The sequence below is a fragment of the Lepidothrix coronata genome, unplaced genomic scaffold (genome assembly GCF_001604755.1).
Source record: "Lepidothrix coronata isolate B3197 unplaced genomic scaffold, Lepidothrix_coronata-1.0 Scaffold99, whole genome shotgun sequence".
Classification (NCBI taxonomy): Eukaryota; Metazoa; Chordata; class Aves; order Passeriformes; family Pipridae; genus Lepidothrix; species Lepidothrix coronata.
The window spans coordinates 3619273-3680220 of NW_016690279.1; the positions used below are offsets into that span (position 1 = coordinate 3619273).

At 51.4% G+C, this 60948-nt stretch overlaps 3 protein-coding genes across 4 annotated transcripts; 2 read left to right on the plus strand and 1 right to left on the minus strand.

The window, feature by feature from the left end:
• The first annotated feature begins 6371 nt into the window (after positions 1-6371).
• VSTM2L (V-set and transmembrane domain containing 2 like) lies at positions 6372-19314 on the plus strand. Its single transcript, XM_017822766.1, has 4 exons — positions 6372-6573; positions 14017-14186; positions 15282-15332; positions 17932-19314. Exons 1-4 carry the CDS (start codon positions 6465-6467, stop codon positions 18241-18243), a joined length of 642 nt encoding a protein of 213 aa, XP_017678255.1. The 5' UTR covers positions 6372-6464; the 3' UTR covers positions 18244-19314.
• Positions 19315-21439: 2125 nt separating this feature from the next.
• On the minus strand, positions 21440-35902 carry TTI1 (TELO2 interacting protein 1). The gene is made up of 7 exons (XM_017822695.1): positions 33625-35902; positions 32966-33160; positions 32035-32183; positions 31066-31206; positions 29462-29666; positions 28692-28779; positions 21440-22693 (listed from the first exon to the last, which is right to left on the minus strand). The coding sequence occupies exons 1-7, from the start codon at positions 35900-35902 to the stop codon at positions 22459-22461; spliced, it is 3291 nt and encodes a 1096-aa protein (XP_017678184.1). The 3' UTR covers positions 21440-22458.
• A 237-nt stretch (positions 35903-36139) lies between these two features.
• On the plus strand, positions 36140-60682 carry RPRD1B (regulation of nuclear pre-mRNA domain containing 1B). 2 transcript variants are annotated; one of them, XM_017822696.1, is made up of 7 exons: positions 36140-36390; positions 37874-38003; positions 39040-39173; positions 45170-45282; positions 47098-47224; positions 48242-48417; positions 58179-60682. In XM_017822696.1, exons 1-7 carry the CDS (start codon positions 36240-36242, stop codon positions 58326-58328), a joined length of 981 nt encoding a protein of 326 aa, XP_017678185.1. In that variant the 5' UTR covers positions 36140-36239; the 3' UTR covers positions 58329-60682. The 2 variants fall into 2 exon arrangements, with proteins under 2 accessions (XP_017678185.1, XP_017678186.1); XM_017822697.1 differs by lacking the exon at positions 58179-60682 and adding an exon at positions 56792-58162.
• Positions 60683-60948: the final 266 nt, after the last annotated feature.

Sequence of the window (60948 nt, forward strand, 5' to 3'; positions counted from 1 at the left end):
GAGGATCCTCTGCTGGGGGATCCCAATGTGCTGGAGGGACTGGAAGCAGCTTCCTGCCCTCTTGGGACACATGAAGTCCCTTATCTTGTACAAAACCCTGGTAAAGCATGAAAAAACCACTTGATGTCCCCAAGGCCTGTTGGGTGCTGCAATGGGGTCTGGCTCTCCAGCACCTGGCACAGATGGGAAGTTGGAGCCCCCCCACTCCTGCCTGCGCTCCCCTTGCTCCTGGGATCATCCCTATCCCATTGCTGGCCTCTGGGCTTGCACTGCCACTGCTGATGCTTGTGCCTGAAGAAATCCCCACTCCATAAATGATTTCAGCAGATAAGAAATGAAATTTGGTGAGGAGAGATGGTGATGCCCAGAGAATCATGATCCTGGTGATCATTCCGGGCTCTGCCACCCACGCCCTGGCCCAGTTGCTGGGAAATGCTGGATCCTCTGCCTTGGTCCTTGGGATGGGCTGGGGGCCCACCTGGGCCCACTGTTACTAAGATAATTATTCAGCTCAGTGTGCTGCTCCTGGCCAGCTCGTTTGTGCTGTCATGTTGAGCAGCACAGAAAAGCCTTGGAGGTGCGAGGACAGGCGCCCTGAGTCTTGGCAGCCGTGGAGAATGTTGTTACTGTGGTTGGGGGAGGATTAAAAGGTTGAGCTAATAACAGATTTTCTTAGGCTGTGGACAGGGGGATTTGTGCCCTGGTTTAACCCTGGTGGTTTCTGTGGCCCTGGGGCAGCAGCATCAGTGTTGGCTTTTGGGCTAAACGTGGGGTTTGGGAGGGGGTGTGGGAGCAGTGCAGCCCCCAGGCAGCTCCCACAGGGCTCCAGGCTGCTGGGAGGGACATCTCACTGAGTGACAGGAGCCTGGTGGCTTTGGCTCCTCTGTGAGCCCTTGGCAGGTCGAGTCACGCACTCACCTGCCCGCTCTGCACTTGGGGCACAGGGCAGCAGAGTGTGCAGGGACAGACACCCCTCCCTCACCCCCCTCGCTGGGCCGTGTTTTCCTGTCTCTGATTTTAAACAGATTTGACTAAAGAGGTAAATGAGAAGGTAATTAGAGGGAACATGATGGATGAGGGACTCTTGTGATGGTAGGCAGGAAACTCACCCTCCAGGAGAAAGGAGTGGGGAGGGTGTCCTTCTGCAGGAGCATTGCCCCTCACCCCACGGTGCTTCTGCTTCCCCCTGCAGCAGAATTCTGGGATGCAGTGCTGGGAGCTCTGATCCCTGGGAGTGCCCAAGGCTGTGGGCATCGGCTGCTGCAGGCAGGGATGAGCCTGTCATCCGGACATCTGGGTTTGCCAGGGCACTGATCCCAGGTTTGGTACAGGATGGACGAGGCTGCCGAGCACAGGCACAGGATTTAAAAGCAGGAAAGCAGCAAGGGAGGGAGGAGATGCTGTCCACAGTCTGTGGGGCCATTGGCTTCCTCTCCTCCATGCAGATGGAGTTAGGGGTTTGGTCGGACTGAGGCTGGGCTGGGATCGGCTGGGGCGAGTCCTGGGGGATCCACTGTGGGAAGGGGGAGCGAGAGGGATGATGACACCAGTCCCATGGTGGGTGATGGGGTGTGAGCCCCGGTGCTGGCATTGGGAGGGTGTTGATCCCAGGGGCAGGAGTGCTGTTCTCCTCCTGCTGGGAACGGCAGGAGCTGATGGCACTTCCCCCTGGCCGTGGGAGACAGGCACCACCCTCACTGTGTGTCCAAATCCATCTTCAGCTCCGCTCCCGACTGAGCCTCCCTAAATGGGGAAAAATGAGTGTAAATCATGGCTGAGGAACATCTCCTGATATCCCAGTGGAGGGACCGAGGCTGCGCTAAATACAGCGAGAGGCTGTCAGTGCTGGCAACAACCCGTCAGCAGCGAAATAAGTCACTTACACTATTGATTTTTTTCTTTTTTTTTTTTAAATATTTTTTTCCTTTAAGGCCTGGCTCTCGGGGAAAGCTTTCCTCCTGGGGCAGGAAATCTTCTGGAGGGGGAAGGGCTGGTTGGTTTGGGCGTTTGATAGTTTTTTACATTTAATTTTTTTTGGTGCTTAATGGTTTGGAAAGAGGGAACTGTTCCACAGTGACGGACACCTGTGATGGTGCTCCTCTCCATCGGGAACCTGGCAGTGGGTTCTGCAGAGGAAGGAGTTAATGGTCTGGAAACGGGCTTGAGTTGTTCTCTGAAGAAATAATTCTTTTCAAGTCATTTTCCTCTGAATTTTATGCTTTAGAGACTTCCCTGTGTGGGGGCTGCTCTGGGCACAGGAGCCTTTGACTCCCAAAGCCTCCAAGTGCTGTGGGGGTTCCTGCTGCCTTCCCCACATTGTGCTGGGACCCCCGGGGCTCCCTGGGATGGGTGCTGGGGTGCAGGGCTGTGACCCCCCCAAACCAGGCAGGGGGGTGCAGACGCTGCGTGTCCCTGCCCCAGGGATGCTCCCACTCCTCTCCCAGCCAGGTCGGGCTGGGAAGGGCTGTGCTGGCAGTGACACAGGGAGCCTGTGGTGGTCCTTGTGTGTCTGGAGCACTGTTCCCTCTCCCCAAAACACTCTCCTGCTCAGTCTCTTTATTTTTTGATGCTGTTTTGGCTCCCGTGGTGTGGGTTGGTGGGTGAATTTCTCACCTGAGTTCCTGCCCACTGCCTCCCCAGCTGCTTCCTGCACTGGGGGATCCAGACAGGCTCTGCCTCTGTGGCTGGCTGCGCTGGGATGATTTGTGGAGGAGCAGGCTGTAATGTTGCCTGGCGGGAGCATTGTTTTCCTGCAGCGCACGCAGACCTTTGCAAATAATCTAATAACGCAGGAATGTCAAACTTCGGCTGTGGAAGGAAATCCTTTTATACAGGAATTGTCAAGTCTCTAAACAAGTATCAGAAATGAGCTCGGTATCAATATGGAGGGTGTTTATTCTGCCCGTCAGAGAGATGAACAACCCAATTCACTCTCCCAGGCAGAAGCAGATTTGAGTGTTGGTTCCTGGACCTCAGGAGAGCTCAGTGCTGAGCCTCGGGTTGCCCCCACATGAACCCTTAAAGAGGTGAATTTCAAAATAATGTACGAGGCAGCCCCCAGTGCTTCAGCAGCTCTGGGGTTTGGGTTTGGGTTTTTTTCCTTCCAGTTGCTGGGCAGCTCTTGCTGCTGAGGTGTGACATCAGAAAGAGCATGAGCAGCCCTTGGGAGCCAGGGTTAAGGGACCAACCCTCTTGCTTTCATTCTGGGTGTCCTTGGGCAGTGCCAGGCTGGGGCCATGTCCATGGGGGACGGTCCCTGTGCCCCAGTGAGCAGATCCTCCCAACAGCCCCACAGGGTCTGGGTCCTCCTGGAGCTGGTGCCCCATGAGGTGCTGCTGATCTGGCTGAGCCCCCACCCCCTTCCAGCCTCATCCTGTTCTTCCGAGCTCCACTGCACCCTCCAGCTTCTCAGGTTGCCTTTGCTTGATGGACAGTTGTCCCAGGAAACACACACATGAACCTCGTGGGCACACGAGCTGTGATCATGGGGGATGCGGTGCCACTGGGATCTTTGTGGTGCCACAGCATGGAATCAGCCACTGGATTCCCCCATCTGGGAAGTGCCCCCCTGAGCAGAGCTGAGCGCTGGGCAGAAACCTGGCGCTGGCAGAGATAAGGAGCGTTTCATCCTCCAGAGTGAGTCCCTGGGCCTGTTCTGCTGGAACAGGAGCCCTGTGAGGGAGGTGCTGGCTGTTCAAAGCAATAGCAAGTGTGCAGATAAGGGACCTTGTTACACAGTGGGTGCCACATCTCTGCTCCAGGAGCTGCTGGCTGTGTTCCCCCTGCTGTGTGTGAGCAGCCTCCCCCCATATCCCTGTCAGACTCACCAGGTTCACTGGGGCTGCGTGGCTGCACCCTCAGGCAGCATCTGCCCGGGGCCTCTTCACTGGTAGATTAAAATTGAGGAGGAAAATGAAACAAACCTTCCACGGTGCGCTTGAGACGTGCAGGCACCAACTCTTCCCCATCCACCGGGCCCTGCACAGCCCCAGTGCCCGTTTGTCATCCTCTGCGGTGGCAGAAAATCAGCTGGAAATGGGGCTTAATTCAGGCTCTGCCTCTAGAGGTGTTCCCGGCTCCAGGAGGAATTTATGCTCTTTGCCTCCTCCTGGCATGATTTAAATGTCTCTGATGGTGCCTGTGCAGGTTTCAGCCCTCGAGGTGCAGCTGCACAGCCTCGGCTCCCAAGTGGGGGCTGTGCCACCCTTGTGTTGGGGGTGCAGGAGCTGGGCTGGGGCAGGGGACCCCTGCCCATGCCAGGGATGTACCATCCCCACTGGGTGATGCCTCCAGCTTCTGCTCTGGCTATGCCTGTGGGATGCTTTGCAGGGATGGGGTGCCAGGTCTAGGGGGCACAGTTTGTAGCTGCTGTTTCAGTGTGGGCTTGTTTGTGTCCCCTCATTGGCCTGTGGCAGAGGATGGTCCCTGGACCAGGCATCAGCCACGAGACTGGATCAGTCGCCCAAACTGTGGGGCACACGAGCGCTTGGCCTTTCTGCTTCTCCTGTTGCATTTGACTCTGTGCATGAGCCCTGTCTTTTGGAACATGATCTCTCTATCTTGGTGCAGGGGTTCTGCCTCCATGCAAGCCCCTGGGGGATCTGATGCTTTTGCTTTGTCAGGATCAAGCCCAGAGTCGCTTCCCGAGGCAGCCCTGTTTGCTCAGCAGCTCCAGGCAGCTTTCCCTCAGGAAGTTTGGAGCCCTTTGCCACTGCTGCTGTCACCGGCCCAGAGCGGGACCCTCTGAACCCAACTGGTCACGGATCCTCTGAATCCAACTGGTACAGGACCCTCCAAATCCAGTCATGGCCATGGCGCCCATTTATCTGTCACTGCCACTTCCCTCCTTCCCTCAGCTTTTAACTCCAGAGGGAGTAATGAACTTGGGCAGAGATCAATGCTCTGCTCTGAGCTGGGCTTTATTCTGACATGCGGCAAATGCTGCAGCGGGTACAACTTTTTTTAAATATTGATTAGTAACACTGGTACCAGGCAGCTCAGCTCCTGCCCAGGGACCTGCCTTGCTGGGGGGAATGGGAAGAACACCCCCACTCCTTCTGCCAGAGCCCTGCCAAGGGAAGGGTAAGGAAATACAGTCAGTATTTTCAAATCCAATTTAAAGAATCTCTTTGTAGCAAACATCTGTCATCTCATGGCAGAAAACACCTGAAAGAATCTGATTTTTACTGTTTATCTAGATAGCAAATATCCTTCATATTGCTCTGGCGTGCAGAGATACTCTCGTGTGAGTGATGTCTGCCCCGTGCCTCCCCCAGTGCTGGGGCCGGTGTGGAGGGGAGGGAAGTGGCACCACCGGGTCCCTCAGGGTACTTTAAGGCTGTTCAGAAGGGGTGTGTGAGCTGCACAGGTGCCAGTGCTGTGGCTGTGAGCCACTGCAAGGTTCAGAGACTGGTGCTGTCAGGGGGTTTGGCCTCGAGATTTGTGGAGCCAAAGGGAGATTGGAATCTTGCCCATTCCATGAAATGCTGCTCATGGCAGGAGCAGGGTGGTTGTTCCAGCCGTCTCTGGAGTGGGGGATCCCTGCCTGGCTGCTGCCACCGGCCACGCTGTACTGTGTGTGAGCCTGCACCCACCCCGGCCCCAGGGTTTTCATTTCGAGACAAATCTTACACGGTCTGGGGCAGGGATCGGGATACACGTGGGGACGCGTGCTCTTGCTCTTTCCTTAACGTTTAAAGACCCCTCAAACCACCCCAGACGGGCCCCGGCCGCAGTCAGTGCAGCCGGAGCCCCGGGCACCGAACCCGCCGGGCACCGCACCCCGGGCACTGCGTCTGCAGACGCTGGGGCCGTGCCGAGATGTACTGGACCGTACTGGGCTGGGCTGTACCGGGCCGTACCACACCGGGCTGTGCCGTATCGGGCTGGTCGGGCGGAGCCCCGTGCAACGCCGGGCGCTGTCCCGGGTGCTGAAGCCGCTCCCGCCGAGACCGGCGGTGTCCGGGGGTCTCGCCCTGCGGGGAGCGTACCCACGGCCGCCGGGGGTCGCGGGGAAGCACCCTTCCCCGGGTGGGACCCGCGGGTGCCGCGGTGCCGGGGAGTGCCGGCGCTGCCGGTGGTCCCTGCGGGGCGGTGCGGAGGGTCCCGGCGGTGCTGGGGGGTCCTGGCGGGGCGGGCTGGGGAGGTCGCAGCGGTGCCGGGGGTCCTGGGGGGGGCAGTGGGGGGGCCCGGGGGGTCCCGCGTGGGCGCGGCGGGCGCGGCCCCGCCCCGCGCAGTTTAAGAATGAACCGTGGGAAAAAAACTTGGGGGGTGCGCGCGGGCCGGGATCCCTCCGCCGGGCGGGGGAGGCTCCGGGCGAGCCGCGGCACCGCCTCGGCGCGCGGCGCCCTCCGCGCGAGGGAAGAGCTCCGCAGCGCGGCGGCGCCGGGACCGCGGCGCAGCCCCGGGGACAGGGCTCGGCCCGGCGGCGCCGCCGCCCCCGGGACGGACGCGCCCGCGGCAAGATGGGCGCCCTGGCCCTGGCCCTGGGGATTTTCCACTACCTGGGGCTCTACCTGCAGCTCGGCGCCGCCTCCCGGCACCCCCCGTGGGACGCCCCGGCGACGGGCAGCGGTGAGGCGGCGGCGGCGGCGGCCGGGGCTCGGGCGGGGGGCGGCTGCGTGGGGGGCGCTCCCGGGGCTCGGTGCCCCGCGGGGCTGGCGGCGGGTCGGGGCGGTCCCTGCCCGGGCAGCGGGACGGGTGCGGGGGGTCGGGGGTCCCGGTCGGGCTCCGCCGCCGCGGGCAGCCCCGCGTCGCGGTCCGTCGCGCCGGCGGCGCCGAGGAGCGGAGGGCGGCCGGGGCGAGCCGAGGCTGGGCTTCGCCGCTCCCGTCCCCGGGGCCCGGGGGGCGGCCTCTGCCTCCGCCGCTTCGCTGACGAGTCGGGGGCTCTGCGCGGTGCGTCCCGGTGCCCGCTGCCACCCGCCTCCCGTGTCCGTGAGCCTCCCGGTGCCGCCACCGCCCGCACCCCGTGTCCGTGTGCCTCCCGGTGCCGGCTGCCGTCTGCACCCCGTGTCCGTGTGCTTCCCGGTGCCTCCCGGTGCGCCGCCCGCTGCCGCCGCCCGCCCCGCCGTGCGGTGCCCCACGCCCCGGCACCGGGGCTGCTCCGCCGCCTCCCGCTCCTCCGCCCGCTCCGGTGCGCGGTGGCTCGGCGAGTCGGTGCTGCCGGGTCCGCTCGGACCCACCGGCGCTGGGGAAGGAGAACCTGTTCTGCATCCTGCACTCTCCGGTGACGAACCTGTCCTGGCGTGGGGGCAGTTTCCCTGTGGGTGCCGAGAAGGGGACAGGGGACAGAGCCCCCTCGGAGAAGGCTGCCGAGACCCTCCTCGCTCTCTGTTAGGGTGACACGAGCAGGGTGAAATATGAGCCCGAGGAGTGACCACGGGAGCGTGCTGGGTTCTCGGGGTCCCAGCTCTTCCCCTCGCCCAGCTCCGGAGCCTCCGGCATGCAGAGGGGTCCACTCTCTGCCCCAAGGAGCCTCCAGGCTCGCAACGCCACGGGCCGTGCCAGAGGGGAAGGTGTGAGGTGTCCCGCCGTTTGTGATGTCCCTCGGCGGTGCAGTGTGTGGGCCAGCAGGTACCTGCCTGCCCAGGGAAGGGGTGATCAGCCTCTGCATTGTGGGGGGATCATTGCGGGAGTTTCCAGACCTGCCAGCCTGGCATGCCAGAAGGAGAGGTGGGTGAAGAGCCTCCATTAGCCGCCGCTGCTCCCCTCAGAAATTCAGCAGTAGGCAAATAAATAGTGAAATGGTCGCTGCGAGGGAGCAGGGAGCCAAGGAGAAGAAATATTCTGGGAGGGTGAGTGCACTTTGGAGCCACATTACAGCTTGCTACTCGAGCAGTTCTGCAGCAACTCACTTAATCACAACAGAAACCTTTATTAACGATACTGAAAAGCAGTGAATAAGTGGGTCATGTATAATAAGCCATTTGTGTTCAGTAGGTGAATACCAATTTGATAAAAGCCGTGTGTGCTGAAAACCTGTATAAATCGCTGTTTAGCAGATCGGAGATTGATCATTTCATTACAGGCTGCTACAGCTTTCCCTCCGCACCGTGAAGAGTCCGGCAGGTCGGGGATGTGGAGCGGGAGAGGAGGCAGGGCCGGTGGGATGGATTCGGCTGTGGCTGGTGGGGTCGGGCAGGTCCTGCCAGGCTTTGCCCGCAGCAGGCAGTGCCCGGAGCTCGCTGCCATCTCTGCCCGGGGCTGGCGGCCTGGAGGAGCCTCCACAGCGTCGCGAGGCTCTGGCACAGCCCGGGAGTGGCTTCGCTCTTCCTTTTAACTTGTTCACAGCGAGGGAATTGACCGGGAGCAGCATGTGCTCCGCAGGCATGGCCGAGTGACCGTGAGCACTCCCGGGGCACGGGTGGCTCCCCCATCCTGCCACCCCACAGTGGTCAGCGAGGCTCTGCTCGCAGGGCAGCCAGGGCTGTGGGGAGGGAAAAGTCACAGTCAGATAAAGTCCTCTCCCTGCCCGCACAGCAAAGGCTCTGCCTTGGCAAGGATAGAGCCAGGATGGGCTCCATCTGCCCTGGGAGAGTGCCTGAGCCGCAGGATCCCTCCCGCCATCCCTCCCCTACCCACAGCGCTGCCTCTCCCCCCTCTCTCCTCTCCTCAGGCTGGCGCCTTCAATTATTCATGCCCCCCATTGCAGCCTGTGCACGCTGGGCTGCTGCCATCGGCTTTCACTCGCGCTGGCTGGGAAGCTCCAGCCACCTTCCCAGCCTGCTGGCTCCGGAGCGGGGCAGGGGAGAGGTGCGGTGAGGAGGACAAGCCCGTCTCCTTCCCGGCATCGTGCGCAGGCGGTACCTCCTCACCGTCAGCAGAGCCGCGGCTGGAGGCTGGAGCGAGCGGGGCCCCGGCTCCCCAGGGCACTGCCCTGCTCCGTTCCCGCACACCCCGGTGATTATTCTATCAATTACTTTCATAAACACTTTGCATTCTGCCGGATTTTTTCACACTTCCTGATGGGAATTCTCCACCCGATGTGTTTTTCCTGCTGCTGTTCGTGCAGTCATTCAACGCAATTACATCTGACACCTCTCCTCATCAAACGTCTGGGCTTTCTCTTCCCTTGAAGCGGCTGACAGACGATGGGCCAGACACTGGGAATTATTACGTTAGGACAGTGACAGCTAATTTTAATCATAACGTTCCCCGTGAGCGAGGTGGGAATCAAACCAGCAGCCACCACGGCTGTGCATGGTCTGGGAGCCGTGGGCAGCACGGCAGGGCTGGAGCAAGGACCTGGAGGGGGCCAGGGAGCTGGATGATCTCCACTGCTCCCCTCTTCATCAAAGGCCGGGCAGGCACCCAGGTAGGGACCTGGTGAGTGCTCTCCCCTCATAGCTCCTCTGGGATTTTGGTTCACTGTCCGAGTGGGACTCATGAGCCTCGGGACAGACAGCCCTTCCTGGCCCCATTGCTGATGGCTCTGGCTCTCTCTGAGCTCCTTTTCTCCATGGCCACCTCCCCTCCTGCAGGCTTCTTTCCTGCCTGGCTGCCCGCTCCCTACAGCTTCATCTGCAGTGGGTGCCCAACTGGGCACCAGGGATGTCAGCTGAGCTCGGTTGTGTTGGGTGAATTGGTGCCTTGTAGCGTGTGCTCCGTGTGGAGCTGGACTGGGATGAGCCCACCAGTGATGGATCCGGCAGAGCTGGGCAGGAGGGGGCCGTGTCCGTGAGCACCAGGCGCTGCCGGCTCTGTGGGATGGTATCAGCACTGTGTGTGGTGTGGGCAGCTCTCAGCAGTGGCTGCCGGGGCCGATGGCTCATGTTTTGGGTGCTGGGTGTGACACCAGGGGGCTGATCTTGAGCAGAGCAAAGCTCCTGTCTGCCCCATCCCAGCTCCTGCCTGCTGGGAGAGCAGCACCAGAGCGAGTGGTGGCTGCAGGATGGCTGCACATGCTGCTGGGGTCCCACTGGGAGCTATCAAAAAAGGCCATTTTAGGGCTTTAGTACTTATGCTATCAAATAACAGCTCTTCCTTGTGCCCCTTGGGAGGGAATTGTCTGAGAACTGCGACTCCCCAGGAGCCAGCCAGGAGCAGTGAGTCCCCTTGCCTGGGTAAAGCTTTGTGTACCCGGGGCCAGGCTGGGGGGACTCACCACTGACATCTCTCCCTGCAGCAGTTAAACATTAGGGCAGCAGGACGTTCTGGGGGCAGGAGCTGGAGCATCCAAACACGATGGGGCACTGCTGGAAATACCTGCAGGTTTCAAGGTTAATTCCATCTTCCCGGTGAGGTGAGTGCTGGCCTGATCACAGTCTCACTGAATTAGCTGGATATTTTTTTTGGTTTTAATTCATGCTGCAAATTTGAGCTCCTTCTGCTGCTAATGTGACAGTAAGTAGGGGCAGAGCAATGGCACTGCCATCCCCAGCGTGTGGCGGGAGCCTCCCGGCCTCAGCCACGGCCACAACACTCCAGCCTGACGTGTCTCGTGGGAAGGGAGATGGCTCTGGAGAGGAGCTGCGCTCGCTGCCCAAGCCCTCTGCCCGGCTCAGCGGCCGGAGCCAGCGCCACCTGCCCCCTCTCACCAGTGCCGCCGTCACGCCGTGTTTATGCAGCGGTTTGCACCGTGATGTGTTTTCGGCGCCCTGGGGTCAGCATCCCTGCTCGCAGGCTTGTCAGGAGGAGAGGCATCCACAGCTGTTAGCGGTGGTGGGAAGGGGAGGGAGGCTCTAGCCCGACTTGCGCAGCAGCCCCGGTGTCCCCGCGGTGGGGACAGTGTGGGTCACACGGCCAGTGCACTGGGGTAGCACCCAGGCCTCTGCTCCTGGATCCATCCGGAGGGTGCCTTCTGTGCCTTCCGATGTCCTGGGGTGTGTCCTGCTCAGGCAGCCCACAACAATGGGTGGGGGGTCCTGTGGCACCCAAGAGGATCCGTCCCCTTCTGGGTCGCTGCTCGGTGTGTGTGCCGGGATGTGCCTCGGGTGCCTTTGCTGCCAGCGGGACACGGTGCTGCTGCAGCCGGGGCTGTCGCTCCATCAGCCACACGGGTCAGGGATGCCTGGGGAGGGGAAGGTGCTGGAGGGGTTGTGGGTGCCTGGGGAGGGTGCCAGCAGTGGTGGATGCTGTCGGGCACGTTTGTTTTTCCTGCAGTGGTGCAGCTCAAACTGAGCAGGTCAGAGCCAGCCCTGTGCCAGGCATGCAGGGCAGGGTTTGGATGGACATGCCAGTGGGCAGGAGTGGGTGCAGAGGGGCTCCTCAGCTCCCCCAGCCTTTGTCTGTGCCCAGCATGGGACAGAAAAAGACCCCAGCCCCACTGTTTGCCCAGCATGTGCCACCCTACCAACCCAGCTGTGGCTCTGGTGAGGGGCTCCAGCTCTGTTGGGCAGAGAAAGAGGCTTCCAACTACCTGGCACTGCCATGGCTTAGGGGAAAAATCCCTCCTGGACCAGGTGCCTATGCTGACCGGGTGATTAACAGGCATTTGCAAACGTCCAATGCATATTTAATTGCCCTCCAGTACATGTTTGCACAAACATTAGCCCGAGTGGGTGCCCACATGCTGCTCCAGTCATGGGTGTCCTTGGTACCTTGTGGGGGCTATGGTGGGGGGCCATGGGAACTGGGGTCTGTGGGTCATTTCCAGGTACTTGGGGTGATGCACGACCTGCCCTTGCCCCAGCAGAGGGCAGGTGGGGGCTGCCCCATCCCCGCTGCCCACAGACCCTCTCCGTGTGGAGCAGGGCCGCGGTGAGGGATGGTGCCGCCGCAGGGAGGGAGCACACAGCCTGTCTGTCTCCGGTTTATGAGAGCACCAAGCTGTCCCAGCAGGCGTTTTCAATTCCGTTTATCTGTGTTTCCCCATTGAGTTCATTTTATTTCCCCTGATTTTTGTTTCCTGGAAGATTTATCGATCCTGGTGTGCTCAGTTTATGACAGGTAGCAGGCCATAAAGCACGCGGAGCAACGGCCCCCAACGGCCCCCTCCCTCCCACCACCAGGACACTGAACAATGTCAGTGGGAGGAGAGGGACGGTGCCGGGTGACAGAGGGGCCTGGGTGAGCAGGGGGCCGGGGTGGTGGAGGGGCTGAGGCACTGGCCAGCATTGGTGATTTGTCCAGTGCTGGTGGGAGCAGGGTCCAGGCAGCTTGGCTGCCGTGGTGCAGGGTCCACGCCCAGCCATGGGCCTACTCGTGGCTGGGGGCTGCCTGGTGGGATCCTGATCCCCTCTGCCCATGTCCTCATGGAAGTGCAGAGCTGGGGCTGGGCAGTGCATCAACTCCTGTCCTCACCCCATCACCTCTGTCCAGGCATCTGAGGTCTGTGGCATCCACTGGGGAGGGTACACGATGCCGCTGTAGGACACATCTGAGAGACATCTGTCCCCAGCAAAGGTGATGACCCTGGTCATCCATCCATGGGACCTGCCCTCCTCTGGATGCACTTGAAGGTGGCTGAGCCCTGGTGTTAATTAATACATATGCTTCCCAACTAAAATTGGAAAGAAAGAATGTGCTTGATTCAATCCAACCTTTTCTCCACTCCTCTGCCGAATTCCTGTCTGTGGGAGCAGATTTTATTTGTGTTTAGAAAAATTCGGACCTGTCTAGAGCTCTCAGGTCATCACTCTGCTTCTCCACTGCTGGAGCTGTTGGACCCAGAGGGCTGGCACAGCCTCTGCTGGACCCACTGCCTTTGGCCTTCACTTCTTCCAGCAGGAATCCCATGGGGAAAGAGCCTGATCCTGGCTGTGGCCAGGGAATAGGTGGGTGAGTGCTGGTTAACAGCTGGACACAACAGCCTCAGCACCACCGTGGTGGGAGCACAGAGGAACCCTTTGCCCTGTGTCAAGGACACCCTCCTCCTCCTGCCACAGCCCTTGGCCCCCAGAACTGATCCTTTGGCAGCGGCTCCCTCCACTCACTGACACAGAACCCAAATGGCTGCTGATGCCGGGTCCTGGGCAAACGGGGTGTAAGAGCAGCACTGGGAACCCCACCAGGAGACCCGGCCTCGGTAAACCCTGGTGTTGGGTATTTTCCTCAGTTCCCTGCTGAGATGGATTAAAGGAAAGCGATAAGTGGATGGGATTTCCACGCGTCCAGAGGGATGGGGAGATATTAGAGGTATTAGCTTTTCGTCTGGGCTGATAATAATTGGTTTTCAGAGGGATCAGGGCTGGTGAGAGCGCTGCTCCCGACAGGCTGTGTGTCCCAGGGGGCTCTGGTGGCACCGATGGGACCTCACAGTGGCTGTGAGCCGGCAGTGCCGGCAGCATGAGGTGGCGGGTGAGGAGGGGAGTCACAGGGCAGCCTCTGCAGCCACAACAGTGATGGGGCGTGCAGGGGGCTGGCAGCCCTGTCCCGGTGCTGTGCCGTGCAGGGGGCTGGCAGCCCTGTCCCGGTGCTGTGCCGTGCAGGGGGCTGGCAGCCCTGTCCCGGTGCTTGCCGTGCAGGAGCCATCAGAGAACGTGGCAGCAGCGTTTGGCGGAGCCCGGCACGCCGGGGCCGTCTGTACGGAGGAACAACATTCTCTCCAGAGGAGATGAAAAGAATTCTAATTACATCTCCGAACAATATTTGTTTTGAGTGAGGAAAGCAAACCATATGGCATGTGGGAGCCTGTTTGGGGCTGCATTAACCGAGGATTTGTTTTTCATTTGTGCCCTGATCTGAGAGAGATGCGATTTTTGCTTCATTTATTTATTACGCCTTGGAGGCACAGGGGGTCCTGCACTCACTCTGGGGCAGAGGCCCCAGGGGTGCTGTGCGAGTGGGGGGCCACAGGCTCCTGCTTCCTCCCTTTCCTCCCACTGCTCTTTGGGAAGTGCCAGGGGCTGGGTGGGCCAGGTGGTTCTGCTGGGGTTGGGGACGGGTCACCGGTGCGGGCAAGGGGAAGCTGCAGATGACAGGGACCTGTCTGCTCTGCTGAGGGGACGGGGTCTGTTTGGCTGGGGAAGGATGCAGGCACTCCTGGAGACCTCGCTCACATGGCTGGAGGCATTGTCCTTTGCCGGGAGGGTGGTGTGCCCCTGCAGGAACCTGCAGCCCTCGCTCTGTCTCCCACAGCTCTCTTCACTGAGACCCCTCACGACATGACGGCGCAGGCGGGCGAGGACGTGGAGATGGCGTGTTCCTTCCGCGGCACCGGCTCCCCCTCCTACTCCCTTGAGATCCAGTGGTGGTACGTCCGCAACCACAAGGACTGGACGGACAAACAGACGTGGGCTTCCAGCCAGGTAATACCCCTCGTCCTCCCCCTCCGTAGCAACACAGAAAGGCAGAGCCCTTCCCTGCTTCGCCCAGGGGAAGGGGCTTTGCTTGCAGCCACTGTTGGGTTTTGGTGGGGGACCCCATACTGCAGCAGCATTCCCAGTGCTGACCGGACCTGCAGAGCAGGGTCTCACCCCTCTCTGCACTGAGAGGAAAGCCTGGGGGTTCCCTTGGTGCAGGATCCTGCACTGCACAACATCCCTCTGCACTGAGGTGCTCTGCGGCCCGCGGGGCTGGGCTGTCCTGGCTGCCCTTCCCAGCTGAGGGGCCACCTGGCCCATCCCTGTGACCAGTCTGAGGTAGAATCTTTGTTTTTGTGCTTGTGCCTTCACCTGCCTCATCACCTGCTTGTCCTTCCTGGCCCTGCACCCTCCGTCCCTCCCTTTTTTCCCTGTTTCCCTGTGTATTGGTCCGGCAAACAGCCGTCTCTTTATTTCTCTCTCTGTTCACACAGAGATAAGGGCCAAAGAATGGGAAGCGGCTTTGGGGATTTTAATGAGCCTTTATTGTCCTGTCTTTGGCAGAGCTGCTGCTGGTCTTGCCATAAATTGAGAAGCCTTGGGGCAGCGCTGCCAAGAGGAGCATTGCCAGGAGCCAAGGGTGGCGGGGCCAAGGGTGGTGGGGGCACTGGGAATGCCCAGCCAGTGGCTGCCGAAGGGGGTTATTGGTAGGAATGGGGGCAGGTGCTGGCAGTGATGGGGACAGGGTTCCAGGGATGGGGGGAACTGCTGCAGTGGTGATGCCACAGTGATGGGGGCTCCATCCCCCGTCCTGGATGATGGAGCTGAGATGCCAGGGACCTGTGGGTGAGCACCCCATGCCCCCTGGCCGCTGTAGTGCTGCCAGTTCCTCCCATCCCAGGTGCCTGGTGTGCCTCCATCTGCCCTGGGTGCCTGGCTATGCTGGGGCTGAGCAGCCCCTTCTCCCTTCTCCCTCTTCCTCCTTGCCTGGGGCAGCCACCCTGGGGGTGGGAAGGGGTCTGATGGCCTCCTACCTACTCCCAGCTGAGCTGACCATTTCTCTTCCCTTTCTGGTCTCCCCCCATGCTGCTCCTCCCACAGCTGAAATCATCACCACCAGAGGAGCCTGGGAAGGACGCGACCAAAATCAGCGTGAGTTTGGGTGATGGTTCTTGGGGGGCTGCACTTGAGGGCTCACTGGGATATTCTGCTCATCCCACCAGTGCTGCTGTGCCACAGGCTGGGAACACTGGGGTGGGAGGGCTGGGTCTGCCCTGGCTTGGTGTTGGGGGTGACCTACTCTCCCTGGCACCAAGTGGCACAGCCTGAACCCTGGGCCCCGTCCGGTATCTGAGCGACACATTAATGCCAGGGATAAAGTAATCCAATTGGCTCAGAGGATTAGCATCCCAAAGCCATTTAGGCTCATGTGAGCAGAACGAGGAGACACTAATCAGTTAAATACAACACTCTTGGCCTTCCACTGTCCAGCATCTGCCCCTGGCTCTCCCTGTCTCAGGGGGCTTTTTGTTTTGGGGGTGCCACAGGCACAGAGCAGTGTCGGAAGGTGCTTCCCACCATCACCCCTCCCCTGCCAGCCTCCCCTGGCTATTCCATTTTTCCCTCGCTGAGCAAGCAAGGGGGGGATGAGGCTGTCCAGGTGCCCAAGATTAGTCCCCCATCCCCAGGAAATGACCAAGAGTCTTTTACAAGGAATACAGTGCCAGAACCTTTCCCAACAGAGGGCATCACCTCTCAATGCCCATCTGCAGGGATCAGCATGTGATTCTCTTGCTGGTAATGAATCCTCCTCCAGGGGCCATGTCCCCTTTGATCAATTCACGCCCACAATCCATATCCAAACCTCAGCAGGTTCCTCAAGGATCTGTCCCTTACCGGGGTGCTGTGGCTTGCTGCCCCACAAACAGCAAAGTTCCAGGGCTGCTTCTGGAGCATCCAGAGTCTGGGCTCTGCCAGGCTTTGTCAGACCCTGTCTGCAGGCTCAGAGTGCTGCTCCCCATGTCCCACCCCAGCCCTGCTCCCAGGGCAGGAGGGGCAAAGGCAGGTGCATGGAGCCATCCTGGGGCGAACACTCCCCCTCATCTCAGCATAATTAGGCAGTTAATTGCACGCCGGGATGGAATCCACGTGTGTGCGGGTGTAACTGGGATTTATTTTGAACTGCTAGAGGTGCAACGCCTCTGCTGCCTCCTCCAGATCCAGCCAGCAGGGAGAGGCTGGAGCTTCAAACCTCTTTTGTTTGTTGTTATTTCGAATGTCCTTGATCATGAAGTGTTTACAGAATGGAGGAGGTAAATGAACACATGTGGTTCTGATGGCACTTGTGGTACTGCCATGGCAGCGGGTGACTGGGAACAAACAGCAGCACCAAACGGTGAGGGGTGATGTAAATCCCACTCAGGAGCCACCATACCAGGAATCCCTTGGCCGTTTGTTATCCACCAAACACACCTGGCGCTGGAGGCACTGGCTCTGCCTGGAGCCACTGCACTTTGTGGGGATGAGGAGAAGGGAAACATGACGGGTCTGGGGTAATTTTTTTTCCCTGCACGGCACAGGGCTGAGCTGGGTCTGGGCACAGCACATCTGCCCACCCTGGCTGTGCCAGGGGCTCTGCCCTGCTCCCATGGTCAGTGAGGGCTGTTTCTGCTCTGTCTGTGCTGGCGGAGCCACAAGAGTTATGGATGGTCATAAAATCCTCCCTCCTGAGGCTCGGTGACCTGTTGGGCAGTGGCTCCGTGGCCACTGGCGGCACCAGCAAATTGGGGTTTTATTTTATTAGTTCTAAATTTCCCAGCCATTAATTTCAGTGACTTCTGGCTCTCCCGACAAAGAGATTTTTTTGAAGCTCCTTTCCCGTGACAGTCTCAGCATCTGGGCACGCTCTCACTGGGACCTGGCAGCTCCTGCCCCTGCCTTGTCCTGTTCAGACCCCCAGTCCTGATGATGCAGGACTGGGACTCATGGCTGCACATGGGCTCTGAGCAGCCCCGAGATGCCCTTTGGGGTGGCCCTGGCCATGAGCTGTAGCACCAGCTGCCTCTCAGCAGCCCGTGGTGTGCAGGGCAGCCAAACACAGCAGTGTGTGTGTGCTCATGTGTGCTCATGTGTGAGCAGGTGTGTGCATGTGCCTGCATGTGCTGGCTGCCCTCATGTTGTGTGGCTGTGGGGACACTGAGGGGTCCTGGTCCCCACGCTGCCTCCTTTGCCATTTGGGGCAGATTTTGCCTCTCTCTGGCCCCGTTTCCAAACACCATAAAATCCTCAGCTAACAAATGCAGCGGCAAGTAGAAAAATGGCCTTTGCCATCCAGTGTGATTATAGGGAACGGAGCCAGGGGCCTCAGGGCGGGTTATAAATCTGATTTATTGACCCAGCCCAGAGCAGCCACGGCTCTGGCTAGTGAGTAAGTCTTAAATTTCATTGGGTGATAAATACTGAGAGCGAATCAATTTGGTAGAAAAGCTAATTAGCCAGCGTGGTTCCGCATCGATCTCCGAGCCCTGCGTGGCCGGGTGCGAGCCAGGGCTTCCATCATCCCACAGGCCTGGGCTGGGGCTGGGTCCCCCCTGTGCCAACTACCCTGCTTTGCCCACCTGCACCATATCCTCCCCAGAATGCACCTGGGGCCTGGAATGGTGGCACACGGTCGGAGGTGGCACTGAGCTGGGTGTCTGTGGGGCAGTGGGAGTCCTGGGGACCACCTGACCTGCCATCTGCCCTGCTGCAGGTGGTGAAGGTGGTCGGCAGCAACATCTCCCACAAGCTGCGGCTGTCGCGGGTGAAGCTGGAGGACGAGGGGACGTACGAGTGCCGGGTGATCGACTCCAGCGACGGCAAGGCACGGCACCACAAGGTGAAGGCGTACCTGCGGGTGGAGGCAGCGGGGGGCCCGGGGCACCCCCAGGACACCGAGCTGCGGGGGGCCCCGCTGGCAGAGCTCGCCGCGCCGGGCTCAGCCCATGCACACCACCACCACCACCACCACAAAGCCGGGAGGGAGCTGAAGAAGCGCTCGGCAGACACGTCCTGTGTGCTGTAGGCGGGCGGTGGGGGGGGATGCCGGAGCCCCCCTCCGCCCTGGACTCAGCGGAGCCATCGAGGGTCCCGCACCCCCTGCCAGAGACTGGCCCCACCACCCCATCTTGTTCACCACCCCCCACCACCTCCCTCTCCCAGAGGCCGCCGCAGGTTTCTCCCCCCAGCCCTGTGGTGCGGCGGTGCCAGGGCTTGGTGCGGGAGCAGGACTGTGTCCGTGCCAGGGGCGCATCGCTGGGACTGTGCTCGGGGCCAGGGTGTGTGCCCGCACGTGGTTGGTCCTCATCCCCACGGCCTTCTGTGGGCGGGCGCCCGCTGCTTGATGCCACCGCAGTGCCATGGGCTGTGCTGCGCCCGAGCTCTCTACCCAGTGGAGACCCCCCGCCCACGGTACCTTCCCTGCCCTCCCTCGTGCTTCGCAGAACCAGCCGCCTTTTCCCGTAGGTTGCCCCGTTTAGTTGCTCCATTCCAGCCCCACAGTGCTTATCTAAGTTCCAGCCTCCATCCTACAGCCCACGTGTATCGCCCTGCCCTGCCCCACCCCTGCCTGCCCCAAAGCCCCCCAGCACGTCAAGGCCTGAGCTCAGCAGAGGAAGGACGGCATGGCACACTCCTGGCACGCTCCTGGCACACTCGTGAATCGCTCAGCCAGGCAGCTGCCCGTGCTCCGTGTGTGCCCAGGGAGCCGTGCCGTCGGAGCTGGCCTCTTGCACCCATCGCTCCTCCTGCCCTTTGCATTTGATGGAGGAGAGGGGCTCATCCGCCAGCCCCGCCCGCGCTCCCCCCATCCCGCTGCCAGTGCCAGCGAGGCTCTCGGCCCCTCCTGCCAGCTGAGCATCCCTCCCTCCCACACCAGGGCACCACGTTGCCCTGGCCAGAGTCTGGCTCACGGGCTCCTGTGTCACAGTGCAAACGGCAGAGCCTGTCCCCAGTGCCCCCTCGGGTGTCCACTGCCACTGGGGACAGAGCTGTGGGGAGGGACAGGGGGTCCCGAGCCTCCCTGCCCGGGTGCCAGGCACTGCTGCCCTGCCACCCCCCGCCCGTGCCGCCCAGCCTGCCGCCACCAGACCTGCTGCAGCTAATAAAGCTCTTTAAACAAAGCCTCTCTGGCTCTGTGTTCTCTGTCTGTGGCACGGCAAGGGGACATGGCTTTGGCACTGCCTTGGCTAAAACGGGGCTGGTGGGGCTGGGATGGGGCTGGGGCTGGGGATGGCGATGGGGGCGGGCACCAACATGATCACCTGCAGCTGCAGGCTCGGAGCATTTAAAAGCTGCAGCCTGGGAGCTCCTACCCAGCCTGGGAGGAAGCTGCTGTGGTTGCTCTGAGGGGTGTAGGATACGGCCAGGTCCCAGGTGAGCTGGCGTTGCTCTGAACTGGGCGTGGCTGGGTGGGCTGCCATCCTAGACACCGGCCTGGGTTTCCAGCCTAACAGTCGGGGGTTCCCAAAGCAGGGTGCTGACTGCCCCTGGGACCTGGCTCTGCCTCCCTGGTGGGAAAGCAGGTCCCAGCACTGGCAATGCCCAGCCTGGCCCCAGATGCCTGAAGTCCCCCAGCTCCCTTGCAGCTTGTTACTTGCTCCTCACTGTGCTGTGAAGGAGTAAGAGCAGCTGGCTGGTGTCAGCCTGTGCCAGGGGCAGGAATGGGCACAGGGGGCTGGTGCCTGTGAAGCCACGGTCACCTTTGCCACCTGGGGAGCTGTGGCCTTGGGGAGAAAAGGGCACAAGAGAAAAACATTTAGGTGCTGTAGGGTGAGAGACTGATGGTGTAAAATTCCACTTTGCCAGGAGCAATAATGGTGGCTGTGCCATAGCAATCCCTGGTAGAGCCAAGGGGTTGGGTCTGTGCTTGGCTTCTCCCAGTCAGGGAATGGGATGGCTGGAAGGAGAGGGATCAGGAGGCATTGGTCACTGGTGCAGCAAAACACAGTCCACGGGATGAGCAAGAGACAAGCTGGGGAGGGCAGGAGGCTGCAAATCATCTCAAAAGGGGAGTAAACAAATTGCTGCACAGTCTAGTGATTTGTAAAACCCAGAGGTGAGCTTTAACAATAACAGGTTTTATTAGAAGAGATTAATTTTGCTGAGCTTATATGAAGTCTTGGGAGCAGGTGTTGGAGGAGAGGACCCTGCTGGGTTCATGTGTGGGGCCCATCAGCACCTGGTGCTGGGAGCTGTGTGTGGGACTGTGCCCCCGGGTGTGGGGGTCCCACGTGGTCCTATCCAGGTTTGTGCATGGAGAAGGTGGCTGGACGTGGGTTTCTTGGCTTTTCCTCAGGGAGAGTGGCTGGAATGGGGTGAGCCAGGGGAGCAGGGTGCCAGCAGTGAAGCCCCTGGGCTTGTGAAGGGGCTGAGCTAAAGGTGCAAGTCACTGCTGGGGAGGAACCCGCCTCATGAAAATGCCATTTCCACACAGTCTCTCTCCCAGCCATTATCCTGCTTCAGACAAAAGCAATTTACTCTGCCTCCAATAAAGCAGGGGCGATAACGAAGCTGAGATGAGCTGTGACAGGTGGCTGTGTGACAGGCAGGCCAGCCTCTCCTGCCACCCACACCACCCGCTGAGGCCATGGGGAAAGTCTCTGGGAGAGCACTGGGAGACACTGGTGCTGTGGTTCTCTGGGGGTCTCAGTGCAGTCAGCTGTGCCAGAGCCCAGGCTGGGGGATGTGGCTGGTTCCTGGGCACTGGGAAGTGATGGGACAGTGCTGCCCTCAAATCCTGTGCCTGTCCTGCAGGATGGTGAGCCTTGGCACGGGCAGGCTGGGTCCTCGGAGCCCCCACTGCTGCAGAGGCGAGCAGAGCCAGGCTGGATTCAGCATCTGCACCTGATGGATGAGTTTTATCAAGTGCTACAACAACCCAGAAAACTGCACCAGCCCCAAGGGTGCTTGGAGACCAAAGGCAGTATTTTACCTCCCTGCTGCCCTGTCAGACCAGCTCTGAAGGCTCCTTTGTACAGAACCCAACCAGCGTTAAGCACTGAACAGATATTAAAAAAGGATAAAGCTGACCTGCAGCCCAGTCCTACTGGGTAAAAAGCCACTGACTTGTGTTTTCCCTGGAGACGCAACTAGGAGTAAAGCCTGAATAAAACCAGGGAGACGAGGGGAGGTAATCTCAGCTGAGGCAGATGAGCCCCCCCCAGCAGAGACATGTTTTGGATGCTCACCCAGGATCCCCAATACTGATGCACAAGGCCTGCTCCATGTAACAATCCATTTATTGCTTCGGGCTTTTTGTTTGTTTCTGAGCTTGCTCCCAAATTTACAGTCAAGATCTATCCTTTTGCTTCCCTTGCATAGAATTTCATGTGTTAGGAGGCTGCTTGCTGCCAGGAGCCACTCGGGTGAAGCTGAGGGATCCAGGAGTCGGTGAGGTTTGTGAGCAGCCAAGCAGAGCAGTGCCTGTGAACAGGTAGATATTTCACCTAATTCTCCTTGGGGGGGGAGGTGGGGGTTTGAAATGGCCTGGGAGAACCAGCTGACCTGGGCACAGGAGAAGTCGTAAATCACTCCCAGGTGTAAATCAGGGCTGGCTGATTCTCTACAGAACCTCACAGATGGTGAGATGGGGAGCAGAGCACGTTCAGCAGTCTCCAGCCGGTCTCAGCAAACCGCAGCTGTGAGGAGCAGTCCCGATGCTTCTGAGAGGACACGCTGTTCTTGCCAGTAACAACGGTGAGAAATTTATTGGAAATGCACTTTAACTTTGTCTGAGATTCACTGGTTTTAAAAAGAACAGGTTTTTAGTGCACCCCAAACCACATTCTCTTCTTGGAAAAGGTTAAGGCAAGGAAAAGCTTTTGCTTTGACCTGGCAGTTGCTGTCCAGCTGAGAATGGGAGGGATAATCACAGCTGTGAGGAGGTCAGAGGGGTGTGAGGGGTGCTGAAGTGGTACCCCCCAGGGATCAAGGGTTGGGATGTAATTTCTGGAAGATGACTCACTCTTCATACTGAAGAATTTGAAACAGATGTGCTGTTTTCTCTGCACATGGTGCTGGAGAGGTACAAGTCAAGAGGAGTCAGGGTCATGTACCCCCCTCATCCTCAAACAGTGCTTCAAAAACCAAACCTTCTGCCGTGAGGTGTCTCAGCCAGTGCCCCGGACTGGGCAGCCCTTCCTCTGCTCCTGAAAGACTTGGGGCCTCAGTGACGGCATTTTCCCAGGTGAGCTGTGTCCTGGTGGTTCCTCTTTCCCCTCCCAGCTGCCGTGTGGGTCTGTCAGGGGGGAGATGCCTCCCGTGTGCTGGCCCCTGGCCCTGTGCTCTCCTGCTGCTGCAGCCTCTGCAGCAGGAGCAGCACGTTGTCGGTGAGCTCGTTCCGCGGCCGCCCCATCCCGCCGAGCGTCACCGGCCGCAGGCTGGCGTGGGGGGGCTCGCAGGGCCCGGGGCAGCACACCTCGTTCAGGAGCAGCCACGTGCTGTCAGGGTCCACCTGCATCAGGTGCAGGAAAACGCTGTGGAAAACAGAAGGAAGAAAGGAAAGAAGAGTAAGGAGAAGGCCTTTTTGGTTGGCACTCGACAGAGTCATGAAGAGCTGAGGAGAACTCTGATATTGGTGATCTCTGGCAGCTGAACAGACTCAGCAGCTCATTACAGAGGCCAGTGCAGTGGCCCCTGTGCCCAAGAGAAGGCAGCTCCGTGTCTCACAGCTACAGGCACATGGGAGAAAATATTTACTATGCTCCACAGTCAGTTATGGACATCAAAGAAGCAGCTGGTGCAGAACTGACCCTGGCATCGTGGGCTGCTGCTGGCACAAGCCTCCCTAAACTAGCCTGTCCCACGTGCAGAGCCCTGCAGTCACCTCCCCAGCATGTGCTGCTCGTGTCTGGGATCTTTTGGGCAACAGCTGCTGCAGAGATCTTAGAAGAAGCTGTCTGTTTTGTTCACCACCTCCTCTGATATTTGGAGAGTGAGGGAGTTAACCCATCTGAGCTTCTGTCCCTGTCCCCTTTCAGAGGTGAGAAACCCAAGGGTATGTTGGGAGAGCTGCCCGGGCTGGACCCCAAGGGAAGCTCAATGCTGTATTTGAGGACTTTTTGCTCAAGTGAAGTCTCCCTCCATCCCAAGTCCTTATCAGCTGCCTCCAAATTTTCTTCCCTCAGCACAGCACCTTTCACAAAGCAGGATTTTAAAACAAAACAAAACCTTTGTTAACAACAGAATGAAGGAAAAGAAGAATCACAACTTCCTCCAGGGCTTTACCGATGGTTTTAACTTTGCATTTCAATACCCCCTTAAGATGGGATTTGCCTTTCCAGCACGCCCTTCACACTGGGCTCCAGCTGAGCTGCTGGGACACAGCTGCTGCTGGAGAGCAGGAAACTCGAGGAGCTGAAGAGCAAACTGCTGATTACTGTGACCTACACTTACCCACCCACTCCTGCCAGTTCTCCCTGCGGTAACCTTTGGGCTTAGCTAGGTCTGTGTCAGGGTTTAATGCTCAGAAGGTGTACTAGGCTTAACGGGTATTAAGTTCTCTGGCTGTGCCATGGACAAAATTAGACTGGAATTTGCAGGCTGCCCTGGCAGCCCCGCAAGGCCTCTACCTGCCTGGTGCTGAGTGCTCTGTGAGCACCAATGGTACTCAGCACTCCACAAACCTACAGGACAGCTTTCCAAGATTCCAGTAAAGCCCAGCCACAAGACTCAGTTCTCCAGTTTCCACTGAAATTATGGGGCTGTGAGAAGAACAGCAGCACTCAGTGAGCTAATGGGAAGGGAAATCATGTAGGTCTGCTAGAAAAGCCACACAGAATCCAGACCTGATTGCTGTCCAAACTTCTCCCTGAAGGACTTTTATCCCTAAAGTGAGCTTGCTTCCTATGTAAAGCAGGGAGAAATCCCTTTGAGGAGCTCTCCTCTGAAAGGGAGTGCGGTGCCATGGGTAACTTGAAAGAGCACAGAAACGAGATGAAGGCACGAGAAAGCTCCCTCTCCTCTTCACAATAACCCTGTGGATGTGTGACTTGTTACTCTACCAGTAGCCAAAGCTGTTGCTTTTGCCTCTCTGCTATTTACACCTCACCTGTCCCTCAGTGCAGGTCTCTGAACAGCAGGAGAGAAGATGTCACCACTGAAGCTGTTGGCAGCATCCCCTCCCAAGGGTGCAGGCAGTGCCTATCTGCCTGCTCCAGAGGAGCCAGCAGGAATGTGCTCCATGGTGATAGCTGGGCTTGGCAAGAGCTGCCTCGACAACATGACTTTTTTCTGTGGGATGGGATGGCCAGATGCAGGTGAGCTCACAGGACTCCTTGCTGCACCAGCTTTGTTCCTGCAGCTCTGCTGACTGGAAGGGGAGGACTGGCCCCACTCTGTGCCAAACCAAGGGAGGCACAGGTTGGCTGGCAGGGGCAGGGTCCAGAGCTCACACCACTGATATCCTGGCTCCAGCTCTCCAAGCCCTGTCCCTGGTGCTCGCTTGGCTGTGCCAGTGTGAGCACACAGCTCTGTCTGCCAGCAAACAATAGGTCCCAGAAGTTCCCCCCAGTTTATGATGGGCTCCTGCTGGTGGGCAGCTGTAGAAAAAAAATCCTCGCTCCTTACAGCTGGGAAAGGACTGGGCAAAGGTGGTGAACAGCTAGGAAGCAAACACGGGAATGTGGAACACTGTTCAGCTGGCTGCTGCTCCCCAGCACACCACAGCTGTAGCTCTTACACTCACAGCACAGGCACTCTGCTCTCCAACCTCTCCACAATCAGCTGCTCCGGGGGGAGAGCGACCCTCAGAGATTATCCGGTCCTTGGAGCACTGCTGCCTCTGGTGCCCGTAATGGCTCGAGGCTGTGATTATCTCTGATAGCCCGGAGTGCTCTGCAGCTTAAAGAACAACTTGACTTTTACATGTTCAAACTAAACTCTGGGGTAGTTTCCAAGCAACCTGTTTCCATAGCAAAGAATCCTGGGGTTAATCCAAGTTTGTTTTCTATTGTTGCCTTTTTCTCTTCTTTTTCTTAAATATCACTTTATTGAATTTTGCTTTGTGCAGGTGGCTGTTCTGGTGTGCTTCAGCCCAGCCTGGGAATGACAGCTGACAATCAGTATCCTTCAAACCACACAACCAAACCAAAAGAGGTAAGCTGCATAATCAACCTTGGTATCTCAAAAGGTCCCAAAATAGCTCATATTTGTCCCAGGTGTACTGAACTTATTCTACCAGCACAGAGCAGCTGGGTCATTCCATTGCCTTGTCTTTTCCCAAGCTCTAAGCAAAGCCAGGGCACAGTGACCAGGCTGGTTGAAGGACAAGGCTTCCTGGCTTTTCATCCCTGCTCAATGTTTAACTGGATACAGCTCACCACAGGCTTCAGTAAGAACTGGGAAAATTATTTCTGCATCTGGGGGGGGAAAAACCCCATTCCTATCCAGGCTGTTGACTGAAAGGCCAAACATAAACTTCACAGGCTGCAAACATTCAGTAGGAATTAAGTGTAAATTTTGAAACAGAAAGAATGAAGACTACCTGTCAGTCTTGACAGAGGCCAATGGCAATTTCTTAATCTCTTTTCTTTCAAGGTTTTATTTCCTGGAGTGAAAAGCTTGTCAGGGATGACACAACTTCATGAATTGACAAGAAGCTTAAATTTACATACTGGAACTTTCACCAGCTCCCCTGACCTTGTTCCCAGTGCTGAGGTCCCACAAACCCCCTTTTGCTGCTCAAGTGTTTCGGGGCACTTCACCCACCCTTTGCACTGGTTCATCTTCAGTGAAGGCAAAGACTTATCTAGTGCCCCTGGAATTCCCAAACTGTTCTTCACTAGGTTTGATCTCTTTGGGGATTTTGCATTTGGTTTTTTGTTTGTTGTTTGTTTGGTTTTTTTAAAAAGCTTTGGATACTACTCTCCTGGAATAGTCCCAGCAGTCATCTTCTAGTAAAACCTATTGTTATTGTTCCATTTTTTTCTTCCTCAGACATGCTGGAGTTCTTTTTTTCCCAGCATCTATTCTTGCCTGTTGAGTATTGCATGAAGCTGCAGTTACAAAAAATCACTTACTCCCACTGCTTCATCTAATAAAACTACAGGGTCCCATAAATGGGATTAAGCAGCCTCCTTGGGGCATGATAATATCCATGGATGACAGCCAAACTCTTTTTTTTCCTTCCTACCACCTTTTTTACTGTGGTTCCAGCACCTTGGCCAAAAATTCCTGCTCAGCCCATTGCATGCCTACAAAATCCTCACAGAGACAGTGCAGGGTGTTTGGAGATACAACTGACTGTTTGAGTCCTGACCTTGTTCTTGACAGGTCACAACCCACCAGTTGAATAAGAATCCAAAGAGCTGAGCAAAGGCCAGTTAGTGTAAATCACTATGGCAAGCTGATTCCAAACATCCTTTTACCTCATATGATTTCTGCAGTGATAAAGCTGAGTTATGTGACGTATGCTGGCACTCAGGCTGGGGCTAAGATTAGTTCTGGTCTATCTGTTTTTAGAAGCATTTAAAATGCAGAATTTCTCGTGTATCAGGCTGATAACGTTGCCCTTGCCTAGATGGAAAGGGCCTTATGTGCGACAGCCTGTGTCAGTTTGCAGGATTACTTTCAGGCACATGCAGAGGAAGGAGAAGGGCCAGAACTTACAGCAGCTGGAGAATGGAAACTGAAGCGTGGCTGAGAGGTGATTTTTATCCAGGTGCTGGAGCTGATTGTTATGCTGCAAACTAATTTTGACTTTTCCAAGCTGAAACCTTGTATTAGAGTACTATAGTTAAAAGTGAGTGTGATACCATTAACTCTGATCCATCCAGGCTCCAAGAGCAGGGATCACACAAGACTAAACCAAAAAAATAAGCCCCAGAAGAAACCCCCAAGTGCTGCCATGTGCATGGTTACTGTCAGGCCAGACATAATGCACGCCTCAGTGCATACACATGTCTAGTCAACAGAGTTAAAGAGGAGAGAGCAAGGACTTCTGTGAGCAGCTTGGTTCAGTGACATATGTGATGCATGGTGCATCAAAGGCGTGGGGGGAGGAGCAAAACATATGGCATTTTTCCCTTTAAATAGAATAAAAATAGTATGCAGGAGAAAAACGCTACTTGCCCTGAACTTTGCAGCCCTTTTCCTCCAACAAGTGAGCTCGCTTCAGCGTGCAGCTTCTAAAAGGGCTCATTTTGTATTCCCTCCACCCCTGCTGAGGAGGGGGGGGGGAATTGCACAGCTTCTCAAGCTGCTTAGTTAATGATTTAAAAGCCTCGGATTCCAAATATCTAGATGAATCCTGGCGCTCTGCTTTCCACCCAGCGCTGCCGGCACAGACGACGCTTTATTGCCGTAAGGGTCTGCACGCCCACAGCGCAGAGCCCCTCTGCAGAACAAACGCCGCCCGGAGCCTGCTGTGCTGCCGTGAAAGCCTCCGAGGTAAAAATAAACCTCCTCCCACCCCCGCGGGGATACAAACAAAGGAATGCTCCGGCCCCGGAGAGTGCTCGGCTCGGAACTGCTGCCCGGCCACACAAAGCCCCCGCGCCCCTGGGAGCCCGTGCTTTGTGAAAGGGAACGGATGGGATGCCCTTCCCTTTGCTTCCCTCTCCAGCAGCCTGCCCTGGAAATCTGAAAGCCGCAGAGCCTGCGGAACCTGCTGGCTTCCCCTCCCCTCAGGGGAGGGCAGGGCTGGCCACACAGGAAGAGGGGGGCTGGCTTTCACCCCCGTCCTTCAGCAGAGGGGCCCGACTTTGTGATTTATGTCCTGTGTTCTGTTAACTGGACTCGTTTTGTCTCCTGAAATCTCCGGCCTTGGTTCCAGGTGACAACATATGACAATAGTGATTTCTTATCCTGACAGCAGGAACATGCTGAGCAGGATTTTGTACACCAAGCAGCAAAATACGTCTGTCAACACTTTATAGAGCTGGTGTGTGTTCACCTAAACTGTTTGTGCTCTTTCAGACTCTCCCGGCCTTCTCAGAGCAACAGTGGTGCCAAGACTGACAGCTTCCCAAACAAACTCCGGTTTACCTGGCAGAGCCTGGGTTGGTGTGATGACAGGAGCCAAGGGAAAATGGAAGGAAAACAGAAGTAAATCCCCCAGCCTGCAGAAGGTATTAAGTGATAAAATACAAGGGAATGCCTGGCACATCCCCTTCCATAGCTGTCTTTCCTCTGCAGTTTGATGCCACCAGTGGGCCAAGAGCCTCAAATATTCGGGCATAGGAGTGGGTTAGGAAGAAAGCAAGTAGCAAATCTTCCCCTCTGTCCCCAAATGCACTGCAAGGTCACCTGAAAGTCAACTGTAACTTCTGAGCAAACTGACAGCTGACCTCTCTAGCTCATTCTGGGGAGTAAATGATACTTCACCACTGAAAACTTCCACAAGAGACCTCGTTGTACAGGACTCAAGCATACCAGAGGGAGGAACAAGAAAGGTGCAAAAGGAATGGGATCACCATGCTCCCTCTGTTCCCCATTATCTGTACACCCAACACACCTGTATTTGAGAGACATTACCTCCGGGCAGCTTCCTGCAGTTTCACGGGTTGCTTGGCGCTGAGGTAAATCAGGCAGGCATCTGCCACTTTATTCAGGTCACTCTCGCCTGCAGAAATGGAACAGGAAAGAAGGGTAGGAGGTGACCTCCTCAGTGGCTGCTGCCTAATGGAATCAGCTCCAAATTGGCAGCAAGAGGCTTCTGAGCCTTTGAGCTGTCTGACCTGGAACTCTTCTGACCTTGCCTCTTAAGCATCTTGCTGCAAAGCCAGGAAAGCAATCAAGGGCATGGAGAGGAAAAGAGCAACTCGCCAGCAAACCTTCTCCCCTCATCAAAGTCAGCTCCAGAAATTTAACTCTGATGAATTTCTGAGAGTTTCATTCAGTAGAAGAACGTGATGTGCTGGATTTAAAGGGTCACCCAGAGGGATGCTCCAAAATGGAACCAGTTGAGCTAGTCAGAACTCTTATCTGGGCTCCAGTTTGTCAGGTAAGAACAAAGCATGGCCCAACAGCAACCCAGACACTCCACTGCATACCCACTTTCCATGCACAGGTGGGATGAGCAGTCAGATTTTCCATGTGCTGGGAACCTTCTCTCCCATTTGTCTCCTGGGGAGTGAAGTGCACCCAGCACCTCTTTACAGAGCTCCCAAGAGCACAGATTCAGGCTGGAGAAGATCAGGAAATCAATCCCACGGGGCAGCAGGAGGAGAATGCAGCAAGTTGAGATGGAAGAAGAGGCAAGGCTGGCAGAGATCCATACAACCTGTGCTTGCCCTGGTACTCACCCATGTCCAGCCTCTCGCAGAGAGAGCCCAGACCCTGCAGCACAGCCAGCTGCAGCTTGAAGGCGAGCGTGTGGCTGTACACGGGCCCGGCTCTGGCACTTGCTGGGGCCTGGCTGAGGAGGGAACTGGTCAGCTTGGGCAGGACGTCTTTGGAGAACCTCTGCCTCAGGAAGTCCCCACATGTTTGAGCCAAGGTACACAGCACCTAAGGGAGACATCAGTTACAGGGGTGCAGTGCACACACGGGCCTGGGAGGAGCTCAGTGATCCATGCCAGCTCAGGGGGTTCAGGCATTCATTCCCCCTGGAGAACTTTTTTTGCAGGTGAGAGCAACGTGACCACATCTGCTCCAGTTTCCCCATAATGAGCAAAAGGTGAATGTTTGAGAGGCTGAGTGAGCTGCACCCTGCTCTGCAGTGTTCACCTGTCTGACCTCCTGGGCTGCCCTTCTCTCATTAGCACAGTAAAGGTAAGAGCAGCTGTGCAGTCTTACTCAAAATTACTGGAGGAGCCTCTGATGGAAAATGCCATTAAATATCATCATATCATTAAATCCCCTTCGTGGTGCAGACAGCCCATCTTTCCAAGCACCCAAAGGAGCAGAAAGGCCAATTGGCCACAGCACAGGGCACTCAGCACTACTGGTGTGTGCCCAGGATCAAACCCAAACTGGGTAGAGAATGGCCCTAAATGCATGTAAAACCAAAAGGGGATCCATGGGGCCAGAATGCTGATTTCTCTTGAAACTTTACTGAGATCATGGTCTCAGTGTGCAGGACTGAGGTGCTGGTTATGTTGTGTTTGCCTTACACTGATAAGACACTTGTCTTGGAATTTAGGCAGAAAGACACTCCAAGGGGAATTCATAACACAAAACCCAAGCTGGGTGGCTAATTGTAATGATCACTTGAACTTTTCAGGAGTTAATTAGTTTTTGTATAGCAAATCTCTCCCTTCTTTGAGGGCAGGCACATGACAGATATGGCCACTCTGAAATTCTAGTGCGTGGCTTCTTGAATCTGGGCAATCAAAACTCTTTATTCACGCTGAAGGATTCTAAAATGAATCTCATTCTGCCCAGCAGATGAATCCCTGTGAAACCCTGGGGCTTGCAACCTCTGGAAACGTGCTTTACTGGCCATCCTGTGACTCGGGAGGAGACTGTAGCCAGCTGACAAGGTCAGGAGCTCTTTAATAATGTCAAGTCTTTGTTTAACCTTTCCCCAGCCCTGCCAATTCCTCAATCGTGAAATATTCCCTTATCTTCAGCCTGAGACCTCCAAAGAGGGTGCTGGGACTGTGGCTCCAGCAAGGCACTGTGCAGTGCCTCTGACAGCTGCTCAGGCTGTAGAACGGTTCTGTTTGTCCCTGCAACAACCACCAGCATTGCTGCTTCCCCCAGGAACAGTGCCAAGGGTTCACCCGTGGACCAGCTGCAGTGGGAGTGGTACAAGCCCACCCACTGCAGGGTGGTGATCCCATGCTCCAAACCCCATTTAAACATCGCTGCACAAGCTTGGGGCTCCTCTCCAGAGCTGCAGCACTGCTCAAGCCACTTCCCTTCCAAGCCCCAGCCTGAAGGCTGCTGGCAGTCGTTGCCGTACCTTGAAGGCTCTGAGCACTGCCAGAGGGTCGTCACTAATCAGCCGGGTGACAAGAGCTGGCCAGACACGGTGAGCCATGGGAAGCAGATGGTTTCCATGAGGATGCAGCACAGTTACACAGAGCTCCAGCACGTCCAGGACCTGGGCAGGAGGGGAGGGAACAGACTCTGAGTGCTGCAGTGCCAGGCATTCAGGTGGATCCCAGCATCCCACTGGGAAGCCAGCAGGGTTTGAATAGCAAAGGGTGTGGTTTTACTGCAGCAGGAACTGGGACAAGTGAACAGCGCTCAGAGCACAGGCCTGCTTGGAAGGGACAAGTACTGCAGTGATATAACTTGTGCTGAGTACAGAGTTGGGCTGGGAGCAGGGCAGGATTCTGGGCCTGATCCCACAAGCTGAACTGCACATTCAGATCCCACGGGGGCAGCAGGATCACCTGGCAGAGCTGGGGCTGCTGGGCTGAGAATCTGGGTTATGCCTCACTGCTGCATTTTCTGACTCGCTTTGCACTTTAAAAGGAGGCCACCTTCAAAGGATTTTCATAATTACAAAAAAGCCAGGCTTTTAGCCCTGCTTATCATCACCCCAGCAACTTCAAAAACATTCATCAGCCTGTGCACTGCAGCCTGAGGAAGGGGGATGGGAGGCCCAGATGGAAGAAAGATGCTTCTGCTTCTTCCACCAAAGGCTGAGGCACAAGACTTTAACTGTCACGAGCATCAAGGGAAGGCACCCAACACAAAGCCCCCCTCAAGATTCTGTTCAGCTTGGCTGCCATTCCTAACCCAAACCGCTCCCAGAAAACTGTCTCCCTTTCTCTTGCCAGGCTTGGAGGACCTGTCCTGCTCGAGCATATGGCAACACGAACCTGGGGATGGCAGGGAGCCCAACGTGCACGGTGCACACGCTGACGAGCTACCAGCCCCTTCGTGGGCACCATCTGTCCCCTCAGAGCCAGCGAGTACCGACCTTCAGCCGCACTCGGAGGCTCCCGTCAGACAGCAGGTGGATGCACCTCTCCATCACATCCCTGGCCAGCTGAGCGTGGATTGGCAGTGGAGCTTCTCCGTCAGTGTCACAGTTGTTGGGCTCTGCCTTAGCAAGGGGGGGAACCTCATCTGGAAGACAAAACCATTCCTGAAGCTACAAAAATGACTTGGGAGCTCTGGGAGATTGCAGTACCCGCCTAGAACTACTCTGAAAACTCCTGAGCGAGGCCTTTGGCATTTTTTAGTGTAATTAGACACAGTCAAGCCTATGCTTGAGTTCTGTGAGGTAGTGTCAGGTTCAGATAAGAGGGTTGGGGCTAGGGAAGGTTCGCTTGCTTTACGGGACAATGCAGTTGGTCTGACATTTGCAGTTTCTTCTCACCATGGACTTATTTCCCATTGATTTTTATTAAAAATGAAAAGCCTGGGTATTTAAAGATGAAGTATTTAAAGGTCAGGATTGCAGCACAGCCAAGCAAAGACAAAAAAGTTCCCCATATGAATGTCTGCAGTGCCTGCCCAGGCCAAGTGAGAAAGGAGCGGTGGCATCATTAGCCAGGAGAAAATGGCACAGGGGTTCCCAAAGGAACATGAGGAGGAAAATGCAGTAGGATCCTGGAAAGAGGAAACTTCTGGCACTGAACCCAAACGACCTGTTACAAGGTAAGGAAAAACAGTATGCTCGTGTCTTAGAGCTAGAGAAGCCTTGATCTGCAAATGTTTTGCTCCCGTCCTCATAAAGAACAAAGCAAGAACACCCAGCAGCACCTTACATGAACCAAGATCATCTCAAAGTAGACCTGAGACTGTCAGCTGGGTCCCAGGTCCTGGATGTGACAAAGGGACACCTTGGAGGTCATGGTCTCTCTGCAAGCTGAACATGCTCCTCTCCAGCCACGCACAGTACTGACCTGCCTCCTCCTCCCCCGTGTCAGGAACATCACCCTCTGCGATCTGCTTCTGGCTCACGTAGTCAAGGAAGAATCGTTCCACTTCTTGCCTTGTCATTGTCACCTCGTGCTGCCCCTGGGACTGAGTCCTGCTCTGCCCCTTGTCAGTCTGCCTTTGCTGGTGTTCCTCAGCGCTGCACATTCCAAACCACTGGACTGCAAAAGAGGAACCAACATGTCACTGAACAGCCACGATCCCCTCCTGCAAGTCAGCAAGGTGCCATGATTCCCTGAGAGAAGAGCTTGTCTCATGGGACAGCACTACAGACCCAGGCACCTGCTGTTACATCCCTGTCACCTCCCTGATGGTATGGGAACATTAAAACCAAAAAGCAATACACTCCAGGTACTCCTACAAGACACTTATGGGAGCAGTGAATCCTTCCTTACTCAGCCACAAAAGGGCCACGTTCCTGCAAGGCTGCAGGCCAGACAAAAACTGGAGAGAGGAAGCTACTGGTGATCTTTGCTTGAGCACTGGCCACCAAGCAAAGCACAGTTGCCATCACGCTACAGCACCGCGGCTTCCTGAAACCTCCCACAGCAAATGGAAAGGTCCAAGACAAGCACCCTCAGTGACAGCAAGGCTGAGTTACACAAAGTAAACATCATTTTGGTACCTAGAGCTGTCATGACTGAGTGGAGGACCCTGAGGAAGGTGGAAGCCTGGCTGTTGTAAGACTGATCTAGTGCAGACAGGACATCTTGGATAATGTCTTCTACCAGTGGCAGCAGGGTGGCATCCGAATGTCTCAGCATTGTGTCCAGGACCTGGGAAGCATGTGACTGATGTGCCAGCTGGCGCAAATTCAGGGAAATCCCGTTCACCAGATAGTCAGAATTCTCATTAATCAAACACTGCACCGAGTCATAACTGCAGGCCTCGCATATGTCTGCCAGTGTCCCCAGTGCCGTCTCACTGATGAGCAGAGTCCTGTCTCCAGCCTTTTCCAGCACAGGGTACAGAGCTGACAGCAGCAGCAGCCGGAATTCCTTCCCAAGGACAGCAGCAAAGCAGCCAACGCCCTCCAACTGGATGCAGATCTGCCAGATGTTGCTGTTCATGGAGCGGGTCGTGACCTGGGGCTCCGGGGATGGAAGGAGGACGGTGCTGCACGGACCTCCCGGACGGGCAGTGAGTCCTGAGCGCTGCACAGAGTGCTCAGGGCTGGCTTCTGTGTCAATGCTGGTGATCAAATACCAGTTCGCCTGGTCAGTGTACTCATCCAGAATGGAGGTTATGGACCCTTTGAGATCATCCACGCTCGGTGGGACTTCCCTCTCCTGCAGGACATCCACTCCCAGCCCAGCAGCTCCCATGACCAGCTCGTTGAGGACCATGGCTGCCTGCTTTCGGTACAGGCCAGACTCGCTGTACAGCCCCATGAAGTGATCCACCAGCAAGTAGAGGTTCCCGTAGTAGCCAAGAACACGGCACACTTGCTGAAGGAGCTGGAAAACTTTCTCCTCCGTGAAGAAGCGGAAGTATTTCTTCTGGTGCCTGCCCCTCTGCACACCCTGCTGCCAGGAGCCCGGCGGCCCCCAGCGCCGCTCCTCCACGATCTTCACATCCGTCACGTCCAGCTCCAGGACCTGCACCAGCGCCTTGGACAGGCGCTGCAGGTGGGACACGGAGTTGAGGACAATGTTGATCTTGGGGCCCAGCAGCTTCAGGTAGCCCAGCAACAAGCTCAGCGTGGAGACCTTGCCCGTGTTGTCCTGGGAGTTCATCAGGCGAGGAAGGGCTGTGGCCAGGGAATGGAGGTTCTCGGAGAGGACGTCAGCAAGAGCCCTGTTCTGCACCACGATCCTCTGCTCTGCGATGCCTCGTAGAACCTCGTTACACCTGCTCTGGACTTCGCTGTTTTCATCGTTAACCAGCCCAACCAAGGCCTTTAAGAGGTGACTGAATGAGTCCACCAGTGACTGACTGCAGTTACTCAGTAAGTGGTGGACCAGTTCTACCAGCTCCAGTCTCACCTTCCAGTGAGGGTGAACTGAAGAAGATTCAACCACTTTATGCAGGAGGAGAGTGAGTTTTTGAGCAGTACTTTTACTCCAGTCAGGTCCTCTGTGGACCATTAGCTCTGATACTCTGCTTTGTTCCACTGGCAGCTTTTCCTTACTCTTTGGGATTCTGGCTAGTTGTGCATCGGACATCACCCAGCCAACAATCAGATAGAAGAGTCTGATGGCAGAAACGGTGGTTTTGTGACCTTGTTTGATGTCTCCAGTAATAACCCGAGACAGCGTAATGGAAATCCCAGGCAGAAAAGAAGCAAACAAATCCCCACATTGTTGTGCCTCCTCTTCATCCAGGTGTCGGTGCTCCTGGCAGTCACACTGCAGAACCAGGACCTGTAAGCACTCCAAAGCAGAGATCTTGATTTGCTTTGCTTTTTCTTGCTCTGCAAGGCCCAGAAGCAAAGACACTGCAAATCCCAAGAGCGGGAGTGTGGAGGGTTGGTACAGGGACAAGACAACATCCCCATAAGCCGAATGCATCAGGGTGTGGAGCGCCTGGATCACGGCCAGCTTCAGCTCCTCGGACAGCGGGGCGGGCTTGCCCGAGCTGGGCGGGGGAGCCAGGCAGGTGCAGAGCTCGGAGAAGAGCTCCTGCAGCAGCTCCCGCTTCCTCACGCACGTCGCCGCGAGCACGGAGGAGATGCACTGCACCAGGCTCTGCACCAGCCGCTCCTGCTTGGGGCCCGGCACCCGCAGGGCGAAGCGCAGCGGGAACAGCACGTACTCCTGCAGCTCCTGCAGGGCCGCGCCGCTCACCGCGGCCAGGTGCGCCTGCAGCTGCCGCACGTTCTCCACCGTCTGCGCCCGCGTCAGCTGCACGCAGGCGGGGCGCAGCGCCCCGAAGGCGGCCTGCGGGGTGTCGAACACGGCCATGCCGGGGGGGCCCTGCCCGGGACCGGGACCGCGGCCGCGCTGGGGCCGCGCCGGGCGGCCCTGAGGGTGCCGGAAGTGACGCGACAGAACCGGCGCTGTCGGCGCCACAAAGCTCCCGCGGGCGCGGGGCGGGCGGCGTGAGAGAAGTCGCTCTTGCCGGCAGTGCGCAGGCGCAGGCGATGCCCCGGCTCCCTCCGGCGCTCCGTAGGCGGCCGCCCCGCGGCCCGCGGCGGGGTCAGGGCGCGGGCGGCCATCTTGTGGCGGCGGCCCCGGCGGGTTGTTGTCGGTGAGGCCGCGCCGCGCCCCCCCCCGCGGCGGGCGGAGCGGCCCCGGCCCCATGTCCTCCTTCTCGGAGTCGGCGCTGGAGAAGAAGCTGTCGGAGCTGAGCAACTCGCAGCAGAGCGTGCAGACGCTCTCGCTGTGGCTCATCCACCACCGCAAGCACGCGGGGCCCATCGTCGCCGTGTGGCACCGGGAGCTCCGCAAAGGTGCGCGGGGGAAGGGGGGGTTGGTTTGTTCGTCGGGGGCCGCTCCGGGAGCCCCGGGGCCGGTTCCTCCTCATGGCGGTGTCGGAGCTCCGCGGGGAGAACTTGGTGACCCGGGAGGCGGGAGTTTAACGGAGCCTGGGCGCTGTTTTCCTGCTGTTGTGGTTGTTTAATAAACTTTGCGGGGAAATGCCTGTGTGAGGGGTGTTTCCCAGTGCATGCTGATAAAGGCGGCTTTTGGGAAGGCAGGGGATGGAGACGCAGCGAAGCGTGGTTGTGAGGATGCTCAACCTCGCTGCTCTCTGCGTGTAAAACAGAGACGTACGGATTGTGCTCCCCTGGGTGTGCTCAGGGCAACTGAGCTGTTTACCTTTTAGATTTTGGTTTTAAATTCTTGGGTTTGGATTCATACAATTCGCCCATTATAGAATTGCATTAAGGGGAGAAGAGATAAGCAAAGAAAAGGTGGCTGTAGAGATCTACGTGTATATCTCCGTCTGTATCTCTTTGGTGCTGTCATCCAAAAATACTTTGAGCTTTTTTTTTTTTCCTTGCAGATTAACTTGACTGAAGTTAAGGTAGTTTTCCGGATGGTTTCATCATGAAGTTAGGGAGATTGGCAGTGTCAGTGTCTGGTGGAAGGGGGTTGGAATTAAGTGTTCTTTGAGGCCCCTTCCTACCCAAACCATTCTGGGATTCTGTGTGAATGCCCTGTCCCCAAGTTCAGCTCTGAAACCAGCCAATATCACCATTCCCACCCCTGGCACCAGCAGTGTGAGCCCTTTGGAGTAGCTGGAGTATCTTCTGTGTGACTGGTACAAAGTTTTGGAAGATCCCAGCTCTACCTGCTGTAGAAATGAGCACTTTGTTTTCTGCTTCGAGGGTGTTTGTGGCCTTTGTGCTCTGAGGAAACAGTGAATCCCACTGATTCTGACCACAGTGAGATAGAAACTAGTGGTGTCAAAATAGGAAAAGTTATGGTATGTGGAAGAAATTCGATGTTGCTCTGTCACAGCATTGTTTGGAAAATATTTGGGTCTCTGCAATAGCTTTCCCCTACAGTTTCACTCTGTTCTGAATTATGGGGTTCTATACCAAGTATTTTTCCTGAAGTTAATTAATAAAAAATGAAATCCATTGTTTTATTAATTTACTGGTAGGTTAGGACAGCTTTTTTTTAGTCATGTGTTTAAAACTTGTTTATTACACAGCTTTTTTCAGAGTTGAGGGGTCACTGTGCACAAAAAGGATTAAACTCATGTTTGTGTTGTGGGTTAAAAAAGAGCAGAAGTGAGGAGATTTAGAACTACTTGGCTTCAGGATTCCTGACTTGCCTTGGTAACAGAGAAATATTTTGAACTTTTAGACTGCAAATCTATAGGCAACTTTGAAAGACATGTTAATGATTCTGGGTGAAAGAAGTGAAAAATAAAGGCAAACTCTCTCTCTCTCTTTTTTCTTTCCTTCTTTTTTTTCCCTTTCTCAGCAAAATCAAGTAGGAAACTTACTTTCCTGTATTTAGCAAACGATGTCATCCAGAACAGTAAGAGGAAAGGTCCTGAATTTACCAGGGAATTCGAATCTGTTCTTGTGGATGCATTTTCTCATGTTGCCAGGTATGTTGCTGCATTTCTTCAACTTTCCTCTCTAGGGATTTGCATCCTTCTTATTCAAAGTTTAATTCAACTGGATTTTGTTGTTTGTTATTGTTTTTTTAAGTCTCAGGGATGCTCGTACCCTGTCTCTAATAGAGATTGGATTCTGACTGCTTTGCAGCTGGGAACTGTTTAGTGTTAATATTTCTGTTTAGGCAAACTTGTTTGTGTGTGAACCAGCCCTTCACACCCTATGGATCTCATTTCAGTTGTTCCCAAAGGATCTGGCAGATCTGTTCCTGAGCAGTGAAACTGAACAGTTGGGTGTGTTTATTAAAGCCACTTAATGAATGGCTCTGCCCCACTGTCAGAAGATGTTTTGGGTCACTGGATTGTCACCACCCCCCTGCTTTGAGCGTGGTTTCTTTGTGTGTTGCTTGTTCTACCTGGTCAGTAGTGTCCTTGCTGGAGGAAGGAAGGATTTCCTACATAAAAGGGAAGAAGTGATGCAGCCTCCACCTTATCAGAAATGGACTGTAGTTTAGTTGAGATTTTCTCTAAATAGCGTAATAATTCCTGTTATCTCAGCTAAGCAACATCAATGCTCTGGGTGTTTGGTGTCTGTTCTGGAGGGCTGTCTGATGTCAGTGTGCTCTCTGACTGCATTTAAGTGCCTAATGATCCAATCAACCTGCTTTTAATTGCAACGTTATTGACTGAAACAACTGTTTAAAGTTAATACTCTTGAGCTGTAAACATGTCAGCTTGAGGGTATTTTATAACTCTTCTTGCAAATTCTGAACGATAGCAGGTTTCTTCCTTTACAGCTTTGCCTGCCTTTGCTTTGGGGTGGGAATGTGGGGCACTTGCAGGCAATCTTTAATTCCAATAAAGGGGGAAATTGGCCACAAATGTGTTTGTCTCAGACACTATGAGAAAGATTCTCTCACATGTGCATATATTGCAGTGGGTGCAGCTGGTAGTTTGGAAGATGCTCTCTTAAAACATGAGGAGTGTTGATCAGCTGAGCTGTAATGATTTCCTAATCTTTGAACAGAGAAGCAGACGAGGGCTGCAAGAAGCCCTTGGAACGATTGCTGAACATCTGGCAGGAGAGGAGCGTCTATGGCAGCGAGTTCATCCAGCAGCTGAAACTGTCTATGGAAGACTCCAACAGCCCCCAAACAAAAGGTAAATGCATATTGCTGGTCATGTGCATTTTGGTTTTAAATTGGTGTGTGTTTCACTGGAAGTACCATGAGGAGTTGAGCTCTGGGCTCCTTTAGTTGAGTTGTAGCCCGAGCTGGTCGTGGGCATTCTTCAGGATTGTCTCAAAGTCTGATTTTGTGTAAACTCGTGGTTCTGGTTTGCAGGTGTGTTGCCTTGTGAGTTGTGGCTGGCAGTGAGCTTAACTCGAGGTGATGTGTGGTGCTGCTTGTGCAGACAGAATCCTCCAGGGCTGCCTTTTGGGGTGAAGGGAAGTCAGTTGTGCAGGGAACTGTTGCATCCACCTTGAGTCAAGTGTCCCACTCTGCATCTCTGAGACTGGTCAGCTGGGTTTATTATAATGGCTTATTCAGTGTTGTTAGTGCTTTCATTCTCGTGTTAATTGTTTTGTTTTGCATAGTTACTGTGTTTTATTATGATTCAGCAAGGAATTTTTAATAATTGAAGTCTGGAATATATGCCCAGAAGCTTGTCTGGTCTCTTTTTTTTTTTTTTGTTACATCATTTGGGGAAAATTTTGCATCATTTAACACCATTAGAACATCACAGTTATAACCTTATTACTGCATGAGACATGAGAAACTGAGCATAAGCTTATGTTTACTGTGCTTTGATACTGCTTTGGCAGTTCCTGCTTCTTTTATAGCACCTGAAAGTGTTTCACTGGTAGTGCTGCAGTGGAAAGAGGGAAGCAGCAGGATGCTTAAGCTACGGAAGGTGAGGTTTGTTAAAAATCAAGGGAATATTTGTCCACTTTGCAGCTAAAAGAAGTGGATGCCCCATTCCTGGAAGTGTTCAAGTCTGGGTTGGATGGGGCTCTGAGCAACCTGATCTAGTGGAAGGTGTCCCTTCCCATAGCAGGAGGGTTGGAACTGGATGATCTTCAAGGTCCTTTCCAACCCAAGCCATTGTGGGATTCTGTGAATGTCAGTGTCATCAAATGAGCCTGAATGACATGGCTGCTCTGGTCATACTTTGTTCTATTCCCCGCAGAGGTGCAGTGCTGTGAGAGAGTTGGTTTGGTCATTAGTAAAGGGCTCTTATGCTGTACTTAGGTGGTGAAAACAAGGTCTGATGGAGCTGGTATTTAGTGCAGAATTAATATGAAGACATGAGCGTTACTGAGACCTGTATATAAAGACTTACACCTATGGCTGTAGCTCTGTGTTTTTTTCTCACACTGCTTCAGGCAGAGCTGCTGGGTGAGTGCCTTAGTAGCTCCCACCAAAGCCCTTCCCCTGCTTCTGATTGAGCTATGACTTTTGGAAGGTGTTGCAATTTTTTGCCCAAATGCTGTGAGCCAACTGCCCTGGCCAAAGGAGTTGTCTCATCTGTGTGGCTCAGAGGGAGTCTCTTCTCTGAGGGGCGAAGGTGAACAGCCTCTGTGTGAACTGGCTCATGTTGGGGTTCCTCTTGTCTGGGTGCAAGGTCTGAGGCACCTGTGTGTCATCAGAGGACAGAATTTACATGCCTGAATTCCTGCTGAACTCATTAACAGAGGATTTGAAACTGTGAATTTAATGCATGTGGGTAGGTGTTCCACAAGTGTTCAACTTTGAATCCAAACACACTGATAATTGATACCATGTGTTGTATTTCCTGGTCAATTGTCAAACAGCTGTTGCTCAGTGTCCTCTCTCTCTGGCTGATGGTATCAATCACTCCTGCTATTATTGTCTTTTCAACTTAAAAATTTTTGTACAAAATCAAACCCTTCCTAAGTGTAACAGACCTTTGTCTGTGGGAAGCAGAGTGAAGGAATACAAATGCTGTAAGAACTGCTGTGTGCACAACTTCACTTGGCGAGGAACTTAGCTTTTGTCTGGATAAGAGGAGATATTAATGTAGTATCTTCTATTTGAGGGAAAGCTCAGGCCTTTTCATGAGTGTGAATGCTGCTGCCTTGTCAATTCGTTGTCAAAAAAACCCTGAGATTTTTAACCTAAGAGAAAAAAAAATTTGAAAAATTCAGCAGAGCTGTCCTTTTTCCTTGTTTTGACTGGCTTGTTTTCAAATTAGCTTCTTAATGGTAAAAGCTAGTTTCATCTGGATTTCTAAGATAAATTGGTGTTTGAGTTTCTAGTGGGTGACCGTGTTGCAGAAGGCTTTGTGGTAGTTACTGTATTCTGTTTTCAAACAGGTGAACATAAGCAAGATGGAGGTTAAGGTTTCCTGTTTTGTAGCTGTAATGATTGTCATAGATGTGGAAAACCATAGTCCAGTGTTCATCCAAACCCCTTCTGGCTTCCTGCATTTATGTGCACTGAGGGTAGACACAGCTGAGACACATGCACTATAAGTGTCTGCAGACTGGTTCAAACTGTGCTGTTAAAATGTTGGAGCTCCTTAAGAGCATCTGGTGCTGTTGATAACAAGTACCTGGTGCTTTTGTTCAGCCCAAGGAATGGCAGCAGGTCAGTGCAGGTAGTTCTCTGTGGCTTTTTCATGTTGCAGTATCTCAAATTCCTGGGCTGGTGGGTGCTGCTCTCTGAGCAAGATGGCTCTGCTTGGCTTGAGAGCACCACAGAGTTGTGAAGCTTGTCAAAATGAAGCTGAGTCCTGTGTCAGTGAGGAAAGATGCCTTTAAAGCTCGCTGGTGTGTGTTGCAGTGGTGCAGCTTGTTTAGTGAGTAGCAAGGCCTTGGGTAACACACAGCAATTCCTTTGGCTGCACATGCTAAATTCCTGCTGTGGAGCAGAGCTGATTGCCCTGATAACGAAGCATTCCCTTCAGAGAGGCAGAGAGGTAAAAGAACTGGCCATTTCTAAGCATTGTATTCCCTGTTTTGACTCCTCAGTGGTGCAGCTGACTACCAGATTTTAGTCTTTCAGGTTCCTTAAGGAGATCTGCATATACATGGAAATGAGCTTTTGAATATTGATGTATTGTTTTATCTGTAAATGTATTCGTTAAGCTTGCATTTGCTTTCTCATTAATCTCATTTTTATTAGAATGTTTCTTTTCACAAGCAATAGGGAAGAGAAGAACCACCCATTTCTCTCAAAGCCTGGAAAAACTAGGTCTTAGAGGTTTGATGTGAAACCCTTCAGGCAATACAACCGATCTAGCTGACGTGTTTTCTTTTTGTTGTCTTTGTAATAAGCAGTTGAAGGAGGTCCTTGAACGTGCTGTGATATAGGAGTGTGTCACTCTAACACAGAACTGAGCTGCTCCCCGACTGCTCTCATTGTGTTTATGTTGCAAATTTTGGCACAGGAAGTCAGACCCGTATTAAAAAATGGAGAAGAAAAGAGGGGAGAGCAGTCAGGGAGGCTTCTGAGGGCAGCTGGAATAAAGGCACCTGGGGACAGGTCTGGGTGTGGTTTTGGAGCAGGACAGCCCCAGGTACACTTGAACTAGGAGAGACTACCAACAAATACGTGTTGTAATGAGAGCTTAAACAATGAGGAATAATCTACCCCCAAAGAGAGAGGGAGTTAGAACAGTTGGTGGGAGTCCTGGACAATTAGAAGCCTGTTTACCTCTAAAACCAGTCCTCAAGAGATGAGAATAAAAAGGTAAGCACCTGAGATGGGAAGATCTCCCGGGTTTCCAGCTGACAGGAAAACTCATACACACTCAGCAAGGCCTTTGACTCACCTTCCTCAAGCCACTGGAGACAGTTTGAAGACTGAAAAGTTGGTGCAGAAATACTTCTGCAGGTCTCTGTGGACATTGCAACAGCGAGGTAACAACCTGGAGTGTCACTGCAAAGCTGTTAGGAGAGCTGTTGTCTTGGAGAAAGGAGGTGCTTTACCCTATGGAGGTTTCTAGGGAGTAGTTTGGTTTCTGAGCTGTGAAGAAGACCCCAGTGAAGCAGGAAAGCTGACTTCATTTGTAGTAGGGGCTTCTCTCTTTTCTCTAAGTCCATTCAAGATGGGCTCTTGATTTTCCTGGATGGAGCTGTCAGTATTCTACAAGGATTTTTTGTTTTTTTTTTTTTCAGGAATGTGTTACAGTCTGATCAGTCCTGATTGCTTGCTTTCCCCTTCTCTGGCTGGATTTGACAGGCTTTTTTGGAAGCACAGGCTGCAATGGTTGCCCAGCCAGGGTGTGTTATAATTTGTGCCATGCTTCTGTTCTCTTTCGGGAGTCTTTTTGCTCTCTATGCTCTTGAGTTTGAAAATAAGTGGGGGTCTTTTTCTATTTTGATTAAATTGAGGTGTTGTTTTTAGGATTTTCCAGCAACTGGTGCCTAGGGCTGCAGGTGCTCAGCACCACCTACTTGAGAGTGGTTCCAATCAGACTCACTTGGCCTTGGTCAGATGGAAAATTCAATGAAGTTTTGTATCCTCTGTGTTAGTGGTGAGCAAGTGTAATGTGTCTTGTGGTAGACAGTTGGCAGCACAGCAGGAATAGCTCTTCAGTAATTTGAATCTCAGCTCTCTCTCATTTTAATTTTCACTTGTGTGCGTGCTGTGGTCATGTGTTCTTCTTTTGGTTACTATGCTTATCCTCTGTTGGTTAATTACTTTATGATAAGTACACACAAGTGATAAACAGTGATGGCCTGTTGTGTTGGGCTGGGTAACTTTAAATGCTCTCTTTGGCCATTTATCATCTGCTTGTCTCCTGTTCAACCCAACTTGTGTCTCTTGCAGACCTCAGTGGGCAGCAGCTGTTTTCCACATTGATCTGGTGTCTCACTGGTTTGTCAGTCAAATTATCCAGCACTCTGACATCAGTTGGGTACATACAATAATTAGACTGTCCCTTTTTCTAAGCAAGATAGCTTTGCTCTAGCAAACATCAAGAGTTCACTTGTTTTAGGGTAACTGTTTTCTGTGCTGCTTTGCCTTCCTTGAGTGAATCTGTTCTCTAACAGATGTGTTTGTGTCTGCCTTGGGAAGGTCGTTCGGCTCTTTCACCACCATGAGCAGGATGTAGAGCACCTGTGACTTACTCTGCATTAAAATGAAGTTTTTTCATGTGTCCCACCTGACAAGGCAGGCAAAACTGCACTTAAGGACAGACCTTTTTGTTTGCTTCCTCGTTAGAGTGGAGCAGGCTGGGTTTTTTTAAACCAAGTGATCTTGGAATCAAAGAATGTATAGACTCTGTCCTTGAACTCTATGATTATCTCGGCAAGACTTGATTCCATTGAAGAGATGTTCTCAAGACTGTCCAAAGCTTTCATAGCCATTACCTAGGATCTTATTAATTTTGGTGGCAAGTCTGAAGAATGATCTGTCTTCTTCTGAAGGTTTTGTGACTGGATCAAAGGCTACATTAAAACTTCTGACTCTTTAAATAAGCTGTCTGTTCCCTTTCAAGCTCATGTTTGCCATGCTGAGGTTCATTTGAACAACACTGTCCTGCTTTATGAAATCCCTGTTTTTGAAGTGTTACAGGTTGCCTGCTTGGAGTCCATGCCCTGCCCATCGCTGTTGTTGCTGTCACATCTTGGAGTTGTAGTTTCACAGAGCTGTCCCAAAGCCTTTATTTTGTTGGAAGAATGGAAGCTTGAATAACCAGCAGTTATTTTGTTGATTGTGGGACCACAGTGAGCACGTACTTTGATGCAAAAAGATAACTTGAAATTCTTCTGTCTGTGTGTAGTTCGCATCAGTGCTTCATTTCTGCTGGTAGAAATCCTCACCTGCACACACAGTGTTACCCAGGGCATCTAAGCAGGGTTGAAATCTGTCATTTATTGACAAGTGGCACATTTCTTTGCCTTTCCTGCTTTCAGTGTGGGAGGCACAAACATGTATGCAGTGCACACTGCTGATGTATGTTCTTGTACTGGCGTGTACAGAGCTGCATGTTGGGGCAAAATCAACCTTTTATTGCTGTTTTGCATTTGAGCGTTTGGAGTACGATGCCAACTTCAGAGTCCAGCTGTGATCGTCCTTCTCTAGAGAGCTTAATCATCAGAGCATCTGGTACAATTCTTTTGAAGTAGGAATAGTTAAGGTGGGCAGGTCTGGCGTCCAAGTGAGTTGTTTCTTTGTCTTCAGTTGCAGAGGAGAAGAAGTCTCTAAAGCGAACTTTCCAGCAAATACAAGAGGAGGAAGATGATGATTATCCTGGGAGCTACTCACCCCAAGACCCTAGTGCTGGGCCACTGCTGGTATGTGGGATGAGTTGAGCGTGGGAGAAGCTCTGGAAGTCACAGAGTCATGTCCCCTGTGTCCCAGTCATGTCCCCTGTGTCACAGCCACAAGGTGGAGCTGACAACAAGTGAAATAGATTTAGCTGAGATGCAGTTTGGGGCTGAGAAGTCCATGTGAAATGCAACAGGTTCTTTTTATTCCTGTTGCAACAGTGTGCCACTTCTGAGCAATTCCAGGTAGTCTAAGTAGTGCTGCCAGGAAAGAATCTCAGAGGACTGCTAGAAGAGCAGACCATATTTTAAATTCTTTCTAAGTGTGTAACCTCTCAAACCCCAAGTTGTAATACAGTCAAAATGTAATTATTTTTTTGCAGGCCATCTCTTTCAATAAGCTGTTAAAAAGCTCTACCTTTGATAGGTTTGTATGGAGCTGGTAGGAAAACTGGCTCTGAAGACTTTTTGAGGCTCACACATTAGGTGTGTGGAAATAGCTGGAACGAAGTAGCAAATCATTCTGGCCATTTGAGGCTGCAGAATGAACATATGTTAAACCAGAGTCTATTTGAAGAGGATAAAAAATTACACCATCCATCTGGTAAATTGTAAACATTGAAAAATAAAAATAAATAACAGTTGTCAAGGAAATAAGTGAAAATTTTTTTGTTGTTTTTACCTCCAGATGCCTTGCAGCTTATGGTTTCTCTTGCTGATAAACACTCTCTCTGTTACTCTTGGAAATCATTTGCAGTTTGCAAGGAAGTAGTAAATATTAGGTAATGGAGTTTTGTTTTTCAGATAAAAAATATTTATTTAAGATTTGTCAGTTTTATTAGTTTTCAAACTATTGAACTGTAGTTTAAACATCAGTGGTTGTGTTTACAGGGCTAGTCTCTCCTTTCAAAAACCTCCAGTTGAAACTTCAGTACTTTTAAAAGAAAGAAACAACACTTTGTTCTCCCTGATTAGGGAGTCTCTCTTTCTCCTTTTTTTATTTAATTATTGTTTTGAGCAAGGAGGAAATATGGCATGTCAGGGAAGGTCCTCTTCAGGCTGTCCTCATCCACGTCCTTTTTAAGCTGGGATAAGTTTTGAGTGAATTCATTCAAGCTGACACATCTTTCCTCAGTGCACTAAAGCAGCTGAGAGCGGAGCTGAGGGCAGCCCAGTTCAGTTGCAGAAAGCTGTGTTCTTGCAGAGAGCTGGCTGGGCTGGGTGAGGACAGCCATGGCTTTGCAAAATCAGGACATTGTAAAGTTGGCTTTAACAGGAAGAACTTTTACCATCATCGGAGTTTATGGTCGGTAACCAGTTACACAGTTCTAAACCTCATCACGAAGGAAATCTGACACAGTTTTGTTTGGACTGGAAGAAATTTGGGGTTAGATATTTTTGCACCTTTGGAAGAGAAAAAAAAAAGGTGTTCATACAACCCTGTGAGGCAAAGAGTCAGGGATGCTTGCATAAAAGATTCAGTCCCACCTTGAGGCAGCACACAAGGCTGGTGGCTGTGTCTCAGACTGGTGTGGTCATGTCCTTCTCATCTATGTCTTAACATGATCACTTCTCTTAATTGGAATGAGAAGTTTTCCACTGCAGAGTCTTGAACAAGCCGACCCTGCTGTAATTATGCAGGAGTTCCCGCGCGCTGGGATAGTGTAAACTCAGTGAATGCTCCCTGTGTTAGGAAGCAACGGTTTAAAATTTATTTGAAGAAAATATTCCCCAAATAGTGGCTTTCAAAGGTAGGTGAGCTCAGCTGCAGTGGCCCACATCCCTGGGAAATGGATGTGGTTAAGGTTACCTGGTTTTACTGTTGACTCACTTGACTTGTAGACCGAGGATTTGATCAAAGCCCTACAAGATCTGGAAAATGCAGCGTCAGGAGATGCGACAGTGCGGCAAAAAATTGCTTCCCTGCCTCAGGAAGTTCAAGATGTTTCATTACTGGAGAAAATTACAGGTATGAGACCGGTAGATGAATGAACATGGGTCCAAAGAATAACTCAGAAGTCAAAATGTGGGGGTTTTTTTAAATAATTGTAATGGTGAATTCCTGCTTTTGTGCCTTGCTCTCTAGCTCCGGGGTAATTAAGAGATAGCAATCCTGTGAACTAACATTGAAGATTAAACTTACATGGCTGCTTCTATTTTTTTTGGCTTGGACCAAGGCTTTTGTACTTGGAGAGCATCAGCAGCATGTTGCAAGAATATAAAGGAAATTGGGCCAGAGTTGTCAAATGGGTGTGTTTGCTTTTGAACACCATGACTGTTAGGATATCTTGGAATTTTTATCAGGCTATGCTTAGTACACACAGACTCCTTGATTGATATATTTTTGCGTTCTATCAGACTGCTGAGTATACACACACTCCTTGATTGCTATGGGAAAGGAAACTCACTACCCCCATTAATCTGTCAGTCTTTGTTTAAATGAACTTCTACAATTACATTTGAAAAGTAATTTTAATAGAAGCATTTAAAGGTTGAACTGATATGACTCTTGTTCCTGGAGGGACTTTTAATTTAAAACTGATTATGAACTATCACTCTTAGACTGTGTGCAGTTCCTAGATTTGTGTCAGTACACTGGGAGTTATTCAGATAAAGGAGGAATTAACAAGTGCACACTGTTTAAAAATGGAAACCACTGGAGTTGTGTACCTGAAAGTGCTGCCTAATGTTTTAGTTTAATTAACCTGTTCATAGAGGCTGACTTCATAGATTTATATCCCCCCTTCTCTGACATCTCTGCAAGGATAAAATGCCGTCAGTCATGTCAGCGTCTAAAATACAGCCCAAGAAGAGGGAGTATGTCCTATTTCCTGTATATCCCCTGTCATAACAGCTCTTATTTTCCTGTCAAGCCAGAAAGGTGTTTACAAAGGAGACACCATTGTGCCTGTGGCTGGTGGTGAATTGTAAATGACTGAAAGTTTTTAAACTTTGTCCTCTAAATTACCCAACACTTCTCACGCAGACAAAGAGGCCGCGGAGCGGCTCTCGAAGACGGTGGACGAGGCGTGTCTGCTGCTGGCCGAGTACAACGGGCGGCTGGCGGCCGAGCTGGAGGACCGGCGCCAGCTGGCCCGGATGCTCATCGAGTACACCCAGAACCAGAAGGATGTGCTAACGGAGAAGGAGAAGAAGCTGGAGGTGAGTGCCGGGTTACCGGGGCCGGCAAGCTGATTGGCTCGCCAAACACTCCCCTTTCACTCCTAATCTGTGGGTTTCTCCTGAAGGGGGATGGTTCTTGTTTTTATCTTTACGTTTTATTCTAGTTGTTGTATTTAAATTTCTTTCCAGGTGTTATCTTTACGTTTGATTCTAGGTGTTTCTTTTATGTTTGCGGTATAACGGGTAAGAAAGCTGTGTAAAATCTGGAGGATGCAAGTCTGTTCTCATGTTCAGTCTAGATGTTTTAATGGGCACCTGGAAGGCCCAGAGCTCTATACTTCTTAAAATAAAATAGCCTCACCTAATACAGTTGCTTCAGATTTACCCTATTTTTTTTTTATGGCATCCCCCTTTTTCAAAAAGTCAGTCTCCGTTTACCATCATTAGCTTGGGGTTTTTTATATTGCTTGGTTTTTTATTATTCTTTTCCTTATTATTGGGTGCCCCTCATCTGCCTCCCCAGCCCCTGCTTTATAAGGGGAAGCAGTTTAAGCCACATCAACTCTCCATCCTTGAACAACCACTTACCTGTCGCTTCTGTGGTGGAGTGTAAATGGGGCTGACAGTGAAAGACAGTGAACTGCACTTCCAGCTCCCCTGAACAAGGAGGGCAGGTCCCTAAAGCAGCACAGGGCTGGCTGGGCCTGAGCTGAGCCCCCCTGCACGGCCCAGCACCGTGTGAGGCTGCAGAGCCAGCTGTTTGCAGCTGTTTATCCAAAACGTGCTTTCTCCATGGAAGTTCTTTCGGCACCACGTCGCGGGACTAGTGTGGAGTTTAATTAATGACTGTGGTTGTGTGTCACTGTGCCATCTGCTAAACTGCCCCTCGGCGGCACATTAAGGGCTCCTCTGCACCGTGGTGCTGGTGATGAACAGCTGCTGCGGGGTGGGACGGGAGGGGACGTGGAGGACAAAATCTCCTGGAAGGAGACTCTGCTGCAGCAATTGCAGGCTCTGTTTACTGTCATGGAAGACCTCGTCCTCTGACAACTCAGCAGCATTGTTCCCAGATAAATTTCATTTGGAGTGTTTTCTTTGCTGTGTGTTTATACTAGAGTTTCTCAATGCCTTGTGACTGAATTTCTTCAAGCGTAGTGTCAGTCTTATGACTGACTCAGTAAAAAGCACTTTAGACGTGGATACGGATAATGCCATAAAACCAAATCCTGTTTGGCACCTGATTTATTTGCTGTGGAAGTCTTGGATCAAGTCTTGGTTTTTTTCTTGTTGAAAGAAGGACACCTGTCTAATAGAAACATAACTGTGTATGTGAAAAAAATCATAAATGATAGACATATTGCTGTTTGGTTTTAAAAAAGGCAAGAAGTAGATAGCAAAATGTTGCACAGTGATGTTTTAAAAGGCCCAGAGCAATCCATAAATTTGAGTCAGTTGAAGACTGTGAAACTGAGAAATCCATAATGACAACATGAAATTAAAATTTCTAATGCACTAGCTGAAATGTTGTGACAATTGTGGGGTTTTTCTGTTTGAAAAAATATCTTTTTTTTTTGGGAAGGAATGTTACTTGAAAATTATAACTCTGGCAGAGGCAGAAATGCAATCCTGAAAATTAAGTGTTTCACTGGCTGAGCTGCTTTGTTAATGGGAATAATCCTGCTGATGGCAATGGGACAGGCTGCTTGCTTGCTATTGGGTGTAAACACAGGTCTTCATGACATTGGAAAATAAAGAATGATCTTATTTAAATATCAGGATCTTATTAAATATCTGTTTAGATTAGCATCTCTGTCGTTCTACCAGACAAGGTGCCTCAGTGCTGTAACAGTCTAAACAGTTGCAGGAAATGCCACTCTAACACTGAACAGGAGGCATAATTGATATTCGTGTCAGCTCTCAAACCTCAGTGAGGGATGTTGCCTGATTACAGCGTTCCATTGTTCTGGCCTTGTAGAGGGTTAATAAACAGTGGAAGATGCTGGTTACAGATAAGGCAGGCCAGATCTGCTTATCAGCTTTGTTTGAGACTTTGATGTTCTCACAGTATTGATAAGCCTGGATTTTTCTTTGTAGTGCTAATAAGCATTTTACTAGAAGGATCTGAAACTCTTGTAGCAATTATAAATGTATTAAAAAGCCAAAACATTTACTCTGGCAAAATCTGAAGTGAGGAAATAACTTAAAACAATCTAATTTTACATATCTTCTGATTGTAGGCTTTGCTCTCTGGATGTATCTTTTCCACAATCTTTGGTACTATGAGTTTTTCCTCTTGTGCTGTAAGTTTCCTGACTCAGATGAGAGGATGTTTTTTGGACAGAAGATGGGTTGTTTACTTTGTTATCCTAATCTAGCCAAGACTGCTGGGTTGGGGTGAGGGGCTTCTGACAGTAATATAAGTCAGGGCTTTATTTTAGCATGTGGAAATGTCTAATTTGGAAATCACTCTGGATGGGTTTTTGTATTTTATTTACTCACAAAGTCTTTCACTGTGATAACAATGGAAGGAGCTAATCTGTGTTTTTTGAAAAGCAGCTTTTGTGTTCTAAAGAGCTGCAGTTGTTTATTAATCCTGTTAATGCTGTCCCTCATGAAACAGCAGATTGTCAAAACATACATAAACTCCCTGTGTTTGTGTGTGGTGGGCTAACGCTCAGAATACTCTGATGTCAAACCCCTGTGACACAGCTCCTGTCCTCAGTTGCAGAAAAGCTGTTTAATTGAGGGATACTCTGCTGAGAAAGGTGGCTTTGGAAAGGAATTACACGTTAGCACAGATACAGCTTGAGTGAGAAAGGGCTGAAACAGTGAGGGGTGAAGAAGCACTGGTGATACGAAGGGAGAAAACTGGCACAGAGCCTGAAGATCATAACATATGGACAAACTCTGGCTTTAGGGTAGCAGTGGAAAAAATTGAAAGTGTAAAAATTAGGATTTCTTTGTTGGGGGGGTAAGGTGATACCTTGATTGTAGTCTAAGAGTGCTTAGAAGGAGAAGACAAAGTTCCTTTATTTCTGGCAATCAGCAAAATCAGCTGGCCCAAAACTGCTGCCAAACAGCCTATAGCAAAGTGTATGTTTTTAAGGGTAAATAGTCCTTGGGTTAACTTATTGAAAGGTGTGGTGGATGCTGCTGTTGAGCAGCTGAACACTGAATTTCTCTTTGAATGGTGCTTCATCTCGCTCAGCAGTTGTGGGCTCAGCACTGCAGCTGCTCTCTGATCATCCACGGCCGGGCTGGATCAGAGGTGGCCTGGCCTTTCAGAATAGCAGGGGACAGGAAATGAAATCTGCTTTCAGACAGGTGTAGAACCAAGAACTGTTGTTTTCTATAAGTGTGAGATAAGATGTCTTTGTATCTCGCATGAGTATTTAACTTCTAATGAAAGTTCCCTGATTTGTGTTATTTTTGGCCACTGCCGCCCCGTTACAATTACAGAGCACAATCAGCTGGGGAGGTTTTTGTTCTCCAGCACCTGAGCCTGCACAACTTCAAGGGGAACGGTTGTCTTTTGAAGTCAGTGCACTCTTCTGGAATGCATGGCAGGCAAGGAGAAAAAATCCAGGGAATTAGTTTGTGTAAAACTGAAATGTAGCAGTGAGATATCAGGGAGAACATTCCATGTTTGTGTGCCAGGCAACTGTAAAATGAAGTCAGGTAAATAGATGGGACTGGAAGAACCAAGGGAAAGCAGTGCTAGGAAGTGGCAAATTGTGTGGAAGCTTTATGGGTACCTGAAATAACTACTGACAGTAGAAAACCTGGAGTAAGTGAAGTTGTTTTAATCTCCTGGGGAAAAGAGGCAGAAAAAATAGAGATGATTGTGCATTCAGAATTCCTGTTTTGATTTGCAGTCAGTGGAGGCAGTTCTTTCACATCCCTTCTGTCCCTGTGTTTGTGACAGGAGGAACATCCCATAGCACAGACAGTACACGTATGTAGTGCAGTGTGTGTGGGGGGGTGGATACAGTCAAATAAGTGTGTTTGCATGTCTGCATATATAAATATAAAGAACATACTATATTTAAGATCCAGTTTGGGGGAAATGCTCTGACTCTTGACTGCAACTGAAAAACTGTGACTTAGAGTCCTGCTGAGAGCTGTGAGGGTTTTTAGATGTTTGTGGGTTTTAATATTCATGGTTTCAAGGCACCTTTAATAAGGTGTTAAAGCCCACAGGAATTTGCAAACCCTCTTTGATAATGCATCTCTGAGGGGTGAGGTACACTCTCACTTGAGGTTTTCTGGACTGCCCAGCACTACACATTTTCTTGAAATACAATTTGGTTCAGTGGGTTAATAGGCAATTTGTTGCTGTGCTGCTTCCACTGCCTGGCTCTCTGTAGCATGTCAGTGTTGGCATGGCTTTGTGGCTGCTGCTTCCCTCAGACAGGAATTCTTGGGTTGTGATATATTCATCTCAGTGGTTTACACAGTAAAACAGGAGGTGAACTTTTAGTTTTTCTGCCAGGGAACAAAACTGTCAGTATTTCATGTGCATGGAGTAGCAGGAGCAGCTGTGGGAACCAGCAGCAGAGGGGTCGGCTCTGCGCCTCGGGCAGGGACATCCTGACAGGAACACCCAGACACGGTGTCCATGGGGTCTGTAAAACCAAAATGGTGATTACTGGGACAAGAAGTGCAGGGCTGTGCACCAGTCCTGCCAGCTGTGAGCCAGTGGTGCCTTTGGGAGTGTGGGACAAGAGCACAGGATGCAATTCCATGGGGAATCTGGGTCTGTTGGGCCGTGTATGGCTCAAGGCAACATCTGTGTTTCTTTGCACGATGCAAGGATACAATTTCTACATTTTGTAGGTGCTTGTAGGCATTTATAATTATAGTAGTGCTGCAAACAGAATCATACTAAACAATAAAACCAAATAAAAATCATCCAGTATTAACATAAAATGTTTTTATGCATTTTACTGAAGTAAATGAGCGTGTGACCGCTCTTTTGCTTAGCTATAAAAGCATTAAGATGCTTGGAGAGGTGAATGCGTAGCTGCTTGCTTGTACCTGACATGATGATTTTTGCTGTGAACATCAAATGTACTCTCCCAATGTTTATTTTAGGAAGGGTATTTTGCAAATGAAGCGAGTTTTTGTGTCCATCATACAGCAGCAGCCTGGGCCCTTTGAACGTTTCAGAGGCTAAGGCTTCTCCAGCAGCTGGAGAAATGCTCTGTGGAGGCTTCTGCTGCTGGCTCTTCTGTTGATCTAAACAAAGAGGAGAGCAAGGAGACGAGTTGCAGTTTCAGAGTGTGTAATTCTGCCAAGAGGAGAAACACGGTCTCTGCTGAAGCGTGATGAATGATGCCACAGAAGAAAGAAGCCTTGTCAAATTTAAAAGAGCAAGACTGAACAAATTTAAGGTCTGAAAATGAACTGAAACTCCGTAAGGAAATACATCATTCAAGCTCTGATTCCTGGACTGCATCTTTCAGATAAAAACCTCAGATTTACTGGTTTAGTGCTGCTGCAGAACGAGGAAACCTGGCTTCACCACTGGCATTTGGTTTCACTTTGCTTTTGAGGTCAGTTCTGCTACACTGAACTTGTGAAATGGCAGAACTTTCCCTTTCTGTTCTTATTCTAACATGTTTTAATGAATATGTTTTAAGAATACTTTCCAGTACTTTACTTGCCTCATAAGTGGCAAGGAGCACAAGCTAAGGAATACCTAATCAACCTGCTGCAGTAGTGTAGTATATTTAGTGTTTATAAAGACAGGTTTTACCTGGCCATATAAACACATGCCTGTCAGACCTTTCACTTCATTACATACTCTTCAAATTTCTGCTGAGCCTCTGGGGCATTTTCCCCTAACTTCTGTGGTCTTTTACTTTCCTACAACTGGCTCAAGCTGCAGCATATCAAAACTGAGACTGACTGGCTGCTCTTCCTATTCACTTTCCAAATTCTCATTAATGACTGGATGTTTATCAGGGGATGCAATTGCTGTGTTGACTTACAGCGTGTTCCTGCTTGACCCTGCACAGGGATGGACATGTCCAGTGCATGCTCTGAGCCAAAATAATCCGAGTCCGTGCTGTGGAACTCGACAAGGTGAACCCGGCCACGCAGCAGTGCTCGGGATGAATTTCCTGTCACGTCGATTACAGTCACTTGTATAACGTTCAAGCAAGGCTGCTTTGGAATGAAACACACTTGTCAGATCCGTTCAGTGGTGGTTAGTTCTGATTTTGCATTTGTTTCAAGGACTGAGTATCTGATTCTCTTGGTCACTGAGGATGTAGAACGCTGTGCACCGTAAGGGAATGTTGATTAGCGAAAGCATCCGCGTGGCACAGTGCCAGCTTTTTCTCTATCATCCTGAAACTCCTGCTTACAGCAGAGATCTCATTATTTTGTGTAAAAAAAAAAAAAAAAAGGCAAATAGCATCCAAATACTATTAATCTTAATATAGGCCTACCGTGCAGTGAGGCAATTAGCTCGACACAAGGAGTACAAATGAAGGCCTCGGGAAGCAGCGGCTTCTTTTAACTGTGCTTGGCATTTGTTCAGTTTTATGGAGTGGAAGGACCTTATGCAAAAATCTATAAGTTGCAGTTTCAAAGCATGTCATGGGCTACGTGAAAAACAGGGTTTCCCGTAAAACCTCCTTCCGGAGTCCTGCATTGCAGAATATGGCCAGAACTTGTGGAAAAAGCAAAGCCCCCAAGCTGGAAGGGGGTTCCTCGTCTCTGCTGCTGTGTATTCCCAAGTGGAGCAGCCAGCATTCCCTGTCCCAGCTCCAGCTCCCAGTCTCTCCTTCCATGAGTCAGCACAGCTCAGGATCAGAGGAATGGAGAGGGTTAAGCATGCAGGGGACAGTTCTCTTTCATGCTCTGTGTTGTGTATCCAACCCAGTCCAATCAAGTTCAGTAAGTATTCCTCTATTCTAGGAAATATTTGGTTCCTGGATTACTCCCTTAGTTTCCATTCCTGAATTTAGTGATGTTTTTCTGAGCCAGAGTTTTTAATGGTTTGGGGACTGTTGCTGCCTTTTCCTTGTATTTTTTTCTCTCTATATCATTTTTTTTTACTTTATTTTTTGACACGTAAAATTTAAACCTTTTGTGTGGACTGCTTAAGACTGGCATTAACCTGCTAGTAAAGTGGAATTACTTAGAATTGCAGATCCTCTTCAAAAACCATTGCTCCCAGTCCTGACTGTCCATGAGACATGGCAGATCCTGGTCCTCTAGTCAGATTTGCCTTGGAAGTGGAAGGACATTAGTCTTCCCATGGAGGTTTTTACGTAATTGTTTTATGTGGATCCATAATTGGATCCATAAATCCATAACTGTTTTGCACGGACCTTGGCAATTCAAGCCACATTTGAAGTATTTTTGGCTTATGTCTGGAATTTGCACCTTCTGCCCATTTATCAGACCTGGAAGACTTGCCAGCTGCCTTGCCCTTCTTATTTCTTTCCTATCTCTACTAAGAATTTTTACAGAAGAAAGAAGCACCTGCTGATACTCACTCTTGACAGTTTGACATTCTTGAGGAAGCGCTGCCTGTTCTTTCCTGGCTGGATATCCATAACTCCCTGACAGTGGCCTGAATTATGATTTTTTAATTTTATTTTAAGATTGTCTTCTCGGAATGTCTGAGTCCAACCTCTTCCACCTTCTGTGAACATTTGGAATAGAGTAACACAGTAGATATTCCTGTCTCCTGCCTTGCAGTGCTGGGGATGTGCCAGCCGTGAGCAGAGCAGTCTGGGCACCATCTCTCGCTTTCCCCAGTGTTGGCTCCCACATTCCTCTTGGAGAAGAATGCCAAGTGTTGGAATGCTGTGCCTCTGTGGCATCCCTCCTTATCTGCTGCTGTTCTCTATTCATGCTAAAAAATCTGGGAGTTTGTTTTTGTTCTTTTGTCTTCATCTCCTGGCTTTCTCAACTTGTTTCCCTCTTTAAGAATTCCCCGAATAGTGTGATTAGGGATGTGGGTGCATTCTTATTTTGATCCTGATTCTCTGTCTTTCATTAAAATAAGAAAAATCCCTGCAATCCTAAACTAATGCGTCACCTTCTCTTGATTTTTTTTGTTTTGTTTTGTTTTGTTACTGTTCTCTAGGCCTGAGAGCAGCATCCTGCAGTTCAAGGAACTGGAGGGCTTTGTTGGGATTATTTCAGTGTGTATCCTGTGTATGTTTACAGATATGTTTGGTTATGATGGTATATTAACTCACAGGGCCTCAGAAAGGATTTAAGTTTGAGATAGGCTGTTAAAAGACATTCTTATTTGGTGCTGGCAGGAAATTTATGGGATGTATTTACATAGTTATTGCAGGGAGTTGTTGCGATTGACGGTGGCTCTCACTGTTCTGATTCAAAATAAGGAAACACAGAGAGTGTAAACTCCTTGCTTGTAACCCCACAGGAGCTGCTGTGCTTTGATGTTTGGAGAAGGTGAAGAGAATTTCCATCACTGAGAAGGTTAGAAAGTCTGGATTAAAGTTGTAAACTCTTCAGAAAGATGTTTTGATTAAACATGTGCCTAGTTTTGTTTGATCTTCATAGATATAAATTTCTGTTCTCTGGTAAACTGTTCTCTTTGCCAAGTAATTAAGAAATAAAAAGTAAGTTGATATTGCAGCTGGCTGTGTGGGAGCCTGTTCTGTGCATGGTTTTTATCTTAATCTTAGTGTTTCCTGCATTCTGGAGGCGCCACGAGAAATAGACCTTGTGTAGCTGGGTAAAGACTGACACATTCCAAAAGAAATTATGTGATATTGGGGTTTTATTCCTTCAATTTTTGTCTACTGTTGCATGAATGTTTAGAATCACAAAACTTTGAAAATTGCATAGACATCAATCTTTGGTTGAGCTCCTGTATTGGATAACTTGGATGTGTGTGGGGCTGTTCTTAAGTGCCCTTTTAGCAGAATTGACCAAGGTATGGTTCTTTCTTCCATTTTCAGGGTCCAAACTCCTTTCTCTCCTCATGACAGATGAGTCACTGGTGTCTCTGAGATACGGGGGGATTTCTGCACATAGACAGGGATTTCTCACTGGACTTTAACTGCTCAATCCAGACCTTATTTGTGGAAAAGCTACAAGTTTCCTCTTCAGGGATTTTTAACTTACTGTTTTTCTCCCTTTGTAATAAAATTCTGAATATTTTAGTGTCTGTATCCAGCATGGGTGTATCTTTCCCTGGTTTACATTCAGTGATCCTGCCTGTCTTTCCATGCCAGTCTCACAGCACAGCTGCTGGGGTTGTAACGTCAGTCATCCAACAGCTCATTGAGGAGACCCTCAAATTTGACAACCAAAACTTGGGTTTGATTTAATGACTTGAAAGGGAAAATTGGATTAATTAAATGTTCAAAACTGATCAAGCTTGAAAGCAGTGAGCATTTTGGCAGCATTGTAATACCTGTGGTGTGCCTAAGCCTGCGGCCTCTGACAGCGGAGGAACACTGGTAGCAGGCGAGAGTCAGTCTTTGGGTAAGAACACAAGGATAGAGAGATCTCTGCAGTGAGACTTCTCTCAAATGCTCTATCAGTGTCCCCCAGTGGGGGGCATTTTTAATGTAAAATAAGTAAGGCAGGGCAGGGATGTTGGTTTAGGGATGCCAGAGGCTGTGGGCAGGCTGTGAATTCTGGTGCAGCTGGCGGGGTCTGCAGTCGTGCCAGCAGTTGCTGAGTGCACCAGGGCCTGGCCACCCTCTGTGAGTCCTCACCTGGAAGATACTCCTGGCTTAACTAACAGCACTGTTAATTAACCTGTGCTTAATCTTTGTTCTCCTGTCTCTTTCCCTCAGGAATATAAACAGAAGCTTGCTCGGGTAACCCAGGTGCGCAAGGAGCTGAAATCCCACATCCAGAGCCTTCCAGACCTGTCACTGCTGCCCAATGTCACGGGAGGTCTGGCACCTCTGCCATCTGCTGGGGACCTGTTTTCAACAGACTAGAACAAACCCTGTCCCCCAGTTTCCATTATTACCAGCAGAAGTAAGAAGACTCTGGTGTTGGCTGGAAGTCCAGTCTTCCAAGTTCTACAGTAGGAAGGAACTTGCAGACCCTGCTTTCAACCTCTTGGCTGCTCGTGCTCACCCTCTCTCTGTGTACACTGGCTCCTGTGAGGGGAGGAAGAGGAGTGAGCTCTCTGAGCTCTAAAGGGAGTGGGGGTGGTCCGTACAGGCAAACTTCTCTCAGTCTTTTCCCATACTCCTTAGTTGCTGTTTGCTCTTAGCACTTGCTGCCCCCACAAAAGTCATGAGAATCATGTACACACATGCCTGGGAAGCTTTCAGAGGAAGGTTGACCGTGAGACATCTTCCCTCTGTACAAATATTGTGTTATTTCTGAATAAGTCTTGTCTGTTTTAGTTGGGTTTCTGAGCCTCATCTCTGAGAGCAGTGGAGCCTGGAGTGGGCCTTGTCGGGGGTGTGTGTGCATGTGAGTTCTGTGCCACATCAGCATGAGGGGAGGGCATCTGCTGAGCAATGGGACAGGGAAGGGCTTTTCCTAAACCTGCAGTTCTTCATTCTGCTGTGGGCCTGTCGCGTGGATAGTTCCCATTTGGCAGGGGCATAAATTGAAATCACAGGCAATAAAAATAAGCAGCTTTTCTTTGTGAATTAGAGATAGACTCAAGTTACACTGTGCTGAGCAAAGCAGAACTGGATGTTACCTAAGTGGGAGTGGAAGTAAATTTTGTTCTAGCTACCTTAGATTTATACCACATTTTTCCTCTTCATTATACAAAGTTAAATAGTGATGGAAGCTTTGGTTTAATGAACTGAGAGCCTGGAGTGGTGTATGGCATCTGCTGGTGTCCCTGTGACAGGCGTTGTCTGGTCTGCTCTCAGGATGGTTACATTGAAAATACAGTGCTATAAGCTCTCTCCATAGCTTTAGTGAAGTTGTCTGATGCACAGAAGTTAAATGTGGTATAAATATTTATTTATATAGAAAATAGACCCATATATATGCACATATCCTGTATGCACATGTACCATGTCCATGCATGTAGATATTAGAAGGATGTACTTAATTTTGTGTCACAGATTATTGTGAGTTGATTTTTATAATCAGGAAAAGTGTAAAAAAAAAAAAAACAAACAACCAAATTTAAAAAGCTCTTTAATTCCATTATGTTGCTGGCTAGTGTTTTAGCTGCCAGGGGTGTAGTTACATTTCACTTTGTGTGTTAGGTCTGACAAGCTGGACTCTGATCACTGAACCATTCCAATTTGGATACAATTCTGTTTAAATTTAGCACCTCTCACTATAAACAGGTTAAATTTCTGGAGAGACTTGATCTGGTAACGCAGGTTTTGCAGCACAGAGGCCGAAGTGAGCTGAGGTGCTGTGTCTGTGCCTCCCTGTGGTCTTGAGCTGCTGCTGTCAAAGCCAGGAAAGGAAACCTGCAGAAACACAAAGCTCGTTCTGCTCCACATTAATTTATTTTGCAGGGTGTTCAGTAGCCCATTCAGCTCTCAGTTACAGCAAACAACATGGCATCTTTTGATCACTAAGTTGTTCAGAAGCTTAAGTCCTTTTCCTACTGACAAGTACTTCTTTTTGTCCTTTTTTAACGCTCCTTGCACCCTCACTGCCCAGCCAGGAAATGTGTTTTTAGTTTACAGGAATTTTTCCAGTGGCAGAACTGTCTGTTCCCTGAGTTGGTTTGACTGTGCAGCCTTTTATGGTCCAGACTTTAGATAAAGCACTGTACATTCTCTCTGCTTTTGCCAAAAATGAAAAACAAACAAAAAAAATCCCACCAAACGTCGAGAACCCAAACCAAAAGACTCTTTTCCATCCTGACTCAGCTTATGGAGTTACCCCAAGGCTGCTTAAACCAAGTTATTTTGAGCATTGATTGAACGTGTATCCATTATAGGACAAAAAAGCTGTCAAAAAATGATGTAGACAGATGTGTTGGCATCTCACACTTGTGTTTCAGGCAGATCTGTGAGAGAGTTGTCTTTTTTTTTCCTTTTTAATTGAAATGTTTTGATTTTTTTTTTTTCCAAATATATGTGTGTGTTTTATTTTGCTTAATTTAAATGAAGTCTTGTGGGTTTTAATTGTATTTGTTTTACTTTTTGGGCAAAGGGCATCTGGTGAACTGGGTGACATTCTCTCAAGGTTAAACAGATTTCCCCACGGTGTGTCTTTTTTTAACAAAAGCTTAAATCTGTATATTGAATTGACTTAGGAATTAATTTAGACATATAGGCTGCCATTTGACAGCAGTATATTCTGAAATGTCTGATAGATATCTATTTTTGAATAAAGAGGGTGTCATTGAACAGTAGTGGCTTTACTTTTTTTCTTCGGTGCTCTGGCACCCATTGGGTTTTGTTTGGGGTGCCTCCCTGCAGGAGCACCAGGAGCTGCTGTTCCAGCAGGATCAGTGTGATCGAAGCCTTTTGGCTTTGGGAGCCTTCACATCACCCTGGGAGTTAATTCTGGAGGTTTTGGGGAGGCTTAGTGGGTTCTTCAATTAACTGGTCTGCAACAGCCTCTGTGGGCAAACGGTAATTGTTTCATATGCCTCAGAGAGTATCTGCAAAGCGGATT

Bases quoted from the DNA above. Each gene is read 5' to 3' on its own strand.
- VSTM2L (XM_017822766.1), top strand. From the start codon at position 6,465: ATGGGCGCCCTGGCCCTGGCCCTGGGGATTTTCCACTACCTGGGGCTC. The intron at 14,187-15,281 runs GTAATACCCCTC...CTCCTCCCACAG, and splicing joins AGACGTGGGCTTCCAGCCAG to CTGAAATCATCACCACCAGA. The intron at 15,333-17,931 runs GTGAGTTTGGGT...GCCCTGCTGCAG, and splicing joins AGGACGCGACCAAAATCAGC to GTGGTGAAGGTGGTCGGCAG.
- TTI1 (XM_017822695.1), bottom strand. From the start codon at position 35,902: ATGGCCGTGTTCGACACCCCGCAGGCCGCCTTCGGGGCGCTGCGCCCC. The intron at 33,161-33,624 runs GTACCAAAATGA...CCTCTTTTGCAG, and splicing joins CTCAGTCATGACAGCTCTAG to TCCAGTGGTTTGGAATGTGC. The intron at 31,207-32,034 runs GTCGGTACTCGC...CCTCCTGCCCAG, and splicing joins GCCTCCGAGTGCGGCTGAAG to GTCCTGGACGTGCTGGAGCT.
- RPRD1B (XM_017822696.1), top strand. From the start codon at position 36,240: ATGTCCTCCTTCTCGGAGTCGGCGCTGGAGAAGAAGCTGTCGGAGCTG. The intron at 36,391-37,873 runs GTGCGCGGGGGA...TCCCTTTCTCAG, and splicing joins GCACCGGGAGCTCCGCAAAG to CAAAATCAAGTAGGAAACTT. The intron at 45,283-47,097 runs GTATGTGGGATG...CTTGACTTGTAG, and splicing joins CTAGTGCTGGGCCACTGCTG to ACCGAGGATTTGATCAAAGC.